The sequence below is a fragment of the Zingiber officinale genome, chromosome 11B (genome assembly GCF_018446385.1).
Source record: "Zingiber officinale cultivar Zhangliang chromosome 11B, Zo_v1.1, whole genome shotgun sequence".
In the NCBI taxonomy this organism is placed as follows: Eukaryota; Viridiplantae; Streptophyta; class Magnoliopsida; order Zingiberales; family Zingiberaceae; genus Zingiber; species Zingiber officinale.
In genome coordinates, this window is record NC_056007.1 from 75094185 (window position 1) to 75166273 (window position 72089).

The window sequence follows — 72089 nt, forward strand, 5'->3', positions numbered from 1 at the left end:
TGTTCGAGGTGTATTGTTGATTTTACCTATGTTGATTTTGTACACGGGTTCGGTATGCATTGTTGGAGATATCAAGATGATTTATACCTATGTTGTGAGTATGTTTGGTGTATATTAATTGGAGGAATATGTCGATCATACATATGTTGTGTGAGCATGTGTGCTAGGTATATATTGGTAGCAGCATGATGATTTTACTTATGCTGAATGCAGAATGTGGAGTGACTGCATTATGTCATTTGTTGGATTAACTCATCAACTAATTCTTCTATCAGGGGATAACCCACTAGGATACTGATAGAGTTGATGATGGATTTGCTTAGTTTACTAGGTTGTTATAGCCTAGGTTAACCACAGTGATTTGTGGTAGAGAGATCTTGTACAGTCTCTAGCTGGATAGTTAGGTGCCTTTGGGTACTTATATATTATTTTGTGGTGGAGCGTTGCTCCCACATATTACGGATTACTGGTAGCGGAGCATAGCTCCTATATTTATTGCAGATACCTATTTCAGACTATTTGTGGTAGAGCGTTGCTCCCACATATGTGATGTTTCCTGTGATGGAGCGTTGCTCTCACACTGGAGGATTTATTCTATGGTGATTTATGTTATTGTTGATCAGATTTTTGACTTATTATCATAGATCTTATGGTTAGAAATGTCTGTGATACGGACATTGTGTGTTTTGGTTTTTGGCCATATAGGCTTACAGAGACTTGATGATTTTGGTATTTCCAGGACGTTTGGATCAGATTCCATTGTCTTTGTAGACGATGATGTGATCTATTACGAATCAGCGGTGAGTCACGCACATCATCTTTGCATAGGATAGAGATGTTTCGATGAGAATATCTATATACGAAGTTCAGTAGTGCGTTTTGGGTTTGTCTTATGTGAGATGTTTGAGCCACACGGTCACCAATAGGAGTATACCGTGGTTTCACATGAGATCGAGGTTGTTACCGTTGGGAGTAGACAGAGTCTATACAGGAAGCTCGTAACTTCCTCCGTTTGGTTCGATATTTCTGGAGATACGTTGAGGGTTTCTCACGGATTGCTACGCTACTTACACGCCTGACCATGAAAGGTGTGAAGTTTACTTGGATTGAGGATTTCAAGACCAGTTCCTAGGAGCAGAAGCGGAGACTAATGTCGGCTTCGATTTTTGGTTTTTACCTTCTGGAGAGGATGGATTTGTCCTCTACACCGACACGTTTCTACAGGATATGGGTGTTGTTCTAATGTAGCACGGTAGAGTATTCTCATATGCTTCTCCGTAGTTGAAGGAGTATGAGAAGAAATACCCAGTTCATGATCTGGAGTTGGCCGCTATTATTTTTGCCCTGAAGATTTGGCGGCATTACCTGTAAGATATTACATTGAGATTCTCACTGATCATCAGAATTTTAAATATCTGATTACTTGGAAGGAACTTAATCTTCGATAGAGGAGATGGATGGAGTTCCTGAAGGATTATGAGTGTACCATTAGCTATCAACCGAGAAAAGCTAATGTGGTTGCCGATGTACTTGACCAGAAGTCCAAAGGGACTTTAGTTTGCCACCGAGTAGTGGTAACAGACTGGATTTAGGGTTTCTCCGAGTTAGACTTTGAGGAGCAGGGACAGACAGAGCAGGGTATTTTTGTTACCATAGTTGCTCAGTCGTTAATCTGGACGAGAATCCGAGAGGCCCAGTTGTTGGGACCTCATAGAGCTCAACGTGAGGCAAAGTGGTACATACTATCAGACAGAGGATGTTAGAGGCATAAGACTGCCAGAAGGGTTACGCTGACCGGAGTGGGAGACTCTTAGAGTTCTCCATTCGTGACCAGGTATTTTTGCGAGTTTCACCCAAGAAAGGGGTGAAGAGATTGGCCTCAGAGGTAAGCTAGCTCCGTGATACATTGGACCTTTCCAGATCTCGGAAAGGATTGGAGCAGTAGCTTACTGGTTGGCACTATCGCCGTCCCTGGCAGGCGTCCACGATGTATTCTACGTATCCATGCTGAGGAGATACGTACCCGATCCGACGCATGTGTTGACAGATATTCCAGTTCCCTTTAGCCTGATGCTACTTATGAGGAGGTTCCGATACGGATTCTCGATCAAAAAGAGCGTCAGTTGCGGAATAAGACTATCCGGCTAGTTAAAGTCGGATGGCAACACCATTCGGATGAGGAGGCTACTTGGGAGCTCGAGGATACGATCCGAGCTCAGTATCCCCATCTTTTCACTTGAGGTATGTGATTTATTTACCGTTCAACATTTATTATTGTTATTTGTTATTAGTACTTGCTGATGGTAGATACTGAAATTTGGGGACCAAATTTTTATTAGTGGGGGAGAATGTAAAATACCGGAAAAAATGACGATTATTAATAAATGAATTTTCCGGAATTTTTGGAAATTTTTCTGGAATTTTTCGGAGCTCGTAAGGACGAGTTGACGGGGATAAAAACAGGGCTCGGAAAAGCCTGTTTAGGCTACCCTGTTTTAATGAGGAAAAGTTTTATTTTTCTTTTCCTTTTTCTTTTCTTATTCTTTTTCTTTTCCTCCGGTTTTTATTTGTCGCCGTTCACTCCTTCCCCGCGTGCCCTAAGCCCCCTCCTCGCACTCGAGCCATCCCGACACCGCCTGCCTTTCTCCTCCTCTGCCCTAGACCTTTCGCCGACGCTGAGCCACGCGGCCTCGCCACACGACAACGGCGCTGACGATGAGCATCCGCGTGAGATCCGCCGGCAACACAGCAGCCATCGCCGGCCGATTTTCACCGCTCCTCCCCGTTGCACACCGCGAGCCGACCTCTCCTCTACCCGCCGCCGCTGTGCCCTAGCCTCTGCCCCAACTCCAGCGACGCCGACTTCTTCCTCTGTGCCGAGCCCTAGCACTGTGCCCCTTTTTCTTCTTAGCCTCTCCTCCTTCGCACACCGTTGAGCGTCGCCCGACATCTACTGGCGCCGACGCTGAACCACCGGTCACAGGACCACCAGAGGTGATCGCTCTTCCTCTGGCCGGCACTTGAGCCATCGCCGGTGCCCCAGCACCCTCCTTCCCGCCGCCCCTCAGTCCGAGCAGAGCCGACCCTTTCCTTCTGCCATAGCCGAGCCTCACCCCTTGCATGAGTTGCTGCCTCGGGTTCTACCGAGCCTTTGGTTTATGGTAAGTTGTTGGTTTAAAGACTGTGAATTTAATGTAAGGTTTGATTCACAGAGGTGAATGTATTGACTACGAATTTTGGGTGTTTGATGTATAGGTCAGTGGTTAAATCTAGTACCAGCCACAGTTTTGGCAACGGGTGCATCCTCGACAAATTAACGACAAAGTATACGGATTTGGGTGAGTTTTGGAATTTGGTAAATTGCAGGCTTGTGATGCGTTTTGTGGTGAATTAGGATTTACATGGTTAAATGTTGTTCACCTTGATCGTTAGGGTTAATCTGAACGAAGGAAATATTTAGGGTTTTGCTCTGAATTGTTGTTAAGGATTTTATTTAGCTATTCGTTTGGAGTGTAGCTAAATAAAAAGATTTATTCGTTTGACACAGGACTTTGATTCGAGACGAGTATTTCGATTTGTCGGACTGGACCATTTCGATTGGAGGCGGGTACTTTTGACTTATTGTCTTTGATATGCTTAGTAATTAAATTAACAAGATGCATTAATTGTGTTTCTTACTTGTTTCGGATAATCACTGCCCAATACATGCTACCTGTTGATTGATTGTTTGTTTACATCTTGTATGGATATGTACCTGATTCCACATGCTCATGGGTAGTGATATAACCATATTTTACCATGTCAGGACCTAGGTTTGATACCTTATATGATCAGATACCTTGATATGATTCATTCGCTTTGGTGCACATTATGATATGTCCAGAGATTGGTTTAGTATATTATCATGTTTAGTGACATGCACCATTCGCATGATTGCATGCTGAGTGATTGATTGCTCCTTTATTGTCGAGCACTTTGCCAGTTTCATCACCGCTCGTTGTCCCAGACGCCATGGGTAGCGGGACACGCGTGGTAGCACGTCGGTTGACTCTTCCTGCTCCGTTGATCCGCTCATGGGTAGTGCGACGTGTAGCACGTTAGAGATTCCTCTCCGTCATAGCATCGGGAGATGAGAGCATTGCGCCCCCATTTATGATTTGGGGTAGGAGTACGTGTGTCGACAGGATCCCGTCCACTCGATCACTCATCAGGAGTAGTGTTGCAGAGTGCACGCGCAGCTCTACCCACTCGGTCCCACTTGTTGTTATGAGTTGGCTGATTGGCGTCGGTGACCATGACATTGGCATCATATGCATGATGCATTTATTGTTTGTGTTTGTGTTTGTTGCACTTATATGCTGCACATTGCTTGGATACCTTGATTGACATGCATACAGGTCTTCTATACCTTTCGGACTGTTTGTCCTTTTACCGGGTCCTGGTTAGTACAGATTCTCTCCTGTCTTCTTCGGTTTGTAGTTACCTTTATTTTTATCAGGAGACTGTACGCATGATTAGTGCTAGGTGTTATTTCTTTACTTTGCATATCAACTGTACCTGCTGAGTGTTGGACTCACCCCGCCTCCATTGTTGATATTTTCAGGTTGATGCTGTCAGGAGAGAGTTCCAGTTGCTGGTCCCTGCAGACCTCGAGGATGTGATTGGTTTTTCGTTTGGTTTCCTTTTCTCTTCTAGATCATTTGAACTTGTTATGTTCTGGATTTATTTACTTATGGACATGGTATAGATTTTATTATATCGATGGATTTGGATTTGATTTTTATTCTACTACATGCCTGCCTGGATGGCAGAAGAGGTGAGTTCGTCGGATTTGAGCTTTACGAGTGTAGTGGAGTAGGGTGGATTTCGAGTCAGAGTATTACTATGTTGTTTTACTGTTTAATTATCTTAACTGCGTGGTTGTGACAGCCAGAGGCTGAATACATATATAAACTGCGTGGTGATTGATTTTGTTTACTGTTATTATTCCAGCCGCCTGTGGCTGAGGTATATGAGATGTAGAAAAGTTTCAGATTGTCCACCATACAGGGGAGATGCTGCCGAAATTTTCTCGGACAGGGACTCCTCTGGGGGCGTGACAGTCCATTAGAATGTTACTAAGCTATGCAGCCCATAAAGGATTCAAACTATACCAAATGGATGTCAAGTCTGCCTTTCTTAATGGATTAATAAAAGAAGAAGTTTATGTAGGTCAGCCACCTGGTTTTGAAAGCCTAGAACACCCTGATTATGTCTACAAATTAAAAAAGGCATTATATGGACTTAAACAGGCACCTAGGGCATGGTATGAAAGACTAACCTCTTACTTAATCTCTAAAGGGTTCAACCAAGGTCAAGTTGACCCAACACTATTTGTGAAATCAATAAAAGAAGATATTTTTATAGCTCAAATCTATGTAGATGATATCATCTGTGGTTCGACAAACTCAGAATTTTTAAACGAATTTACAAACCTAATGGTACACGAATTCGAAATGAGTCTGGTAGGAAAATTAACTTATTTTCTAGGGTTACAAGTCAAACAAACAAATGAAGGAAATTATATTTATCAACAAAAATATACTAAGGAGTTACTTAGAAAATTTGGAATGGAAAATACTAAAAAAATAAAAACACCTATGACCGTAAACACAATCCTAGATGATGATCCTAATGGGAAATCTGTAGACTTAAAACATTATCGGAGCGCAATAGGTAGTCTACTTTACTTAACTGCAAGCCGACCTGACATTTTATTTGCAGTTAGTATGTGTGCTCGATACCAAACCTGTGCTAAAGAATCTCATTTGACTCAAGTCAAAAGAATCTTTAGATACCTCAAGGGAACCACAAATGTAGGAATTTGGTATCCTAGAACCAACAACTTTGAATTAATAGGATATTCTGACTCAGATTATGCCGGATGCAGATTAGACCGAAAAAGCACAAGTGGTGGATGCCAACTACTTGGTCCATCCCCTGTCAGCTGGTTTAGTAGAAAGCAACACTGTGTTGCACTATCTACAACTGAGTCAGAATACATAGCTATAGGCGAATGTGTTGCACAGTTATTATGGATGATGCATACTCTAAAAGATTTCAACTTAAATATCACAAATGTAAAAGTATTAATTGACAATATAAGTTCAATTAACTTAACCAAGAATCCTGTGCATCATTCAAGAACCAAACATATTGAAATTAGGCGCCACTTCATCAGGGATCATGTTACTAAAGGTGATATTGAACTCAAGTACATTGAGTCTAAATCAAATTTAGCTGACATTTTTACAAAACCACTCCCTGAAAGTGAATTTAGCAACTTACGACGACAATTAGGGATGTGCTCAATAGACTAGGAAATTTCAAAAATACTTTCAAAATTGATTTCACCAACTTATAGGCTAAACTTGTTTGTTTTCAAACTTTCCATTTTTTAGACTTTCGAAAACAGTTTTGGCCTTAGACTAGTTTTGAATCCTTAGAAAGCATGTACCCATAGGTTTAGTTCTTGAGCATCTCACCAACATCTTAGGTTTACCTTGCTTGTGTTTGATAAACATAGAAAGGGGTGAGATGCATAGGCCAACTGTCTGGACTTAAGATGCTTATTTCAGTGCATCAACATAAGCCTGGACATTAAATATAATTCAGATATTAATCAGATTAAAGTTCATCAGTCAAGTCAAACACTGACTGATCATAATTAACTTAATCTGACTAACCAAGTGAAAGCTACTATCTTCTGATAGTTAGTTAGTACCTAATTGGTTAGACAGCTGGTAAGCGTTAAGTATCAAACTCAGGGGGAGAAATAAAACTACTTTAGTTTTTCAAATTAAATTTTAAACTTAATTTTGAAAATCAAAATTTAAAAACAACTTGTTTCAAATTGTGAAATTTTTTTTAATTCACAAACTTTTTATCCTTTTTACCTAGTCTTTGAAAACTGAACTTTTCAAGTATTTTAAACCATGGTTTTGAATCTAGTACGTTTAAACTTCAAAAAATTTGATTTCGGAAAACAAATTTTATCAAAACATTCTAAAAAGTAAAGATTTAAATTTAATTTAACCTTACTTTGAAATGTTCCTGAATCTAGTTCTTAACATTTGATTTTACTTAGTTTTGACAATTTGATTTGAAAGTTAAATTTTACAAAACTTATTTTACAAACTAAGCTTCTCAAAAACATTAGTTTTTCAAACTTGATTTTTGAAATTTGAATCTTTTACAAACTTAGTGTTGAAAAATAAATTTCAATTTGTTTGGAAAAATAGATTTTTCAAACTTAGTTTTGAAATTTTGGTTTTGAAAACTTATGTTTGAAAAGCGTTTCAAAGTTGAAACTTGTTTTGAAAATTTAATCTTGAAATTTAGACCTTATACACTTATGTTTGAAAATTAAACTTAAAAGTTTTCAAATCTTTATACTCCCCCCAGTCAACTTGATTTTTTCTTGGATTTGAAAATTGAACTTTTGTCCTTTAATCCTGAACCAAACTCAGTTATTTTTCAAGATTAAGTGTTATTGTTTTAAGTAACTCTACACTATGATTGTTTACCCTTGTTTTTTTGATGAATGCCAAAGGGGGAGAAGGGTTAGGTGGTTAAGTTAGCTAAACCAATCTGAAAAACACAAACTAACTTTAAAACCACACAAATGCATGGTGTTTCGTACATATGCTTTCACTAACTTAACCAGGCTCAAAAAGGGAGATTGTTGGTGCGGGTAGCACTAACGGTCTAACCAGTTTTGATGAATGACAAATAGGTTAAGTTAGTTGTGTTGTTGTCGACACTTTGATTGAGTGTGCGGGAGAAATCCAACAGTCGACGGCTGACCATAGCTGGCACGAAGTCCGACTAGGTCGACGGTGGCCGGATAGTGGCGAGAAGTCAAGCGGTCGACGGCCGGGACGCCGAGAAGTCCAGGCTAGGTCGACGGGCTGACCGGATAGTGGCGAGAAGTCAGCGGTCGACGGGCCGGGACGCTAAGCAAGAAGTCCGGGTCGACGGGCTGGCCGGACGTCTGGCGGGTAAATGGTAAGTCACCGGAGGGTGAGCTGCGAGGGCGTTCTCGGGAAGGGAACATTAGGCGTCGATCCGGCTTAGATCCATTTCGGATATCTAAGTCGAGATCGTGACTAGATTCCGATCTCGGAAAGACGGAATCTAAGTCATACTCTTGATGCTAATTTTATTACCTAGCGTATCTGTAAAAATGTGCTAACCAACTGTCTGCAGGTTTATTTGCCTCGGACTAACACTGTTTGCAGGTAGGAAACAGTGGGGATCCGGGCACCCGGAGGCAAGTTTTATCCCCAGGACGACGTTGACACTTGGAGCATGCTGGTTGGGAGTGTTACGTCACATTCCAGGCGCCCGGAAGGGATCCAGGCGCCCGGAGCAGCATATAAAAGAAGCCCCAGGCAGGAGCTTCAACAAATCAGTCTTCTGAGAACTCTTAGTCCAATCACTCTGCTGCTCTGCGCTCCAACAACGTTCACAAAGCTCCGACGACTCACTCCGGCTCTCTTTTTAATTCATTGTTTGTCGGTTAGCTTTGTTTTCTTTCTTTTTCATTAGCAATATTTATACGTAAATTGTAATTATCCGAATTGCTAGTGAATTGTCCAACGAAAGTACTCAAGGAGTACGGGCCTTCGAGTAGGAGTCGTCACAGGCTCCGAACGAAGTAAAAATCAACAGTGTTCATCTCTTTACTTCCTTACTTTTCCGCTGCGTTTTAACTCGAGATTTTCGAATCGATATTCACCCCCCCCTCTATCGAATTCAATGGTCTTACAGGAACCACCGACCCGGATGACCATTTGGGTAAGTTCGACAACATAGCTACACTACATCAATACACAGATGGAGTGAAATGCCGGGTGTTCCTTACCACCCTCTCGGGATCGGCGCAACGATGGTTCCGGAGGCTGCCGGACGGATCCATCACCAGCTTTAAAGAGTTTCGCGTCGCTTTCCTCCATCATTTCGCGAGCAGTCGGCGTTACCAGAAGACCAGTGTCAGTTTATTTGCTATCAAGCAAGAGCCCAGGGAGCCGCTCAGAGCTTATATCTAGCGATTCAACCGGGTGACCATGGATATTCCAACAGCCACCTCAGAGAGAATGATGAATGTGTTCACGCAAGGCCTCATAAGTTAGGACCTTCGGATAGCGGCTAGAGAGGGGGGGGGGGTTGTGAATAGCCGACTCCAAATTCGCGTTTCTTTCTACAAATCAAGTTAGCGCAGCGGAAAAATAACAACAGAAACGTAAATGGAGAAATCAAACCTCAAGCACGATGATGTAACGAGGTTCGGAGATGATACTCTTACTCCTCGGCGTGTCCGTAAGGTGGACGAAGCCTATCAATCCGTCGGTGGATGAGACCCCGGATAACCGGCTAATATGAACTCCTTCTGGGTGGAGAAACCTCGCCACAATCTTTTTTGCAACAACAATAAGGGAGTACAAGAAATAAAGCAAGAAACAATGGATAATATGAATGTAAATACACTCTACCAAGTTTGCTTGCCTTCTTCTCGTCGACTGGAGTCCGTTGATGAAGCAGCAACTTCACGGATGATGCCAACAGCAGCTGATCAACCAGTCGAGGGAAGCTCACACGAAGCTTCAGCAAAGAGGAGTTCAGCAAAACTCAAATCGCAGTAAGAAGGAAGAGCAAGAATTCCTTACTGTAGAGGCCCTCGACCTCGATATATAACCTGCGAAGAAGAAGACACATAAACTAGCCGTTGTGTCGCAACGGCTAGGGCCTGGACCGATCAGGCACACTCCTGATCGGTCCAGAAGTGTTCTGATCGGTCTTGGGACCGATCAGGCCTTAGGCTGATCGGTCCCCAGACCGATCAGCCAACTCTCTATGAGAGTTGGCCTCGTCTCTGATTGGTCTGTGGACCGATCAGGACTCGTGGATCGATCCGACGCACCGATCCCCTCTTTCTTCTCCGATCTTCGCTCGATCGGTCACCGACCGATCGGTAATTCATGAAACACCTTGTTTGGTTCGATCCGTCACGGTGATCGATCCAACCAACAGCGTATCACTGGATCGGTCACCAGACCGATCCAGGTTTAGAGCTCCCAGCCCTAAACCCTACCTAGTCCGGAGAACGAGCTACCGAGCCCTCTCCGACTTCGTTCGGTCCAGAGAACGAGCTACTGAGCCCTCTCTGACCTAGTCCGGAGAACGAGCTACCGAGCCCTCTCCGACTCCATCCGGTCCAGAGAACGAGCTACCGAGCCCTCTCTGACCTAGTCTGGAGAATGAGCTACCGAGCCATCTCCGACTTCCACGTCCGGTCCAGAGAATGAGCTACCGAGCATTCTCTGACCTAGTCCAGAGAACGAACTACCGAGCCCTCTCCGACTTCCACGTCCGGTCCAGAGAACGAGCTACCGAGCCCTCTCTGACCTAGTCCGGAGAACGAGCTGCCGAGCCCTCTCCGACTTCCATGTCCGGTCCAGAGAACGAGCTACCGAGCCCTCTCTGACCTAGTCCGGAGAATGAGCTGCCGAGCCCTCTCCGACTTCGCATGCCAAGTCTCCATACTTGGACTTTACTCGTGCCAAGCTCCCTGCTTGGACTTTTCACCAGATGTCTGGTCAACCATGACCTATCTGGATTTCCCTTGCCTGGCTTCACTCACCAGGACTTTCCAACTGCCTGGCTTCACTCACCAGGACTTTCCCTTGCCTGGCTTCACTCACCAAGACTTTCCCTTGCCTGACTTCACTCACCAGGACTTTCCAACTGCCTGGCTTCTCTCACCAGGACTTTCCCTTGCCTGGCTTCACTCACCAGGACTTTCACCTAGCTTCACTCACCAGGATTTCCCGAATCAGGTCGACTCACCTCGGGTCAACCAGGTCAACCTTGACCAAAGATTACACCCACAATCTCCCAAGTTTGTATTCTGTCAAACATCAGAATACAACTTTTCTACTCTTGTCAAACATCAGAATTGAGCTTTTCTATTCTCGTCAAACATCAAAATACAACTCGAGTCAGGTCAACTCGAGTCAGGTCAACCAGGTCAACCTTGACCTAAGGTTGCACCAACAATCTCCCCCTTTTTGATGTTGGACAAAACCATAAACAAGTTAGGTTAACCCGATAACCTAACTTAGGTTTCCCAATATTCTTCCTTGAACATTCTCCCCAAACTCTAATGTTCTTCCTTGAACATTCTTTGGATATTCTCCCATTCTCCCCCTTTTTGACACACATCAAAAAGAGTGAATCAAGGTCAAGAGTTTATTCCTAATGAAAGTCCCATACCTTTCATTGAAACCCTTAATTTCCCCCTTGATACTAAAGTCAACAATCAACTTAGTGATAATCCCATATCACTCAAGTCTTTAGAGTAAAAACTCCCCCTAAAAGTCAACTCCCCCTTGACTAATAGGTAAAACTCCCCCTAAAGGTCAACTCCCCCTTGACCATTGCACCAACAATGTCTTAGAGAGTTTCAAACCTTTAGAAATCCAAAACACAAACTGTGTTTGAACTTTCAACTGAAATTTCAGACAACACAGTCGAAAATCAGCATTTTGGCACGCCCGATCGGTCACCAGACCGATCAGGAGCTCCCTGGATCGGTCCAGTGACCGATCCAGCATCCCCTAGACCGATCAGGGAACCTCCTGATCGGTCACACATGTCGATTTCTGATTTCTGAATTTCTTCCTCCCGAAATTCAGAAACCCCTATAAAATTACAGAAAATTTCAAAAATTGTAAAATTTTGAGGATACATTCCTCATAACATATACTATCATGGAAAAAATAGTTTTCTATGAAAATAACTTCCATTTTCAAATCTTGATACAAAGTTTAAAAACTTTGAAATTGTTCAAGTTTACCTCTACTTTTTATCAACTTGCTCAATGATGAATGCTATCACTAGAAAAGCTTCATCAAGGTTTTTTCAAATCAATTTTGAAATGATTTTAAACCATTCAATTTAGGACCACAATCTTAGGGCTAAGTGTACATGACTTGTACACAAGCTTTCCCTATGATCCTCCATTTTGAATTAGGCTCATCTAGGTACAAGAACTATGCACCTTGATCCTAACTCATGATCCTAATATCTCACACACATTTAAGGTGTATCAAACACATCCAAGTCAATTTTGATGTGAGATATGGTTTAGGTCATCTTAATCTAAGTTCTCATGCATTTTCTAAACAACAATTTGATCTCCATATCAAATTGTGTTTTTATCCTTAAATCAAATTAATTGATAAATGCAAGAGATGATGACATGGCATAAAATAATATCATAAGTAAAAACATGTGCCAATGTCATGATGTCATGTCATAAAGTATGAAACTTAAATAAGGCATGACATATAGCTAACCTAAGTATTATCATGACATTTCAAATGATAATAAATTAAATATGATGTCATGACATGACATATGGAAAACAATACATGGAAAATAATATATAAAGGTATAGAAAATACCTAATTCTAGCCTTAGTTGCCATTTTTGATAATTTTGATCATTTTGCCATAAATTCCATATTCCTAAGTGTAATAGACCTAAAATCATATACTAAAGATTTTTAGATCACTATGTGCCAATTAGATTGACCCTAGAGAATTCCTCAAATATGATTGACACATCCTAATCACCTTAGGAATAACTTTCCATTTCATTTTCAAGGCTTGATTACACCTTGAAAATTCCTAAAGTGCCACCTTTTGCCATGATTAGGTTAACTACCTATTCAAGTAAGGTTGGCACACCCTAAACCATCTAGCATGATGGAATCACGCTCCTAGGAACCCAATACCTATTTGAGCTCATTGGGTTCACTAAATATTCACTAGGGATGACTTCCCTAGCAACCCTCCTAATGACCCTCCTACGCTTTAAAGCCTTGGTCATTTGGGACTCATCAAGATCAACTCTAGGGCTGACTCCCCTTGTGACCTTGGTGATGGTCTTTCTAGCCCTAGGTCTTGTTCCATAATCGAATGGAACATTATGATAAGTGAGCTTTGATTTTTGACCCTTAGACCCTTGAGTTGACTTCTCTAAATTCTTAAGGGCCTTTTCTAAATTGTCAAGTCTTGAACTCAAGACTTGATTTTCCTTTTCTAATACCTCAAGTTTTAATTTGTCATTTTTCTTTGAGGTATACCTAGGCATATGTCTAGTTGTTTTGGGATTTCTACCTAGATTTTCCTTAACCTTAGATGAGTTAATTCTAGGGTTAGCATTTCTAGAATTGTCCTTACCTAGGCTAACATGTTTGGCACCTAAGCACGTGTATTGGTTACTATAGTTATCATGCTTATTGTTATTGACAATAGCAATAAGGATACTAGCATGCATCCTACTAGAATTGCAAGAGTGTGCCTTAGAGATTATCTTAGGGTTTGCCTTAGCTCCCCCTATAGACGTGCTCGATCTCTTGTCCTTGTGAGATTGCCTCCCCCTCGGACATTGGCTCCTATAGTGTCCCCTTCGCTTGCATTGGAAGCACACCACGTGCTCCTTACCCTTGCGTATCGGGACTCCGGCTTTCTTGACCTTTGGCGCCGGTGGAGTCTTCCTAATCCTCCTTGGACATTTACTCTTGTAATGCCCAAATTCCCTACACTCAAAGCACATTATATGTAATTTACTTGAAAGTAAATTACTTGAGTTACCTAGGGTTGAGGATGGTTGTATGCTTTCTTCTTCATCCCTTCCGGAAGTAGAGGCTTCTTCTTCTTGCTCCAATCTTGAAGAAGAACTCTCCTCCTCCTCTTCCTTAGATGTTGAGTAGCCCTCAACTTCTAATTCCTTACCTCCATGAAGTGAGCTACTTGACTCACTTGACTCCTTTTCATGACTTGAATTGGAGCTTCCCTCATGGAGTTTGGCTAAGTTGTTCCACAATTCCTTGGCATTGTTATAACCACCTATCTTACACAAGATATCGTTAGGTAATGAGAATTCAAAAATTTTCATTACCTCGTCGTTGATTATGGATTGGTGGATTTGTTCCTTCGTCCACCTCTTCTTTTCAAGAATTTCTCCTTCTTCATCCCTTGGAGGAACAAAACCTACTTGTACACAATTCCAATTAACTAAGTTAGTCATAAGAAAGTACTTCATTCTTACCTTCCAAAACGTGAAGTCGTCGCGATCGTAGAAGGGTGGAATCGTGACGTCTTCTCCAAGTTGATCCATTCTCTAGCTCGTGCTCCCCCGGGTGTTAATCCGACGAAGAGCGACCTCGCTCTGATACCACTTGTTAGGACCTTCGGATAGCGGCTAGAGAGGGGGGGTGTGAATAGCCGACCCCAAATTCGCGTTTCTTTCTACAAATCAAGTTAGCGCAGCGGAAAAATAACAACAGAAACGTAAATGGAGAAATCAAACCTCAAGCACGATGATGTAACGAGGTTCGGAGATGATACTCCTACTCCTCGGCATGTCCGTAAGGTGGACGAAGCCTATCAATCCGTTGGTGGATCAGACACCGGATAACCGGCTAATATGAACTCCTTCTGGGTGGAGAAACCTCACCATAATCTTTTTTGCAACAGCAATAAGGGAGTACAAGAAATAAAGCAAGAAACAATGGATAATATGAATGTAAATACACTCTACCAAGTTTGCTTGCCTTCTTCTCGTCGATTGGAGTCCGTTGATGAAGCAGCAACTTCACGGATGATGCCAACAGCAGCTGATCAACCAGTCGAGGGAAGCTCACACGAAGCTTCAGCAAAGATGAGTTCAGCAAAACTCAAATCACAGTAAGGAGGAAGAGCAAGAATTCCTTACTGTAGAGGCCCTCGACCTCGATATATAACCTGCGAAGAAGAAGACACATAAACTAGCCGTTGTGTCGCAACGGCTAGGGCCTGGACCGATCAGGCACACTCCTGATCGGTCCAGAAGTGTTCTGATCGGTCTTGGGACCGATCAGGCACACTCCTGATCGGTCCAGGAGTGTTCTGATCGGTCCCCAGACCGATCAGACAACTCTCTGTGAGAGTTGGCCTCGTCTCTGATCGGTCTGTGGACCGATCAGGACTCAGGTGGATCGGTCCACAGACCGATCCCCTCTCTTTCTTCTCCCGATCTTCTTCGCTTCTAATCGGTCACCAGACTGATCAGGTAATTCACAGACCGATCAGTCAACCAGCGTATCACTGGATCGGTCACCAGACCGATCCAGGTTTAGAGCTCCCAGCCCTAAACCCTACCTAGTCTGGAGAACGAGCTACCGAGCCCTCTCCGACTTCGTCCGGTCCAGAGAACGAGCTACCGAGCCCTCTCTGACCTAGTCCGGAGAACGAGCTACCGAGCCCTCTCCGACTCCATCCGGTCCAGAGAACGAGCTACTGAGCCCTCTCTGACCTAGTCTGGAGAATGAGCTACCGAGCCCTCTCCGACTTCCACGTCCGGTCCAGAGAACGAGCTACCGAGCCCTCTCTGACCTAGTCCGGAGAACGAGCTACCTAGGCCTCTCCGACTTCCACGTCCGGTCCAGAGAACGAGCTACCGAGCCCTCTCTGACCTAGTCCGGAGAACGAGCTGCCGAGCCCTCTCCGACTTCCACGTCCGGTCCAGAGAACGAGCTACCGAGCCCTTTCTGACCTAGTCCGGAGAACTAGCTGTCGAGCCCTCTCCGACTTCGCATGTCAAGCTTCCATACTTGAACTTTTCCCGTGCCAAGCTCCCTGCTTGGACTTTTCATCAGATGTCTGGTCAACCTTGACCTATATGGATTTCCCTTGCTTGGCTTCACTCACCAGGACTTTCCAACTGCCTGGCTTCACTCACCAGGACTTTCCCTTGCCTGGCTTCACTCACCAGGATTTCCCGAATCAGGTCGACTCACCTCGGGTCAACCAGGTCAACCTTGACCAAAGATTACACCCACAATCTCCCAAGTTTGTATTCTGTCAAACATCAGAATACAACTTTTCTACTCTTGTCAAACATCAGAATTGAGCTTTTCTATTCTCGTCAAACATCAAAATACAACTCGAGTCAGGTCAACTCGAGTCAGGTCAACCAGGTCAACCTTGACCTAAGGTTGCACCAACAATCTCCCCCTTTTTGATGTTGGACAAAACCATAAACAAGTTAGGTTAACCCGATAACCTAACTTAGGTTTCCCAATATTCTTCCTTGAACATTCTCCCCAAACTCTAATGTTCTTCCTTGAACATTCTTTGGATATTCTCCCATTCTCCCCCTTTTTGACACACATCAAAAAGAGTGAATCAAGGTCAAGAGTTTATTCCTAATGAAAGTCCCATACCTTTCATTGAAACCCTTAATTTCCCCCTTGATACTAAAGTCAACAATCAACTTAGTGATAATCCCATATCACTCAAGTCTTTAGAGTAAAAACTCCCCCTAAAAGTCAACTCCCCCTTGACTAATAGGTAAAACTCCCCCTAAAGGTCAACTCCCCCTTGACCATTGCACCAACAATGTCTTAGAGAGTTTCAAACCTTTAGAAATCCAAAACACAAACTGTGTTTTAACTTTCAGCTGAAATTTCAGACAACACAGTCGAAAATCAGCATTTTGGCACGCCCGATCGGTCACCAGACCGATCAGGAGCTCTCTGGATCGGTCCAGTGACCGATCCAGCATCCCCTGGACCGATCAGGGAACCTCCTGATCGGTCACACATGTCGATTTCTTATTTCTGAATTTCTTCCTCCCGAAATTCAGAAACCCCTATAAAATTACAGAAAATTTCAAAAATTGTAAAATTTTAAGGATACATTCCTCATAACATATACTATCATGGAAAAATAGTTTTCTATGAAAATAACTTCCATTTTCAAATCTTGATACAAAGTTTAAAAACTTTGAAATTGTTCAAGTTTACCTCTACTTTTTATCAACTTGCTCAATGATGAATGCTATCACTAGAAAAGCTTCATCAAGGTTTTTTCAAATCAATTTTGAAATAATTTTAAACCATTCAATTTAGGACCACAATCTTAGGGCTAAGTGTACATGACTTGTACACAAGCTTTCCCTATGATCCTCCATTTTGAATTAGGCTCATCTAGGTACAAGAACTATGCACCTTGATCCTAACTCATGATCCTAATATCTCACACACATTTAAGGTGTATCAAACACATCCAAGTCAATTTTGATGTGAGATATGGTTTAGGTCATCTTAATCTAAGTTCTCATGCATTTTCTAAACAACAATTTGATCTCCATATCAAATTGTGTTTTTATCCTTAAATCAAATTAATTGATAAATGTAAGAGATGATGACATGACATAAAATAATATCATAAGTAAAAACATGTGCCAATGTCATGATGTCATGTCATAAAGTATGAAACTTAAATAAGGCATGACATATAGCTAACCTAAGTATTATCATGACATTTCAAATGATAATAAATTAAATATGATGTCATGACATGACATATGGCAAACAATACATGACAAATAATATATAAAGGTATAGAAAATACCTAATTCTAGCCTTAGTTTCCATTTTTGATAATTTTGATCATTTTGCCATAAATTCCATATTCCTAAGTGTAATAGACCTAAAATCATATACTAAAGATTTTTAGATCACTATGTGCCAATTAGATTGACCCTAGAGAATTCCTCAAATATGATTGACACATCCTAATCACCTTAGGAATAACTTTCCATTTCATTTTCAAGGCTTGATTACACCTTGAAAATTCCTAAAGTGCCACCTTTTGCCATGATTAGGTTAACTACCTATTCAAGTAAGGTTGACACACCCTAAACCATCTAGCGTGATGGAATCACGCTTCTAGGAACCCAATACCTATTTGAGCTCATTGGGTTCACTAAATATTCACTAGGGATGACTTCCCTAGCAACCCTCCTAATGACCCTCCTAGGCTTTAAAGCCTTGGTCATTTGGGACTCATCAAGATCAACTCTAGGGGTGACTCCCCTTGTGACCTTGGTGATGGTCTTTCTAGCCCTAGGTCTTGTTCCATAATCGAATGGAACATTATGATAAGTGGGCTTTGATTTTTGACCCTTAGACCCTTGAGTTGACTTCTCTAAATTCTTAAGGGCCTTTTCTAAATTGTCAAGTCTTGAACTCAAGACTTGATTTTCCTTTTCTAATACCTCAAGTTTTAATTTGTCATTTTTCTTTGAGGTATACCTAGGCATATGTCTAGTTGTTTTGGGATTCCTACCTAGATTTTCCACGGATCGAGGTAAACGCCATAACCGAAAAGCCACCCTCTTTGGTTTATGAAGAAAAAGAAGAAGTACAAATCCACCCGACCCGATCGGGGGCCACCACATTCATTGCGGCCGATCTGGAGGCAAGCCAGAAAAAGGAGATGATCAAATGTCTTCAGAGAAACTGCGACGTCTTCGTTTGGTTGATGCATGAGCTGCCGGGAATTTTGCCAAGTATCGCACAGCATGAGCTTCACATCCGGCCGGACGCTCGGCCGGTGAAGCAAAGGAAGAGGGACTTTACCGCCGAACAAAACGCCATCATCCGAGCGGAAGTCAAGAAGCTTCTGGAGGCCGGCCATATAAGGGAGGTGCAGTTCCCGAGCTGGCTCGCAAATGTAGTGCTAGTCTCCAAGCCCGGCAACAAGTGGAGGTTTTGCATTGATTTTCGGGATCTCAACAAAGCATGCCCAAAGGATTTTTACCCTCTGCCCCGGATTGATCAACTGGTGGACTCCACAGCCGGGTGCGAGCTGATATGCATGCTAGACGCCTATCAGGGCTACCATCAAGTGTTGCTCGCCCAAGAAGACCAAGAGAAGGTCAGCTTCGTTACAGCCGACGACACTTACTGTTATAATGTAATGCCATTCGGATTAAAGAACGCGGGAGCAACTTACCAACGCTTAATGAACAAGGTATTCAAGGAGCAGATCAGACGCAATTTAGAAGTGTACGTGGATGATATTCTCATCAAGTCTGTCCGAGCGACTGATCTTTTTACGGACATGAAGGAGACCTTCCGAACGCTGAGGAAGTATGGAGTCAAGCTGAACCCTCAGAAATGTCTGTTCGGAGCAAAAGACGGGCGTTTCTTGGGCTATATAGTGACCGAGCGGGGCATAGAGGCAAATCCCAGCAAGGTAAAAGCGTTGCAAGATATGCCGCCTCCAAGAAATCTAAGGGAAGTATAGCGCCTGACCGGGCAGATAACGGCATTGTCAAGATTCATCTCCAAGACGGCCGACCGGAGTCTCCCTTTTTTTAAGATCTTACGCAAAGCTACTAAATTTCATTGGGACGAAGAATGCGATCGGCCGTTTGAGGAGCTGAAGACATACCTGAACTCCTTGCCCGTGTTAGCCAAGCCAGCTGTAGGTGAGCTGCTCTGTATTTATTTATCTTCAACCGAGCGGGTAGTAGGCTCAGCATTAGTGAGGAAGAGTGGAGAAGAACCCGTGTACTTCTTGAGCCATATTTTAAAAGACGCTGAGTCTCGCTACACTGGGCTCGAGAAGCTGGCTTTTGCTTTGGTCCTCGCCGCTCGGAGACTTCGTCCTTATTTCCTAGCACATACAATCATCGTCCGGACAAATAGTCCATTGGGAAGAGTGCTGCTGAACCCAGAAGCGTCCGGACGGCTCATCAAATGGACAACGGAGTTGAGCGAATTTGACATTCAGTATCAACCCCGGTCGGCGATAAAAGCGCAGTCCTTAGCAGATTTTGTTACCGAAGTACAAAATCTCGAGCCCGAAGCTATGTGGAAAATATTTGTGGATGGATCGTCTACTCAGCTCGAGAGCGGGATTGGTGTGCTATTACTTTCTCCCCAAGAAGAACGGATGCACTTATCCATTCGGCTGGACTACAAAGCCACAAATAATGAAGCAGAGTATAAGGCGCTCATAGCCGGCTTGCAGGCCGCCCGACATGTAGGGGCCAGTCGGGTGACACTCCATTCAGACTCTCAGCTGGCCGCCCAGCAGCTCTCGGGCACTTTTGAGATTAATAATGCTCGGCTCAAGCTTTACGCTGAGGCCTTTGAAAAGCTCAAGACCCACTTCAGAGAAGTCATCATCCAAAAGATACCCCGAGCAGAGAACCAGGCGACAGATGAGTTAGCCAAACTCGCAAGTTCAATATCACCGGTCGTCTTCCAGCAGCCAATCGAACAAGTATCCTTGGTGGTGCACATCGACCAGATGGAGGGCCTCGCATTCCCGAGCGATTGGAGGACAACCATCATGGAGTTTCTGCGCTCGGGTGCGACACCGTCCGACTGGGAGGAAGCCTATCTGTTAAGAAGGAGAGCCGGCCGGTTCACACTCGTTGGAGACCAACTCTACAAGAAGGCTTTCTCCCGCCCACTTTTGAAATGTGTGAGCTCGGAAGACGCGGCGTACATCCTCCAGGAAGTGCACCAAGGATCATGCGGAGGACATCCGGGCGGACGATCGCTGGCTAGGAAGATCCTGTTGGCTGGATACTTCTGGCCAACAATGCAAGAAGACGCCGCTCGGACCGTCGCGACGTGCCTCTCCTGCCAGAAGTGTAAGGACCCACGAGCGAAATTAAGGAAAAATTTATTTATGAAAATATCTAAAGTCACACAAGTGTTAATTTAATGATTAACTTATAAAATATTCTAAGAATTTAGGAATTTTTGAGGGTACAAATGAATTTAAATGACATATTTCAAGAGGAAAGAACTATTAAAAACTGATGGAAACATACGATACCTTATTAAACTAGGAATTAGTTGGCCTTAATTATACTAAGATAGGCTAGATAACCCACATATAAAAGCAAAACACCTTTGCCCATCCATTGTAGCCCTAAAACGCCGATTTCATGCCGCACTCTGCCCTAAACCCGTCGACCCCTACTCTCGCCCTTGTCGCGAGACGACGGAGCTGGTTGCCATCGCTGGAGCTCCGACCGAGCATCTCCCGGCGAGCCAAGCTTCACAGAGGACACCACAGTTGGGCGAGATCTGCTATCGATGCGGCGGCACATCGCACAGGCGTGGAATGCAACATGAAGGAAGGAAGAGGTAAGTGTATCTCACGGTGATAGCTTGATATCTGAGAGGTATAGAAGGGTGGGAAAAACCTAGAGAAGTTGAGGCGCTTGACATAGATTTCAACTGGTTTTTCTTCTTGTTGAGGATGCTGCTTGTTTCGTTTCCTTCCTTGTGGATGTGCCAATTGTTCTGTTTGTAGATGCTTCTGATAATTCTTCTTGTCAGAGAAGTTTTCGATTGGTTTTCTTGTAGATGTTTCTGGTTGTTCTTCTTGTTGGGGATGTTTCGATTGGCTTCCATGGAGATGTCGTTCGATTGTTCTTCTTGTAGAGGTAGGTTTCAATCGGCTTTTCTTGGAGATGTTCCGATTGGCTTCCGCTATGTTAAGATGTGTTTCAAATATGCTTCTGGGATTTTTGGCAGTGCTTTCGGCTTTTGGATGGAAACGAATTCTACGTTATACTCTTCTGGAGGATTTCACTGATATTTGTTTAGCGGGTTTGATTTTGGATTCGAGTTTTCCGTAATGAACGAAGTTTAGTGTGCTGCATGTTATCTGTTTGTTAAAATTGCTGGACAGAAATGCTTGTTGTGAATTAGGCTCAGTATGAAATTTTGGGTGCAGTTGAGGATTCTTGTGGAGATTTGGGTTTGGATTCTTCATGTAGTTCCTCTCGATACCATTTATCTGCTGTGTGATGTCGATTTTGTTGGTTGCTACTCGGAAAACCTATAGGTTCCACTGTACAAAATTTTTGTACAAAGATCTGAACCTTTTCCTAGCTACCATGTGTTCTTTTAAATTAAATTTTGGATCGCCTGCGGAACTTTACACGTTTGATCCAAAACTTAATCTATTTGTTCTTTTAGGTTTTGACTTGGATCTCCTGCGGAACTTAACACGTTTGACCCAAGTCTCCTTAAGTTATTAATTCCATTAAATATTAATTTCCATAAAAGGTTCCCAGTACTGACGTGGCGAGGCACATGGCCTTCTTGGATATGGGAGCAACCACCACCGACTAGACAAAACCTTTAATAGAAAGCTAATATTTAATTTCCTAAAATAACTTTAGGTTAACCAAAGAGAACAATCAAATCACAAGGAAAAGAAAGAAACAAAAGAACACAACTTGAAAAACCATATTCAAACACTAGAACGTAAGCCTCTTGTATTTAGTATTATTTCCAAAATAACTAGTATGATGCGGAAAGAAAAATTACTAGTTATACCTTTTAGAAAAATCTCTTGATCTTCTACCGTATTCCTCTTCTTATCCCGGACGTCGTGTGGGCGACGATCTTCCGAGACGAGAACCACCACGCACCTTCTTCTTCTCCAAGCAAGGTTCGGCCACAAGAAGAACCACCTCCAAGGAAGAAGAACTTGATCACCACCAATACTCCAAGGGATCTTCAAGATGAGGCTTCCTCCTCTTCTTCTTCTCCTTCCTAGGTCCGGCCACCAACAAGAGCTCCAAGAGATGTATGGTTCGGCCACCAAAAGAGAAGAAAGGAGAAAGGCTAGGGCCGGCCACAAGAAGAAGAAGAGAGAAAATAGAATAGATTCGTTAGCCGTGAAGCCTCCTCTACCCCTCTTTTATAATCCTTGATCTTGGCAAATAAGGAAATTTTAATAAAACTTCCTTAATTCTTTTGCCGTTGAAAAGGAAAATTTATTTAATTAAAATAATTTCCTTTCTCAATTTTATAATGGCCGGCCACAAGAAAAACTCAAACAAATAAAATTTTAAACACAATTAAAACTTCCTTATTTGCTTCCGAATTTTATAAAAATTTCTCAATAATTTTATCCCTTCATGATTGGTTTATAAAAGGAAATTTAATAAATTAAAATCTTTCTTTTAAACATGTGAATAAAAGAAAGTTATCTCTAAAATTAAAATCTCTTTTAATCTACAAATAAGGAAAGATATCAAATCTTTTCTTAATCTCTTGTAGAAACTTATAAAAGAGAATATTTAATTTTTAAACTTTCTTTTAAATCATGAATATGTTTAAAAGGAAAGTTTTCTTAAAATTTAAAATCCTCCTTTAATCAACAAATAAGGAAAGATTTCAAATTTTAAACTCTCTTTTAAACATATAGATGATTTACAAATAAGGAAAGTTTTACCAAAATTAAAACCATCCTTTTAAACTACAAATAAGGAAAGAGATTAATCTCTTCTCTTAATCTTTGTAGAAAGCTATAAAAGGAAATTTTAATTTTAAACTCTCTTTAAAAACATGATATCCACAAGAAATAATTTTAATAAAATCCTTTTAATATTCTAGTGGTGGCCACCCAAGCTTGGGACCCAAGCTTTGGTGACCACCAACTTAACTCATCCACTTGGTCTTGGCCTACAGCGGGTTCCAAGCTGGCTCGCCACCCGTTACTGATGGGTAAGAAGGTGGTATCGGTGGGTATAAATCTCATATACTAGAGGCTACGATAGGGACCGAGGAGGAGGAATTGGTTTTGGTCTCCGATAAAATTAAGCATCCCGTGTTCGCCGAACACACAACTTAATTTTATCGATAATAATTCATTCACTTGAGAACTATTATTGAACTACCGCTGATCCCAAATTACATTTTGGGCTCCTTCTTATTATGAGTGTGTTAGTCTCCACGTGTTTAAGATAACAATGTCCACTAATTAAGTAAGTTCTTGACAACTCACTTAATTAATATCTAGCTCAAGAGTAGTACCACTCAACTTCATCGGCAGTCCACCTGCAGGGTTTAACATGACAATCCTTATGAGCTCCTCTTGGGGACATTCTCAACCTAGATTACTAGGACACAGTTTCCTTTTATAATCAACAACACACACTATAAGTGATATCATTTCCCAACTTATCGGACTTATTGATTCATCGAACTAAATCTCACCCATTGATAAATTAAAGAAATAAATATCAAATATATGTGCTTGTTATTATATTAGGATTAAGAGCACACACTTCCATAATAACTGAGGTCTTTGTTCCTTTATAAAGTCAGTATAAAAGGAACGACCTCAAATGGTCCTACTCAATACACTCTAAGTGTACTAGTGTAATTATATAGTTAAGATATACTAATACCTAATTACACTACGACCTTCCAATGGTTTGTTCCTTTCCATCTTGGTCGTGAGCTACTGTTTATAATTTATAAGGAACCAATAACATGATCTTCTGTGTGTGACACCACACACCATGTTATCTACAATATAAATTAATTGAGCAACTACATTTATCATAAATGTAGACTTTTGACCAATGTGATTCTTATTTCTAGATAAATATTTATACCAAAAGCTAGGCTTTTAGTATACACTCTAACAGATTTCGGGTTTGATTCGAAGTTTTCATGGGGATGATGGTGTATTCGGAGTTGTATTTCTTCTTCCTCGTTAAATTCGGAATTCTGATTTGCTTCCCGCGGTTTCGGCTGGCTAGAATGGTGTTTTTCTTCTTCTTTTGGTTCTCGGTTTCTTGACTGTAGTTTCAAAAGAATTGATGGGATTTGGTTGCTCTGTTGTGGTTCGATTGATCGGATTGTTAATGGCTTCGTCTCCTTATGTTGTTGTTAGAAATTCATGACCGACCTTGATAGAAATCTGTCCTCCATATTGGATTTGGGTTTTTGGTAGACGTTGGTTAGCATGTTTTGTTTGGAAACTTAAATAAATGCTGTTTAGGATCTTTGTGAGATGGAATCGTTGGACTGATAACTGCTATAGGTATTGATTTGTTCTCTTTAAAGTTCACGATCTTGTTTTGCAAGATTAAGTTACTATTTATCAGTTACCTCATTGCATGAGAATTCTGTATTGCTTATAATCTTTCTTAAGTTAGATTTAACTTGAATGAGAATGGGTATTGTGAAATGGCATGATTACTGATTATTGGTGAATGGAGCTATTGACTAAGTTATGCTATGTAATGTTTTGGGTAGATTAAGTTTTTATGTAGCTAGATGGTTGAATATGAGCATATGTGGTAGCAGTACGGGATGGGTGACCCGGGATGAGCTCCGGGGGGGGGCCCATCCAAACTTGACTGATATGGTTAGCTTCGGCTATATAACTGGATGCATGTTCTCTACGAGGTACCTCTAGGTTCATGGGACTGTTGACTGGCTCTAATTGTGGTTACCGGATATGTGACATATTCACCTTTATTAGCTGTGTAGGAACTTTATTTACCGCATATTCTTTCTCTGTTATACAACATTTCGGATATGTGTCTACCATCTAGCTCCTATCTCTATTACTTTATGGATGTCATGTTTCATCACATGAGATTATACTTGCTGGGTTGTAGGCTCATGATGACTACATTACAGGTGAGGATGTGTCTCTGGACACGACGGAGGGCCTATGGACGGAGTAGGCGAGGAGGCGGGATGGACGCATGGCATTGTCCGGGTATTAGGAGTGCCGAGCTTATGTTTTCCATGGAGGGGGATTTTTGCTTTGGTGTTGTCGAGGGTTCTTGGTTGGGTTTTCTCTTTGTTAAACTCTTGTGTGGGATGTTGGCTTTTACTTCCGATAAAATAAATGTTTGATTTGGTATCATGTTATAAGTATATGCTTAGTTTGTGTTTGGTGGGTTGATGCAATGAAAAAAAAAAAAAAAAAAAAACTGAGGGTTGGTTACAGGATGTTTCAATTGGTATCAGAGCAAGCACTCCTAAAGGACAGTATGTGCACGCCATCTCGTCAAGAACTCGGCTATTTCTGCCTTCAAGTTTGTAAGGAATGTTGTTTTATGTTGAAGCATAGCTAGGATTGCATAATTCTTGAGCTCTCAATATTTTATATTAGTAGAGAATTATTTGGTTGGACCAGTAAATACATGACCATTGGAATGAACTAGTGAAGACAAAATGAACACTGTATTAAAATTTATTGGTGCAAGTAGCTTCCCTGGAATGGAATTGGGTTCATTTTGGTTGAATGAATTGTAATGCGAGTCTTTCGGAATGATCTCGTTTTGTCTTGCGCTGTTCTGGTTGTCGGATTGGATGCAACTACTGTTTTCTCAAGCTGGTTGCGATATAGAGGTTAGAGTAAGGAGGATGTAATAAGGTTTCAATAATGTAGATTGGGCTTTAGCTGATGATGTTTTAATTCTCTTTATAGCCTCCGAAATGTTTAACAGATCATTGGGTAACACAGGATTCATGTAGGATGGGAAGATTTCCAAATCGTTGCAACTATTCACCATGTTCTGCTTTTCTTCACTAAATTGCTATGGATTTATGTGTATTCATTTTGATGTGTTCTATTTCTTCGATTAGTTGTGGTTTTGAGGTTAGATCTAAAAGATTGAAGTATGACTACAATGTGGTTCTTGATTTAGGTGTTGGTTTTGGACTTTGATTAGTTCTTTTGGGATGGTGTAACAAGACCAATTGTGCCGGATTGTTCTGCGGTTGTTGTTACTGTTTGCCGATTGATGATTATAGTTAGTGTTCGAAGGAGTTCCATGTCCGCTTGTTGCTCTTCAGATTTCTTGATAGATTTGGAATTGTTCTTTCCCCGATTCTAAAGCATATGGCAATAGGTATCGCTATGAATGAAGTAGTAAGTGCAAAGAAAGAGTTGCTTTGGTGCCATAATATAATGCTGTCATTGTGCTCTAAGTGAATGCTAGGATAGGTTCTGTAAAGGATGTTTTGGTATTTATGCCTATAGAAGAGTTTTACCAGCTTTGGTTAAGTGTGAACGTAAGCTTTGGGAGGAAGAATGTTAGTACTGGTAGAATCATCAACCTTACTTTTAGCTCTTTAGTAGCAGATATAAAGTTATGTTGTTCTTCCTTCTAAAATTAATTCTAATCCAGTAGAAAACTGCCTTTAGTATTGAATGCAACATGTGAAGATTAGTTTTTCTATAATTTTTTTTTTTATATCAACTGTCATGTATGCTAATTTTATTGTTGGAGTTTAGCTCTTTTATAGAAGAAATACTTTCAGTACCAATTACCATGTTAGGTTAGCATTAATATTGGAGTCTAGTTCTTTTACAGTTGAACTATCTGTTATATTTCATATTCTCTTTTGATATGGCAGTCTTGGTACTAAGTACAATAAAAAAAAAAAATCCATTTCTCTTGTTAATCCTAGCTGTAGTCGCTTGATTTCTTTTGGGTTCGTGGATGAATTCCACTTGATTTCATGGAAGTACAGGGTTAATAATATTTCCAATTGTTGCGGAATGTTTTGATCCAAAAGTGGAGGTAGATGGGTAATTGGGTCGTAATCGATTAGGGGTTGACATTGTCAAGTTCTTTATCATTAATTGTTTTCGCATTCTACTTTGTTAGGCTCTTGTTGTAGTTAAACTTTAAATACTTTTGGGGGCAGTTCTTTAGTTTGATGTTGAAAACTGTAACCTTAAAGATTCATTGTCTAGGAGGGTGGATAACGAAAAATCTGGAGGCTACCAACTAGAGCTGCATTAGCTCAGTTTTAAGCCTGGGTCATTACTGCTACATAATTGGGTTGCTTCTTGCTTTGTACTATAGCTACACATGATTGGTTCACTGATTTAAATGTTTGGGCAGGCTTATGATTTAATTGTATCTATTAAATCTGATGTTATGATCTTACAACATATACATTAGATATCTAAAGGATGATGCTACACATGCTTGACTGTAGAAATTAGTTGAACCTCTGATTAGAGTAATGTTTCTCTTATTGATGCCAAAAAGGTTTATTAGGAATGGAATTTGTTGTTGCATTTACACCTATAGAGATTGTTATGACCGGACTATGAAATGTTAAGTTTACATACTCTAAATGTTGTTTGGGAATTGTGATATTTTGCTCCAAACGAATAAAAAGATATGACTGATAGGTATGAAGGGTGGCAGAATTAGGGTGTTAGAGTTATGCTCTGGGTTTATATATTGGTGGTTGTGGTTATAATTCAACTGTAGACTATTAACAGAGATGTTGTGTGCATATTAACATGGTTTCCTTTACTGGGGGAGCATAGGAGGAGGATTTAAGTGTTCCTATATATGTTCGTTTAGGCATCAAATGTCTTGTTACAAGTTTAGTTTTAAGTTCATATGATTTTCTGCATAAGTTATAAATTTGGACTGTACAACCTTTTGTTCTTAACTAATGATATGCATGTCCTGATGCTGAATTGAAAATGTTTGGACGAGTCATGATACTAGGAAGGATATTTTGATACAGTAGGGATCATGGTGGTCATGCAATTTGATAGCAAGATCATTATATTTTGACACATGTATAGAGGGATTTCTTGCACATGGTTGGCTGGAGGAAGTAGTAAATATTCATGCTTACATATAATTACCTGTACAAGATTGCCATGTTTGAATTAAGCTACATGCATCAGTACAAAATGTTAGGATGGAATCCAAGATTTTCATATCCTGGTACCTGTTTAGTTAATATATTTTGCACATGCTTGGTTGAAGAGAAGAGTTGTTATCCATGCTTAAATATAATTACCTCTACAAATTGTCATGTTTGTATTAAGTTATAATATATGCATCAGCATTAAATGATAGGATGGATGATCATAAAGTGAAATTTGAATAAATTTGCTAGAAGTAAGTGTTTTTTTTCCTCTTCTTTCTGGGTTGAGGATGAGGTAGGAGATAGGGTAGTTTGGGCCTAGAAATTATGACACATATTGTGAATTTAGTGGTTAAGATTCGGGACGGGATACAGACGACTCAAAGTCGCTAGAAGAGTTACGTCAACCAACGACGGGGGAATTTGGAGTTAATCATGGGAGATCAAAAATAAAAAAAAATAAATAAAAAAAATATATATATATATAAAAAAAATGTGTAATCGCTACCCAAATTATTTGATAAGCTAAATTTCGAGGACGAATTTTTTTTTTTTAAGGGGGGGAAATTGTAAGGACCCACGAGCGAAATTAAGGAAAAATTTATTTATGAAAATATCTAAAGTCACACAAGTGTTAATTTAATGATTAACTTATAAAATATTCTAAGAATTTAGGAATTTTTGAGGGTACAAATGAATTTAAATGACATATTTCAAGAGGAAAGAACTATTAAAAACTGATGGAAACATACGATACCTTATTAAACTAGGAATTAGTTGGCCTTAATTATACTAAGATAGGCTAGATAACCCACATATAAAAGCAAAACACCTTTGCCCATCCATTGTAGCCCTAAAACGCCGATTTCATGCCGCACTCTGCCCTAAACCCGTCGACCCCTACTCTCGCCCTTGTCGCGAGACGACGGAGCTGGTTGCCATCGCTGGAGCTCCGACCGAGCATCTCCCGGCGAGCCAAGCTTCACAGAGGACACCACAGTTGGGCGAGATCTGCTATCGATGCGGCGGCACATCGCACAGGCGTGGAATGCAACATGAAGGAAGGAAGAGGTAAGTGTATCTCACGGTGATAGCTTGATATCTGAGAGGTATAGAAGGGTGGGAAAAACCTAGAGAAGTTGAGGCGCTTGACATAGATTTCAACTGGTTTTTCTTCTTGTTGAGGATGCTGCTTGTTTCGTTTCCTTCCTTGTGGATGTGCCAATTGTTCTGTTTGTAGATGCTTCTGATAATTCTTCTTGTCAGAGAAGTTTTCGATTGGTTTTCTTGTAGATGTTTCTGGTTGTTCTTCTTGTTGGGGATGTTTCGATTGGCTTCCATGGAGATGTCGTTCGATTGTTCTTCTTGTAGAGGTAGGTTTCAATCGGCTTTTCTTGGAGATGTTCCGATTGGCTTCCGCTATGTTAAGATGTGTTTCAAATATGCTTCTGGGATTTTTGGCAGTGCTTTCGGCTTTTGGATGGAAACGAATTCTACGTTATACTCTTCTGGAGGATTTCACTGATATTTGTTTAGCGGGTTTGATTTTGGATTCGAGTTTTCCGTAATGAACGAAGTTTAGTGTGCTGCATGTTATCTGTTTGTTAAAATTGCTGGACAGAAATGCTTGTTGTGAATTAGGCTCAGTATGAAATTTTGGGTGCAGTTGAGGATTCTTGTGGAGATTTGGGTTTGGATTCTTCATGTAGTTCCTCTCGATACCATTTATCTGCTGTGTGATGTCGATTTCGGGTTTGATTCGAAGTTTTCATGGGGATGATGGTGTATTCGGAGTTGTATTTCTTCTTCCTCGTTAAATTCGGAATTCTGATTTGCTTCCAGCGGTTTCGGCTGGCTAGAATGGTGTTTTTCTTCTTCTTTTGGTTCTCGGTTTCTTGACTGTAGTTTCAAAAGAATTGATGGGATTTGGTTGCTCTGTTGTGGTTCGATTGATCGGATTGTTAATGGCTTCGTCTCCTTATGTTGTTGTTAGAAATTCATGACCGACCTTGATAGAAATCTGTCCTCCATATTGGATTTGGGTTTTTGGTAGACGTTGGTTAGCATGTTTTGTTTGGAAACTTAAATAAATGCTGTTTAGGATCTTTGTGAGATGGAATCGTTGGACTGATAACTGCTATAGGTATTGATTTGTTCTCTTTAAAGTTCACGATCTTGTTTTGCAAGATTAAGTTACTATTTATCAGTTACCTCATTGCATGAGAATTCTGTATTGCTTATAATCTTTCTTAAGTTAGATTTAACTTGAATGAGAATGGGTATTGTGAAATGGCATGATTACTGATTATTGGTGAATGGAGCTATTGACTAAGTTATGCTATGTAATGTTTTGGGTAGATTAAGTTTTTATGTAGCTAGATGGTTGAATATGAGCATATGTGGTAGCAGTACGGGATGGGTGACCCGGGATGAGCTCCGGGGGGGGCCCATCCAAACTTGACTGACATGGTTAGCTTCGGCTATATGACTGGATGCATGTTCTCTACGAGGTACCTCTAGGTTCATGGGACTGTTGACTGGCTCTAATTGTGGTTACCGGATATGTGACATATTCACCTTTATTAGCTGTGTAGGAACTTTATTTACCGCATATTCTTTCTCTGTTATACAACATTTCGGATATGTGTCTACCATCTAGCTCCTATCTCTATTACTTTATGGATGTCATGTTTCATCACATGAGATTATACTTGCTGGGTTGTAGGCTCATGATGACTACATTACAGGTGAGGATGTGTCTCTGGACACGACGGAGGGCCTATGGACGGAGTAGGCGAGGAGGCGGGATGGACGCATGGCATTGTCCGGGTATTAGGAGTGCCGAGCTTATGTTTTCCATGGAGGGGGATTTTTGCTTTGGTGTTGTCTAGGGTTCTTGGTTGGGTTTTCTCTTTGTTAAACTCTTGTGTGGGATGTTGGCTTTTACTTCCGATAAAATAAATGTTTGATTTGGTATCATGTTATAAGTATATGCTTAGCTTGTGTTTGGTGGGTTGATGCAATGAAAAAAAAAAAAAAAAAAACTGAGGGTTGGTTACGGGATGTTTCAAGAAGTACCACAACTTCTCCCACCGACCGGTAGAGGAGATGAAAGCGTCTACGGTATCCTGTCCGTTCGATCAGTGGGGAATGGATATCGTGGGTCCGTTCCCTATGGCGACCGGTCAGCGGAAGTTTCTACTGGTGGCGGTCGACTACTTTTCCAAATGGGTGGAGGCCGAGCCGCTGGCAAAGATCACCGAGCAAATGGTCAAAAAGTTTATTTGGCAGCATATAATTTGTCGGTTCGGCATTCCTCGCCGGCTCATATCTGATAACGGACGACAGTTCGTTGGGAAGCAGCTCGAAGAATGGTGCAAAAGTTATGGCATTGAACAACACTTCACTTCCGTGGCGTATCCCCAGAGTAACGACCAAGCGGATGTAACCAATAGAGAAATACTCAGAATTCTTCGGGCTCGACTTGACCACATAGGAGGAAGTTAGGTGGACGAGCTGGCGGGCATTTTATGGGCTATCCGCACGACCCCAAAGGAGGGAACGAGCGTCACGCCATTCCATTTAGTGTACGGAGGCGAAGTAGTTATCCCGATTGAAGTCGGCGTCGAGTCCGTCTGGATCCAGAACTATGATGATGACAACGCCGAGCGGAGGAACATGGAGTTGGACTTGATCGACGAAGAGCGAGTCAAGACGTCCGTCCGGCTGATGGCGTACTGGCAGAGGATGAAGCAAAACTACAACCGGCGCGTGATCCCCAGAGCATTCCAGGTCGGCGACTTAGTGTGGAAGAAAGTAAAGCCGGTCGGGGACGTTAGCAAGTTGGAGGCTCCTTGGGCGGGCCCCTTCAGAGTCATCGAAAAGCTCCGCTCGGGTGCCTATTATCTGGAGGATGAAGACGGACGACAACTGGATCGACCATGGAGCGCGAACCACCTCCAGCCTTACCGGGCGGGGTGAAAGGTGCGCCAATGTAATGTGTGTTGTATATTTTCCGTTCGGTTGTATATTTGAAATGCAGGAGTAAAAAATTGAAAAATTAGCACAAGTATAGGGCATCGTCAGCCGAATCGGAAGACCATCGAGCTCTGACGTTAAATATCGAGAGTCGCGCCGGCGACTATAAACCCTCCGGCCGGAAGACCGTCGAGCTCCAACGTTAAATATCGAGAGTCGCGCCGGCGACTATAAACCCTCCGGCCGGAAGACCGTCGAGCTCAGACGTTAAAAATCGAGAGTCGCGCCGGCGACTATAAACCCTCCGGCCGGAAGACCGTCGAGCTCCGACGTTAAAAATCGAGAGTCGCGCCGGCGACTATAAACCCTCCGGCCGGAAGATCGTCGAGCTTCGACGTTAAAAATCGAGAGTCGCTCCGGCGACTATAAACCCTCCAGCCGGAAGACCGTTGAGCTCCTACGTTAAAAATCGAGAGTCACGTCGGTGACTATAAACCCTCCGGCCGGAAGATCGTCGAGCTCCGACATTAAATATCAAGAGTCTCGCCGGCGACTATAAACCCTCCGGCTGGAAGACCGTCGAGCTCCGACGTTAAATATCAAGAGTCGCGCCGGCGACTATAAACCCTCCGGCCGGAAGACCGTCGAGCTCCGACGTTAAATATCAAGAGTCACGCCGGCGACTATAAACCCCGAGCGGAAGACCGCCGAGCTCCGATGTTAAATATCGAGAGTCACGCTGACTATAAACCCTCGGTGGAAGACAGTCGAACTCAGGCGTTAAAATCGAGAGTCACGTCGGCGACTATAAACCCTCCGTGGGAAGACCGTCGAGCTCAGGCGTTAAAATCGAGTCGGATGACTATAAACCTTCCTAGGAAGACCGTCGATCTCGACGTTAAAATCGAGAGTCGCGACTATAAACCCTCCGGTCGGAAGATCATCGAGCTCGGCGTTAAATATCGAGTCGCGCTGCGACTATAAACCCTCGGTAGGAAGACCGTCGAACTCGACGTTAAATATTGGGAGTCGGCGACTATAAACCCTCCGTAGGAAGACCGGGAGCTCAGGCGTTAAATATTGAGAGTCACCGTGACTATAAACTCTCCGTGGGAAGACCGTCGAGCTCCGACGTTAAAATCGAGAGTCATGCCGTGATTATAAAACCTCCTGGGAAGACCGTTGAGCTCGACGTTAAAATCGAGAGTCGCGGCGACTATAAACCCTCCGCCGAGCTCCAGCGTTAAATATCGAGAGTCACGGCGGTGACTATAAACTCTCGTAGGAAGATCGTCGAGCTCAGGCGTTAAATATCGAGTCGCGCGTGCGTATAAATCCTCCGGTGGAAGATCGTCGAGCTCAGGCGTTAAATATCAGTCGCGCATGCGACTATAAATCCTCCGTCGGAAGATCGCGAGCTCGGCGTTAAATATTGAGTCGCGATGCGACTATAAACCCTCCGGGAAGATCGTCGAGCTCAGGCGTTAAATATCGAGTCGCGGCGACTATAAACCCTCGTGGGAAGACCGTCGAGCTCAGGCGTTAAATATCGAGAGTCGCGACTATAAACCCTCGGTCGGAAGACCGTCGAGCTCCGACGTTAAATATCGAGTCGCGGTGATAAACCCTCCGGCCGAAAGACCGTCGAGCTCAGACGTTAAATATCGAGAGTCGTCGACTATAAACCCTCTGGAAGACCGTCGAACTCCGGCGTTAAATATCGAGTCGTGGCGACTATAAACCCTCGGCGGAGGCCGAGCTCAGGCGTTAAAATCGAGAGTCCCGCCACGACTATAAACCCTCGGAAAGACCGTCGAGCTCCGACATTAAAATCGAGAGTCGCGAACTATAAACCCTCCGTGGGAAGACCGTGAGCTCAGGCGTTAAATATCGAGTCGTGGCGACTATAAACCCTCCGGCCGGAAGATCGTCGAGCTCCGACGTTAAATATCGAGAGTCGTGCCGGCGACTATAAACCCTCCGGCTGGAAGACCGTCGAGCTTCGACGTTAAATATCGAGAGTCGCGCCGACGATTATAAACCCTCCGGCCGAAAGACCATCGAGCTCCGACGTTAAATATCGAGAGTCACGCCGGCGACTATAAACCCTCCGACCGGAACGAAAGACGTTTGAAGATAAGCAGCGAGGGAAAGTAGTGACAAGTCGAATGTCACCTACGCCCGCTCGGAAGGCCTAGTTGGCCAAGTTGTGTGTCATAGGCTCCGACAAATCACCCACAAGCATGCAAAGTAAAGTAAAAAAGAAGGCGCACAACGTAGATAAATTTTTCATTGAAAACAAGGGAATTAAGGCCAAGCGGTTGAATTACAAAAAAGGACAGTTTTCGGCCGAGCAACCGAATTACATAAAAACTTCTACTCAAGGAAGTCATAAATGTCCTTTGGGATGGTGCCGAGGAGCGTCGCTTGGTCTTGGGCCGGGATGAGGACGGACTCGGGAAGATGACCCTTGGACTTCAAATAAGTTGTGGTGGCCGTCATAGCAAGCTCAAAAGCAGTATACATCCGCTCGCATACTTTTTCAGAGAATTCGACCGAACGGATGTAATTTTGCCTCAAGGCGGCGACCCGGCCTGGCTCAGCCTCTTGGTATTCTTTGAGGGCCGGTCGGGAGGAGTCGGCGGCGGCCTGGTGTTCTTGCAAGGCAGCCTCAAGCTTCGTCACCACGTCCGATCGGGCCGCCTTCTCGCCGGCCAGCTGATCCATCAGCTCCTTAACTTTTGCTCCAGACCCCGAGCCTCGACATTCTTCTTCTCCAGATCGGAGATTTCCATCTTCTTTCGCTCGGTGGCTAGACTTTTCTTCCGCTCAAGCGTCTTCACCTGAATTTCAAGTTCTCCCAGAATGTAAGCCTGATCGACCGTCTTCTTTTGCTCGGCCTCCAGTAGATCTTGGGTCTTTTTGAGCTCTTTCTACAACTCGGCATATGAAGGACCCTGGGAGGGCGCGCTGCCTGAACTCCTTAACCTTTTTAGTTCTGCGTCCGCCATGGCCAGGCGGTTGGAGACGGCGATCTCTTCTACCCATCTCTGGCATAAGCAAGATCATCAATGGCCGATCGGAAAGAATGCGTAAAAGACTTCAAAGAAAACATACTTACCCCAGTGGCCTGCTGCATATGGCTGTTGGTCAGATTACTGAGGGGAATCATCGTGATGCGTGCTCGAGCGTTGACCCACATTTTGGCTAGGGGCCCCTTCATGGTGATCATGTGCTCGGGTGCGGTCGGCCGATCGAATTCGGCCATTAGCTCTTCGGTGGGGAGATGCAGGGAGACCCTGATGGTACGGCGCCGACCGGGAGTTGTCTGGGCGGAAGCTGGTGAAGGATCGGAGGCCGACGCAGAAAACTGGGACAAAATCGCCGAGCGTTGGACTTGGTGGGGAGCGGGCGGAAGGACGCTGACAGGCACGGCCTTGAGGGGATCCGCAGACGCGTCGAGTTGGGACGGGGTCCGATCGGATGAGATTGCCTCCACCGCTGGGGCTTTGCCGCGAGAATCGGCAGTGGTCTGCTCGGACGGCTAGACCGCGGAAGTGGCCGATCGAAGGGGTGTCTCCGCTCAGCGCCTCTTTTGTCGAAGAGGGCGCTCTTCCTCCCGAGCGGAGCCTTCCTCCCGGATGGAAGGACCTCGGCTCGAAGTTAGGCCAACCGCCGACTCTGGGAGAGAAGCCTGAGCGGCCTACTCCCCCTCATTCGTCTCGCTCTCTCCTTCGTTAGAGCCGACCGTGGTGATACCCAGTTGCTCCATCTCTTTGGCAGCTGCGGCCTCGAGCACCGCCGCTTTCCTCTTCAAAATGTCGACCATCACGGACTCCATGATAATGTCCGCTGCAAAGGAAAAAGGAGAAAATCAGTTAGCAATCAAAGCGAATGCACAAGTAAAATTCTTACCGAAGCCGCTCGGGAGGGGGGTCCTGATCGGACTCAGGCCAAATATGTACATGACCCCTTCAGGTAAGAACTTGTTGATATCAAACTTCAGACCGGCTAGCATGTTGGCAGCGTGAAGATAGTCTGGTCGGGTCTTGAACCTCTTAAGCTCAGGGGAGGTTGGCGGTCCAATCTGCCACTTGGTTCGGAAAGCGGCCCGCTCGGGGAGACGCAAATAGAAGTAATACTCTTTCCAATGTTTATTGGAAGAGGGCAGTTTATTAAAGAAGACTAAACCGGGCCGAGCCTGGAACATGTAAGTGCCCAACTTGGACTGTTTGGGGTAATAAAAATAGTAGAAGACCTCTGGTCGGAGGGGAATGTTGTGGATTTTGAACAAGACGACAACGCCGCATAGAAGGCGGAAAGTGTTAGGGACTAGGCTTTCGAGCGGAATGCCGAAAAAATTGCAAACTTCAACGATGAAGGGATGAATTGGAAATTTCAGACAGACTGTGAACTGGTCGCGGAAAACACAGAAAGCTCTACGCGGCGGTTTGTGTGGCCGAGCAGAGGGGGAGGGTAAGATAAGTTCAAAATCAGAAGGGATTTCAAAAGTGTCCATCAGAATATCGGTGTCACGCCGATCGAAGCGCGACTCCATGGTGGTATACCATGGGCCGAGGGCTGGGTCTTGAGGTTGAGAAGAACTGGTCATTGTCCGAACGGACGAAACCACAAAAGGCAGATAATAGAAAGAAGAGGACGACTAACGAGAACAGCGCCCAAAGGACCAAAACTTGGGAAAGAAACGCAAAGAAAACCAAAGATAGAAAAGAAGAAGAACCTTACAGAGAAGAATAGAGATCGACGAGGAACACGAAGTCGCCGGAAGAAGTAGCAACGAGATCACCGGAGCACTGAAACGCCAAAGGAGGCTACGGGACACGCGATGACGCAAATACGGCGAGAAGGCGGAGAAGGTGAAGGCTTTATAGGGCTGAGCCCGAGCGGCCTCCACCGTCGGATGTAGGTCACGGGAACCGGAGCACGCATCGGGCCGTCCATTTTAAACCGCCTCGGTCTCGTCGCCCGCGACGCCACCGTCGTACGATGATGGCAGCATTGACATGTGGCAGCCAGCCACTAGGTGCATTTAATGAGCGCGTGTCCAGCCTTAATGTCGAAGATTGGCGCAGACTTCGAAGAGATCTGAGGAATGTTGGCGTTGACTGACGCTATAGCTACCCCCGTGGGCTCCGAGCGGAAGATAGTTTCACGGAGACGCCGCTCGGCTCAACTGACGGTCCAGTCAGTTGGACTAATCGCCTCCTTCGACTAGACTTGAAGGGGAGGCAAGTGATCCGGATGTACAGACAGGAGACCCCCTTTTGAGGGGAGTCAACGCCACGTGGAGGTCAAAAGTCAAACGGCCGATCGGAGAAGAGTAGGGTCAACCGGCCGAACGGGTCCAAGCGGAATCAAAGACAACCTGACGGGGAGTCGGGTTTCCGACTCTCATGGTGAACAGGATCTCCGGGCCGAGCGGCCAGCCCGCTCGGCCGAGGCGAATGCTGTGAAGGAACAGTCTCAACCGAGCACCCGATCGGACCGATACCTACGCCCGGTCGGACCGATGCCTACCGAGCGGAGGGACACTCGGCTCGGGGAAAAAGGAGACAAGGACAAGGGGACATTGGGAGACATCTTCTGACAACAGGCATGTTCAACGACCAAGCCATACGCAGAATCTCACGATAGAAGGTTCTACCGTCCCATCAGAGAGGTGCTCGAACTGTAGCAGTATGGTGTCAGGCATGTTCCTCTGGCAAGCCCATACTAAGGTATGGTAAAGGACACGTGTATACCTCGGTAGGTGTTCATATGCCTCCCCACAGCTCTATATAAGAGCCCTCAGACTTCGACGAAGGTACGCAATCACGCGATCTCACATCTTCGGAGCCACTATCATTTTTCTCTTGTCTGACTTGAGTGTCTGAGGGTCGTCGCCGGGAACCCCTTCCCGGCCCGACTACTTTACAGGTTCGCCGGAGATCCATACGGCCGGTCAGAGATCCACGTCATCGGTTGGAAGAGCACCACGTGCCCAGCGTCCATCGATTCAGCGTTCGGACAGGATCAATAGCCTAAGGAATCTTTTTTTACCCCAGATGTACCTTCTTTGTCGTTTAGCATACCTTTGGAGACTCCTAGAAGCTGTTTGCCATCAAATTAATTAAGTTGTCATATGACCACATATTGTTATGGTTCACCTGTTACATACACTTGGTTAGTCACATAGGCGCATTCTATATACATGGGGAATATCTTCTGTTTGTACTAATCTCGATTGGTATTCTATACTCGATCAGTTATTTATACCCAACCAGGATTTTACTATTATAAATATGCCAGAAACCGTGCAAGGTTGAGGACCTTTATGTTTGATCTATTTCTCATACTCGGTCGGTCTATTAAGCCCGCTCGATCACACCTTATCGACCGATATTAACCAGTCGAGCGTATAAAAGCACCATTGCCCGCTAGCCCTTCCTTCGGTCGGTCGTATGCTACTAAATGCCTTTATGCTTAACTGATCTATTAAGCCCGACCGGTCCTACTTTATCGATCGAGACTAATCGATTGGACATATATAGGCCTTCAGGATAACTTAATGCTAAGTGCTTCTACGTTCAATCGATCTCTTACACTCGGTCGGTCTTTGCCTACCAAACTCATATGCTCGACCAGTCTATTACGTTCGTCTGATCCTTATCTGTTATATGCAAAGTTAAGAACTTCTACGCTCAGATCGACTCTCTATGTTCGGTCGGTTATTTATGCCCGACCGAACACTCGTGTTCGATCGGTCTTTGCTGACCAAACTCATATGCTCGAGTGACCCTACCATGCCTCAGACCACCTAAGGTTAAACTTTCTCTACACTGGGTTGATCCTTTATGCCCTACCGATCATTCATACTCGGCTGATCTTTTATATTTGGTAGGGCCCCGCCTGCCGGTCTTATATGTTTCGCAGATCCATTGTGCTCGACCTATCTATGAAGCTCGGCCAATCATGCCTTATCGGCCGAAGTTAATCGGTCGGGTGTATATAAGCCTTCTCACCCGGTCGACCCTCCCTCAGCCCGCCTTTGCCTGCCGAACTTATATGCTCGGTCAGTCTATTACGTTCGACCGATCTTCGTCTGTCATACGTGTAGCGACGAACTTTTCCAAGTGGCCCCTCATCTCGCCCTTTTCAGCCTTCCCTGTCCTTATTTTCCCCTTTTCTTCTCGTGCAAAGGGTCCACTTATCATAACCCATATCACTAGCCTTCCCTTCAAGTCTAGTCGAAGGAGGTGTAACCGACTGACTAGACCTAAGTTTATTTCTGACCTCTTGATACCCTCTGTGGCAACTTTGCGATAACTTTTACAATGATCTTATGACATTTCGTACAGTGATCCCGTGACTCCTTTTACAATGACCCCGTGACTTCTCCTACAGTGATCTCGTGACTCATTTTGGCAAGTTAAATAGAGTTGTACTCTTGCTTCCTTCCACACCCATCCTCATTCCTTTTTGCTCCATTTTACTCTATAGATTTGTTGAGACTCATGGCCTCAAACCCTTCCCTATGGGATAAAGTGTTGCGAGAGAAGGAGAAAGTTTTAAGGGAGGCCATGCAAGCCCTAGATTCACATCGTTCCCCTCAACAGGAACTAGAGGTGCAGTTGCTCTCGGCATATTCACAGGTTCAATCAGAAGTGGCTCTGAGGAATAAAGCTTACTCGAAGTTACAGCAAAAGACTGAGGAGCTGGATAATCTAAGATTCCAGCATACCTCAGAGGTAGCTTCTTTGAACAGGAAAGCCCATGCGGATGGTTTACTAATATCTCGGCAGCAACGAGCTCTGGATCAGCAGAAAGCTAAGGTGGATCTTCTACAAGCCGAGCTAGCTCAGCTTAGGTCAGAGAGGGCCCTTTAGTCACTTATTTGTGAGGGGAGACCTCACAAATGCCAGAGGACAGGGCCAACTTCTCCTCTTTGCCCAAGCTATCATTCTACTTCTCGCTCCCATTTAGGTGCAGAAACGCAATCTGACGTCTATAAACGACAGTGAGATTCTGTCAGACGCCATATCTCTCTCTCCTTACCACAGTGTTGGGCAAAATATTCCCTTCCCCCTACTTGATCAGGAACATTTCGAATGGGGTTGATATACTTATGGTGTCCCAAGAACTATGTTTGTAAAATTACTGGTAATAATGTTAGGGTTTGTTGTTTACGAAGGACATGTAATGTAATGTGTCCGATCACACCCAGAATGAAAAAATGGACGATCCCTTGTATGTGATTAAATAAACCTTTGAGGACCGTCTTGTCTATAAGACCGGGCGGGCTTATGAACTATTCAGATATCCTAACTCTTTTTTCACATTATAATTTAATATTGATCCCTTCTATTTATTACACCTAGGAAACCAAACACCTTTTCAACATCTTCTGTTCGCTGATTGGTCCTTCAACGGTAAGAGAACATTAGTAGTGTGTGATACGACGGCGCTGATATGAGCATGATTTGCTCTATTGTGTCTATTATAAATGCTTGCTTATGGTTTCCTGACACGTGTTTGTTAATTTCTCTTTCCTGACGTAATAAGCTGCACACTCTTGTGATAACGTCTTGTCGCATCTTTTCCTTACGAGATCTACAGTTCCCCTCCTGGGTGCTCTTTACATCCAACGGTGCTCCTTACTTAATATTTTCAAAGAACCCTAAACCCTTTGCTTCTTCGTCTTCTTCCTTACGCTCTTTGTCGATATTACTGTCTGGGTTTTTCGCATTCTCCACTGACCTCCTTTCCTTTCCTGTCTCTCCGTGTTGTTCCCTCTTCTTCAAATCTCAGTAAGTTATTTTTCTTGTATTCTTGTATTGTTCTATAGTTGAAGAGTCCTTCTCGGCTTGGTATGTTAAAATCCGCTCTATTTTTCGTAAATCTGATAGGTCTTCTCTTCGTTCTTTATATGATATCCCCAAGACTTATCGCATTGCCATTCCTAACTTTGATGCTCGCCCTTACCTTCCCCCTAAGAATCATATCACCTTTTTCAAAGACCAATTAGTGGCAGACTTGCGTTTCCCTATTCCCCCTTTTTTGGTAGAAATTAGCCAGTATTTTGATATTCCCCTATAGCAATTCGCCCCCAATGTTTTTCGCTATCTTTGTGGTTTATACATGCTTTTTCGTATTCACGACATCCCTCCAACCCTCCAAAGTTTCTTCATATTTTCATACCCAAAGAAATCAGATCTCAGTGTCTTTCTATTTCAATCAAGACCTAAGATGATCTTTTTTGAGGAGATGTCTTCTTCCATTAAAGGATGGAAATCCCACTTCTTATTTGTGGAGCTTTCGGAGCCTGTCCCTTGGTCTTCTTCCTAGAAATTTTCTCTACCTGCTCTTCCCAACGTAAAAGAATTGCATAGACACCCTTCCTTTGCTACCTACTCCAAGAAGCTATCAGGTTTTCACTTATTCATTCACAAATGGATTCGTGATGACCTCCTTTATCTCTTCGGGTTGAGTCCTATCAAGATAGAGCTTCATGACTCCCTTGGTAAGTCTTTATTCATCTGTCCCAATCCTTTTTTACTAACTAAGATATTTTTTATTTTGTGTAGTGGACGCTCTATATGAAGCCATGATTGATGATCAGTTGTGCCTAGAGGAGGAATTAATTGCTGCTAAGGAGCGAGAGCTCCTGACCGCATTGAGTCAGCCCTCCTCGTCAGCAATTCCTGTTGAAACAGAGGGTGCTTCTGGCTCTCAAAATGTAGCTCTAGAAAGAGCCTCTGCTAATCTTCCTCCTGTCGATGAGCCTACTTCTTTGCCGGCTTCGGAGCAATCCCCCGAAGTAGCCCTACCAAGAAAAAACGTAGGCTAACCCTTGCTCCGCCCTGAAACAGAAATTCATTTTTCATTCTGAAGACCTTCCCCCTTTGGATGCTGCTCCTCCTTCTCCTGATCTCCCTCTCTCAGCTTTTTATCCTTCTCTCATTCCTTCTTCGTCTGCCACCCCAACTATTCCCCGTGGTAGTTCTTCGCCTCCCTTTTTTATGAACTTTCCTGAACAGATGACCTTACCCCCTCACAACTTACCATACATTATTTACTGTCCCCCTTCACTTCAGACTTCTTTGTCTTCCACTTCTTCCCTTGCTACTACCCTACCCATACTCTTGGGAGGGTCTTTCACCACAGCTGGGGAGGAGGTACACCGAGTATTTGAAGGAATCGATTATTCCGAAATGGCTGATAAGTTTTCTCTTGAGGAGACGAAGGTACCTTTATTTTCCTTTGCAATCCTATCTTATTATGTATCTTCCTAATGCCCCTTGTTTTACAGCGCTAGATATACAATATGAGCATAGCCCATTTATTGCATGCCTTAATCCAAGAAAATGTAGCGCTGAAGAAACAAGTCTCCGAACTATCTCCTGACCAGGTGGACAAGAAACTAAAGAGTTTGTCTGCTCAATTGGAAGAGACTATCCAATTGCTCAAGACGGAGACTGAGCAATCACAATAATATAAAGCTGACACAGAAAGTCTCCAGTCTCAACTACAATCAGCCAATGCTCGTGGTGCTGAACTATCCTCCAAGTTAGAAGAACAAACGTCTGAAGTTACTCGACTGTCTTCCTAGTTGCAGTCACTAAAAGATGCACATACTACGGAATTAACCAATCAGTTATCTGCTTTGAACCTTAAAGAGACTGCTCTAAAGGCTGCCCAAGAGGAATTAGCAGACTATAACGCTAACGAAGACACTCGCTTCGAAGAGCGCAAAAAGGCTTACCTCAAATCTCTTGATTTTGTTGTTCCAGTCTCGAACTTTTTTATAAATTCCATCAAGTTCGTAGCAAAGGAAGGGGTAGAGCAACTGAAGGAGTTGAAGTTATTGGTTACAGATCCTCCCCCCAACTTTCCCGACACGAGGAGGATAGTAAAGAATCACCCTCCCGACTTCTTCCCCCAACTATTGTAATTATGGCAAGATTGTAACTTCCCCCTTCCTCTGAACTCTCTTTTGGAATGTTTTTGTACGAACTCCCCCCTGATATTACTTTTGCTTCTTAAGTATTTCTTTTCTAATGAGTTGCCTGTGCACAGGTCAACTAACTGACTAATTATGTCTAGGTGTGTGTGGCTTAGGTTTCCAATAGGTCCCCACTAGTTGATTGATCTTGTTCCTAACTTCTCTTCTGGCCGGACCATTTGACTCATACATATATCTTTCCTTTTCGTTAAGCTGTTTTACCAACCATATGTCATTATTTATTTATAATTATTCGTTTAATTCAATACAACCCACTGGCCTTATTTATATGTGTTTTTCCTCTTATACAAATTGTTGTTTTGACTTTTGAAAACCCAGGCCTGAACCTTTTACTCCTCGATTGGCTCCTAGTGACATGGCGAGCTTATTAGCCCGGCCTGTCTTGCCTGCGATACTCCTAAACCTTTTACTCCTCGATCGGCTCCTAGTGACAGGGCGAGCTTATTAGCCCGGCCTGTCTTGCCCATGATACTTATTCATTTTACATTATATGTGCTTGATTAATCTTTTACTCCTCGATCGACTCCTAGTGACCGGGCGACCTTATTAGCCCGGTCTGTCCCGCCTATGATACTTATTCGTTTTATCTTCTATGTGTTCGATTAATCTTAAAATATAAAACAAAGGAATATCAAAAGATCGATCATCACATCCCTTGGGATCTTGCGACTTCTCCTATTTGAACTCGTACCCTGGGAATGTCGCCATTACGGTTATCCAGCTAAGTATACCCCTTCTTGCATACCCAATATTTTACTTAGAGGTCTAATGGCTTGCTGCCAGTTTATCCTTTTCTCATTCTACTATTTACCCTTCTCGGTAATAGCATTGAGGGTTTTAGAGATGAACAAAAGGGGTTCATCCCGTCATCTTCTTCCTTTGCTGCATTTATTCCTTCTCTGTTTCATTAATGTTCTCCTTCCTCCCCTAATCCTTTGTCCACAATGGCCTCTTCTTCTTCCTCCTCTGAGTGGTTCGTTCATTGCTCTTCCAGTGCAAGTGAGTCGGATGTTTATGCAATGGGCTTAGATTATGAGTTCCCTTCCTATTTAGTCCTTCCTACTCCGGAGGACCGCCCTCATCTCCCTTCTCCAGGGAGAGTCACTGTCTTTTAGGAACAAGCGATTTCCGGCTTTCGGCTTCCTCTTCACCCTTTCTTTGTCGTTGTAAGTCAATATTTCAGCGTGCCCTTGAATCATCTCATCCCTCAATCTTTCTCCATATTATCTGGCTTTGTCGCTGTTTCTCAGCTACTTGATTTTTCCCCCTTCTCCTCGTTTGTTCCACCGATTTTTTGTTCTCCGTCAAGTAGAAGATAACCTTTTTAAGTTTCAGCGTCGTCCCAAGGCTATCTTATTCAATAAAATCCCAGCACAAGCAGAATGGAGACAAAAATTCTTCTTTTTGTGCCTTCCTTCTCCTCCTCTATACCCTATCACTTGGCAACGGACTCTTCTCGCTCTCCCAAATCCCCGGGATGATACTACCAACTTGACCTTTTATGCTTCTATGTTGAAATTGAAAGGGGCTAAATTTTATTTACCTACGCTAATTGTCGAAGGTTTGCTTTTTTAACTTTGGAATAAGCTCTGTAGACACAGAATTGGAGGCTCCTTTTGGTGAATTGCATATTCCCTGCTATGTTCATTTGCTATCCTTAACTTGTTTTCGCTTAAAAGTCTGTCGTTTTTATTCTTTTCAGTTGATGCCATTCTCCCAGCTCTGATGTATAAGAACACAGGGTTAACTAAACCAGTTTTGGCTAGGCTAGGAGAAAAGTTATTAGGGAATCATCATCTCAACCTGACCCCTTCATCTCTCAGCTTGCTTCCTCCTCAAGAGGTCCCTGTTGAGGCGCCTGAATCTCATGAGGAAGAGAGTCCCTTCATTGCTCAACAAAAGAGTACATTTGTTCCAAAGAATAGCTTGGCTTCGATCACTATTACTGAATTGGAACAAATTCCCATTGTTACTTCTGAGATGTCTCGTGAGAGAGGTAAGGAGTCTATACCTTATACTCGTATCCGCCCCAACATTGCTCTTAACCTGATGCGACTAGGTTTATTGATTCCGTCCATTCTCCCAGTCGTTCCTACTTCCGGGGTAACATCGGGCGCGTCGATGTCTTCCCCGTCTTCCTAGGTTTCCTCTCCTTCTCTTCCAATAGTGAGGGCTAGAAGGACCCCTTGTAAAAGGTCCTTGGACTCTTCTTCGCAAAGTGCTGATGTTGAACTGTAACGCCCGAAAATTCTCGAAACTGCATTATAAATATTCTATGATTTTTCTGGAATTTTTAGATATTTTTCCGGAATTTTTCGAGTAGCGGAAACAACAAAAATAATTAGAACCGCAAAATAGCTTAGGCGGGAATAGAACCCGGGACCTCTCGGGCCCGCTAAACCTTTAGTTAGCCTTAGTAACCGGTGAACCCAGCAGGGCCGTGCTGAAAGAATGAGGAACCAATTATATTTATATTGGAGTTGGGTTCAATAATCCACTTAATATAAATAGGAAACTTAAAGAGGGTTTGGTTTATTTTATTTTGGTTCGGCAACTTCTCAACCCTCACCACCGAAACCTCACCGCCGCCTCTCCCTCTCCTCTTTCTCTCGGTGCCCCAGCCCCAAGGTCCATAGGTTCATCTTCCGGCGACGACTCCAACACGAAAGAGGTTCTTCTCCGCGAGAGGAACGCAAAGACGTGAGCGGATCGTCGAGAAGGTCATCTCCACCGGAATTCGAGCGAATAGAATCGTAAGAAATTACGAACAGGAGGTAAGAAACCCTTCACCTGCAGTATAATAGCTACCGTTTGACTTTCTGTGCATTAGTTTAGTTATATGCGTATGTTTTCGACATATAGGGTGTATTTAACCTTCCTCGCAGGTTTAGGGATTTAGTGAGTACCTTTAGATGGGCCGAACACGTCTTTTCTCCTTCAGTTGGAGGTTTAGATGCTGTTGGGTGCCTAAAGGTAGTCTCCCTAATAGAGAGGGGAGTTAAAGCACACTAGGTGGTCGATTAAATAACTAGCTTAGAAAAAAATGCAACCTAGGTATTTTTATTAGCACAGCTGAATGCATTAGAAGCATCTAAATCAGTAAATCAGTTATCCTAGCTTATATGGGACTACGGTCCAATGGGTGGGCACCCATAGTCGCCTCTAGGTTCAGACAACCTAGCTCTAGGTTCAGATAACCTAGAAATAGCTATTTAGAACAATTTAGCTATACTCAGTATTTTACTTTTCAGTTGGCACTGTACTGGATTAGATATCCATTGGGCTGGGCTCCCATAGTCAGTCCCTAGGTTTAGATAACCTAGTAGCTCTACTAAATTCGGGACTTGCAACCCCGGGTCTAGTTAGAGATGCGCGCATAGCACGTACAGTTGCCGGGCCCAAACAGCAGCATGATTACTATTTTCACTTATTATGATATTAGCTTTCAAACTCTTAATCTAATCCAGTGATTATAGTTAAGATCAGTTTTGGCTTAGTTCAGTTTCAGTCAGTATCATGCTCCAGCTTAGTTTTTCCGTGTGAATATGCATGATAACTTTATGTGCAGTTGTTATACATGTTTATATGTTCAGCTTTAGATATGCCATGATTGTATGCTTACATGCCATGCCATGCTTAGTTTATTCAGTATCTCCAGCATAGGTTTTAAACAGCGTGATTTAAAATCATATTTGCATCGTTGCATGTTTTTGTGAGATAGATGGTTTCTTACTAAGATTTTTAGCTTATAGATACTACTTTTCTTATACTGCAGATAAAGGTAAAGGAAAAGTGGACCAGTAGCGGAGGCTGGAGGTCAATGCAGATCAAGATGTGTGTGGCAGGAACTGGAATAAAAGATTCTAAGGGATTTTAGAAAGTTTTACTTAAGCATCAGAACTTTACAGTATTTTGTTATTTGCACTCTAGTTGTTAATCACTATGAATTAGTTAGCTATGCACTCTATTATGTTTAGAACCCTTCGTTTATGATGTGAGAATGTTAGTTTCCATTGTTAGAGTGTTTCCTAGCCTTGTTAGAATTGTTGTGTGGGGTTTTGGCACGCCAAAGTGCTGAAATCAGAGTCCCCGGATGAAATCAGAACTCTGATCGGTCTCCAGACCGATCAGAGCCTGAGCAGTGCCACTGGATCGGTCTGCAGACCGATCCAGGCACCTGGAAACGCTGAATGCCTTCTGTTCGATGCTGGATCGGTCGGCTGACCGATCCAGGTACCTGGAAATCCGGGGACTCGCTACTGTATTGTACTGGATCGGTCGGCTGACCGATCCAGGAGGATACAGCGATCCAGTTGGGAACAGAACGACCGCAGCTCTGATCGTTCTGTGGATCGATCGGCAGGTCTGTGAGTAGTTGGGAAGTTAGTTTCTAGCCCCTAGCTCAGTGGGGATGTTCAGTTTCTCCTCCTTAGCATATGTACCCCAGCAAAGAAGGTCTTTAGACCTTCTTATCAGTTGTATCCGTCATTAGTAGAGTAAAATCTTAATTAGCCCAGCTTTCCGCACAGTATAGTTTAGCATTATTGTGATGATCGGCCTTACAGCCAGTACCCAGAAGGTGGGTCGTTACAGAGTGGTATCAGAGCAGTGTTCCATACTTCCTACACACACATCAGCATTGTACCTGCAGCTTCCAAGTAAGAATACCTCTACTTAATTTATGCTCCTTGTTTTTGTTATTACAGTTCATGTTCATATGCCTACTGCTTGCTAGTATGTATTAGTTTTTAAACATGATATCAGTAGTTATATAACTGCGATTACATTAGTTATGTTATGTTCTCTATGTCTTTAGAAATGGCACGAGGACGCCCAGCTAGAAGGGCACTAGCTACTGAGCCCCAGCAAGAGGCAGGCAGTTCAGTGCCTCCTCCAGACCTTACAGCATTAGTGGCTCAGTTACAGCAGCAGCTACAACCCCCACAGTCACCCCGGAACCGAATTTGACGACTCCGGTAGTCTTAGAGGTTCCACCAGCTCAGCCTACAGCACCAGCACCAGCAGCCCCAGCAGCTGAGCCAAGAAAGGAAGCCTATCTGATCCAGTGGCAGCGAGTCAAGCCAGAGAACTTCTCAGGCACTAGTGAACCATGGGATGCACAAGCCTGGTTCAAAACACTGGAGAGCACGATGGAGCTTCTGGACTGGCCAGAACACGAGAAGGTGAAGTGTGCCTCCTTCTGCCTGACAGGAGACGCACGCATGTGGTGGGAAAGAATCAGAACGAAGCGCCCAGTGAACCAGATGACATGGGCCGACTTTGAGAAAGAATTCTTTGAGGAGTTCTTCCATATGCGGGTTACAAACCGCCACTCTGACGAGTTCACTGAGTTTCGGTAGGGCAACCTCTCAGTTGAGGAAGCCGTGAAGAAATTCAACGAGTTGGCTTGTCTATGCCCCGAGCTAGTCGGCACAGAAAAGGAACGAATCGGTTGATGCTCAAGATGCTGAGGCGAGATAGCGAAACGTGGCTGGTGGCATACATAGGCCATAAACCACGGAGGAGTTAGTGGCGGTGCCTTGACCACGAGCATTACGAGCGAACATAAAGCGGCGAGCAAGTCTCCTCGAGTCAGGCCAAGGAAACTCTCACACTCCAAAATAGCAAGGCCACAACTCTAACTGGAAAGGGAACTCACAAATCCGGGAGTGACCCAAAGGAGGACCATCTAGCAAGCGACCCGGTTATCCAAAGTGTGCTACTTGTGGGAAATTTCACCGGGGTTTGTCGCGAGGGCACACGAGGATGCTTGAATGTGGACAAGAAGGGCACATGGCCAGCGGTGCCGAACAAGACCGGTCTTCCTAAGCCACAGCAGATTCAGTATGCAGACCAGCTCGGTTATATCAGATGCAGCCGCTCTAGAAGGTCCACTTATCGGCCGGGCAGGTTAGAAGCCCCTCCGGCTACGAATGCGAGGATATACTCACTCACGAGAGGGGCGTAGCAATGCCTCGGCGGTTGTCACAGGTCGATTAGCATTTTCGATATAGTGCTCTGTTCTATTTGATCTTGGGGCAACCCATTCATATATAGCCGGGTGTTCTTCGAAAAATTAGAAATACCCTCGGAGGTACTCGGTGGTCAGTTTTACCTTCATGAGAGATCATGGCATCCACGCATGGCTCGGGCGGTGCGGTCATTATAGCGACGGGGAACTCTTACGTGATCGATCCTGCTGGAAATGGTGACTCGACGTCATCCTTGGAATGGACTTCTTGATCGGATACGGTGCCTCATAAACGGAAAGTCGTATTCCAACCCAAGCGAAACACGATTCGAGTACATCGGGGAACCAAAGAGAAAAGCCGAAAAATCTATGAAGGCACGAAGTTGATGGATTCGGGTTGTGGGGTACCTAGCACATGTAGTCAATACCGGCCGGGACAAGGACCAACAGCTAGCAGAGGTCCGAGTTGTATGTGACTACCCAGCAGTCTTCCCGAGGAGTTAGGCCTAGCATCGACCGGGAGATTGAATTTGAGATAGAGCTCTTCCCGACACCAATCCTATTTCCAAAGCGCCATATCGCATGGCTCCAGAAGGAACTGAAGCAACTCCGAGGCGTGAGGACAATCCCCAGGCCTAGTCACTCACCATGGGGAGCTTGTGTTGTTCGTGAAGAAGAAGGATGGAAGCATGCGTCTATGCATAGAGATCACTGAACCAAGTCACCATCAAGAACAGGTATCCCCTTCCCAGAATCGATGACCTGTTCGACCAGCTGAAGGGAGCAGCAGTGTTCTCCAAGATAGATCTCAGATCAGGTTATCATCAGGTCAAGGTTAAAGAAGGGGATATACCCAAGACAGCATTCAGAACCAGATACGGACACTACGAGTTCGTAGTCATGCCCTTTGGCGTGACCAATGCTCCAGCTACATTCATGGATCTCATGAACAGAGTATTCAGGGAGTATTTAGATAAGTTTGTTATTGTGTTTATCGATGACATTCTTATCTACTCAGGAACTCAGGAAGAACATGCAGAGCACCTGAAGACAGTACTACAGACACTTCAGCAGAACCAGCTATACGCCAAGTTCACGAAATGTGAATTTTGGTTAGATCAGGTGTCCTTCCTGGGTCACATCATCTCCAAGGATGGTATTATGGTAGATCCCAGCAAGATAGAAGCAGTAAATAACTGGAAGAGACCTAAGAACGCCAGCGAAATCAGGAGCTTTCTGGGATTAGCAGGATATTACAGAAAGTTTGTAGAGGACTTCTCCAGGATAGCCTCCCCACTGACAGCTCTTACTAGAAAGAACAAGAAATTTCGGTGGACAGAGGACTGTGAGAACAGCTTCAGCGAGCTAAAAAGGAGATTGACCAGTGCTCCCATTTTGGCTCTACCAGACAACACCAGCAGCTTTGACATCTATAGTGATGCCTCTAAGTTGGGACTAGGAGCAGTACTGATGCAAAACGGCAAGGTGATCGCCTATGCCTCCAGACAACTCAAGGATTATGAGAAGAATTACCCTACTCATGACCTTGAGCTTGCAGCAGTAGTGTTCGCTCTCAAAATTTGGAGACATTACTTATATGGAGCTCAGTGCAGAGTGTATACAGATCATCAGAGTCTGAAGTACTTCTTCACTCAGAAGGATCTGAACATGCGACAGCGCAGATGGCTTGAGCTGGTCAAAGACTACGATATAGACATCCTCTACCATCCAGGGAAAGCCAATAAGGTAGCCGACGCACTTAGCAGAAAATCCAATGCTACCTTATTATCTCTTACAGCCATGTCACCGCCCCTACAGAAGGAGATCGTAGATTTCGGTCTTGAACTCATCGTTGGACAGCTCTCTACTATGACCTTAGAGTCTACCTTGCTTGGTGATATTCAGTCAGCTCAGGAGCAGGACCCTGAAATTCAGAAAATCAAGCAAGGGCTAGCAGAATCAGAAAGTGGAGAATTCAGAGTGTCCGACAGCGGGGTGTTGTATTTTGGTGACAGACTCTGTGTTCCAGATCAGGAGGAGCTACGGAGACAGATTTTAGATGAGGCTCACAAGACTCCCTATGCGATGCATCCAGGTTCCACTAAAATGTATCAAGACCTGAAGAAACATTTTTGGTGGCCCGGGATGAAGCGAGACATCGCCAGATATGTTAGCATCTGCCTCACCTGTCAGAGGGTCAAGGCAGAACATCAGCGACCAGGAGGAGTCCTGCAGCCTATACAGATTCCAGAATGGAAGTGGGAGGATATCTCTATGGATTTCATAGTGGGACTGCCCAGAACCACGAATGGTTTTGACACTATCTGGGTAATAGTCGACCGGTTGACTAAATCAGCCCACTTCTTAGCTATCAAGATATCCTACTCCATGGAGAAGCTAGCTCAGTTGTATCTCCAGGAGATCGTCAGACTACATGGAGTCCCACGAACCATCATTTCAGACAGAGACAGCAGATTCACATCACACTTCTGGGAGTGTGTACAGTCAGCGTTGGGCACTAAGTTAAAGTTCAGCACAGCATTCCATCCTCAGACAGATGGTCAAACGGAGCGAGTAAATCAGGTACTCGAAGATATGCTCCGAGCGTGTGCCCTAGACTGAGGAGGTGCAAATATCGAGTTTAGCGAATTTGCATACAACAACACTATCGGCCACTATCGGCATGGCACCTTACGAGGCTCTCTATGGGCGGAGGTGTAGATCTCAATCTGCTGGTATGAGAGTGAGCAGAAAGAACTAGAACTTCAGACAGATCTAGTAGCAGATACCACAGCCGCTAAGCAGATCCGCCAGAGAGCTCAGAGCCGCCAGAAAAGCGATGCTGATACACGGCGCAGACCCTTAGAGTTTTCAGTCGGAGATACAGTGTTCCTCAGAGTAGCTCCCATGAAGGGAGTGATGCGTTTTGGGAAGAAGGGCAAACTTAGTCCCAGATATGTGGGACCATACCTTATCAGCAGAAGAGTGGGCAAGGTAGCATATGAGCTAGAGCTACCCCAGGAAATGTCAGCTGTCCACAACGTATTTCATGTCTCTATGCTGAAGAAGCATACCCCAGATGCCACCCAGGTGATTGAGCCCCAGTCGGTACAGATCCGCGAAGACCTCAGCTATGATAGTCGGCCTATTCAGATAATAGACCAAGCAGTTAAGAAATTGCGGAACAAGGAAGTACCATTAGTCAAAGTCATTTGGCACAGTCACACAGCAGAAGAGGCAACTTGGGAGACAGAAGCCAGCATGAGACAGAAGTACCCAGAATTTTTATAAGGTATGGGGGATTGTAACGCCCGAAAATTCTCGAAACTGCATTATAAATATTCTATGATTTTTCTGGAATTTTTAGATATTTTTCCGGAATTTTTCGAGTAGCAGAAACAACAAAAATAATTAGAACCGCAAAATAGCTTAGGCGGGAATCGAACCCGGGATCTCTCGGGCCCGCTAAACCTTTAGTTAGCCTTAGTAACCGGTGAACCCAGCAGGGCCGTGCTGAAAGAATGAGGAACCAATTATATTTATATTGGAGTTGGGTTCAATAATCCACTTAATATAAATAGGAAACTTAAAGAGGGTTTGGTTTATTTTATTTTGGTTCGGCAACTTCTCAACCCTCACCACCGAAACCTCACCGCCGCCTCTCCCTCTCCTCTTTCTCTCGGTGCCCCAGCCCCAAGGTCCATAGGTTCATCTTCCGGCGACGACTCCAACACGAAAGAGGTTCTTCTCCGCGAGAGGAACGCAAAGACGTGAGCGGATCGTCGAGAAGGTAATCCCCACCGGAATTCGAGCGAATAGAATCGTAAGAAATTACGAACAGGAGGTAAGAAACCCCTCACTTGTAGTATAATAGCTACCGTTTGACTTTCTGTGCATTAGTTTAGTTATATGCGTATGTTTTCGACATATAGGGTGTATTTAACCTTCCTCGCAGGTTTAGGGATTTAGTGAGTACCTTTAGATGGGCCGGACACGTCTTTTCTCCTTCAGTTGGAGGTTTAGATGCTGTTGGGTGCCTAAAGGTAGTCTCCCTAATAGAGAGGGGAGTTAAAGCACACTAGGTGGTCGATTAAATAACTAGCTTAGAAAAAAATGCAACCTAGGTATTTTTATTAGCACAGCTGAATGCATTAGAAGCATCTAAATCAGTAAATCAGTTATCCTAGCTTATATGGGACTACGGTCCAATGGGTGGGCACCCACAATCGCCTCTAGGTTCAGACAACCTAGCTCTAGGTTCAGATAACCTAGAAATAGCTATTTAGAACAGTTTAGCTATACTCAGTATTTTACTTTTCAGTTGGCACTGTACTGGATTAGATATCCATTGGGCTGGGCTCCCATAGTCGGTCCCTAGGTTTAGATAACCTAGTAGCTCTACTAAATTCGGGACTTGCAACCCCGGGTCTAGTTAGAGATGCGCGCATAGCACGTACAGTTGCCGGGCCCAAACAGCAGCATGATTACTATTTTCACTTATTATGATATTAGCTTTCAAACTCTTAATCTAATCCAGTGATTATAGTTAAGATCAGTTTTGGCTTAGTTCAGTTTCAGTCAGTATCATGCTCCAGCTTAGTTTTTCCGTGTGAATATGCATGATAACTTTATGTGCAGTTGTTATACATGTTTATATGTTCAGCTTTAGATATGCCATGATTGTATGCTTACATGCCATGCCATGCTTAGTTTATTCAGTATCTCCAGCATAGGTTTTAAACAGCATGATTTAAAATCATATTTGCATCGTTGCATGTTTTTGTGAGGTAGATGGTTTCTTACTATGCTTTTTAGCTTATAGATACTACTTTTCTTATACTGCAGATAAAGGTAAAGGAAAAGTGGACCAGTAGCGGAGGCTGGAGGTCAATGCAGATCAAGATGTGTGTGGCAGGAACTGGAATAAAAGATTCTAAGGGATTTTAGCAAGTTTTACTTAAGCATCAGAACTTTACAGTATTTTGTTATTTGCACTCTAGTTGTTAAACACTATGAATTAGTTAGCTATGCACTCTATTATGTTTAGAACCCTTCGTTTATGATGTGAGAATGTTAGTTTCCATTGTTAGAGTATTTCCTAGCCTTGTTAGAATTGTTGTGTGGGGGTTTTGGCACGCCAAAGTGCTGAAATCAGAGTCCCCGGATGAAATCAGAACTCTGATCGGTCTCCAGACCGATCAGAGCCTGAGCAGTGCCACTGGATCGGTCGGCCGACCGATCCAGACAGATACAGTATGCTACTGTATCCTCCTGGATCAGTCAGCCGACCGATCCAGCGCGATACAGTAGTGTTCCAGGAGAGCTTCAGGTGCCTGGATCGGTCAGCCGACCGATCCAGACATACCTGGATCGGTCTGCCGACCGATCCAGTTGGGAACAGAACGACCGCAGCTCTGATCGATCTGTGGATCGATCGGCAGGTCTGTGAGTAGTTGGGAAGTTAGTTTCTAGCCCCTAGCTCAGTGGGGATGTTCAGTTTCTCCTCCTTAGCATATGTACCCCAGCAAAGAAGGTCTTTAGACCTTTCTTATCAGTTGTATCCGTCATTAGTAGAGTAAAATCTTAATTAGCCCAGCTTTCCGCACAGTATAGTTTAGCATTATTGTGACGATCGGCCTTACAGCCAGTACCCAGAATGTGGGTCGTTACATGAACCCACTATCGGCTCCTTGCCTTCTATTCCATCACCCAGTATTCTTATCTCTGTACTAAGCCCCCCTGCTGCTTCCAATATTAGGCCTTCTTCTTTCCTTCCGGGGTCATTACCCGTTCCTTCTACGGGACCTTCAGCTCCGACCCCTCCTCGAGTTCTTTTCAAGCTGGCCCAAGGTCTTCCCTCTTCGTTGAGGCACGACCCTTTTCCTTCTTCTATTGACATCATTTAGCTAAAGGATTCCATGGCCGAATCTTGGGTACAAGGTCAGAACTCTCTGAGAGGCAAAAATATTTTTGATCAGACTGATGCTTACAATCGACAAGCTTCCACCGTAAGTATTCCAGATATATCTCTATAATTCTTGTCCACAGATTCTAAATATGTTATTGTATTCATTCAATTTTTCACCTCAAGCTTCTACATGGGCAACTTGGCTGCTGACTTAGAGAGGGAGAATAAGGAGTTGAAGGATCAATTAAGGGCCCTGAAGGCAGCCTCCCCTACTCCAAGCAATGAGGTCACCCAACTCCAAGATAAGATAAGTTCTCAAGCCAATCAGATGACCCTTTTGGATAAGGATTTGTAGCAGCATCGCCAAATGTTAGGAGTTAAAGGAGAAGAGAAGAAGACTTTGGAGCTGTAAATCAGAGCTTATCCTCTCAGTTAAGCGCTGAAGTAGCTAAGAAAGACAAATCTATCTCAGATGATGCCCTCATATCTTCTATCCTAGAACGGTTTCAGACTTCAATCCCCAGATCTCCGGATTTAGCTCAGGAATTGGCTTCTCAGAATTTTGAGCTATTACAGCTACAGGAGAAGTTAAAATCTCAAGACTCAGAAGTAGATTTCCTCACTAAAGAGTTAGAGCGTCTCAAAACTGTGAAGGCCAATTTCGAAGAGAAAGCAGAACGCCTTGAGTCAGAATTATAGACATATAAGGCGGGTGAAGAGGAAAGACGAGAAAGTCGTCGTCGAGAGTACCTAACTTCTCCTGGGTTTAGGGATGAGTTTTCTAGTCGCATTGTGGGGACCTTGACCCATTCAGTCGATGGGTTTCTGACACAATTGCGAGAAGGAGGGCTCTTGCCTCAGGAACCTCCTCCCCGATTCATAGACCGTCGGCGACTTAACAAGGAGCTACCCAAACACCTTATCAGTAGTTTCAAGTGAGCCTTGTGTGGGTGAACTGGTTGTAAGACAAACTATGGGTGCTTGCTCTCCATCATTCGGTGAGCCTTATGCCATAAAAAACATTACTGACTTGTGACTTGGCATATATATATATATATTGCAGATCATGGGGAGTTCACTTGTAAATCTCTAAAGCGGGTATGTGTTAATCATAACATATTAGATCTATTCACAGGCTTTTAAAGTAGACATGTGATGATTATGGTATCAGAAGTGAATATGCAAGGTAGCTATTTGCACGTATGTATGATAGCCGAACATCCGAGAGGTGATACTTACTTGGTCGTCCACCGGTCTTTAAGGTTGTTAATCTTTAGAGCCACCCTTTCTTTACGATCCATTGCCTTCTGACACTTTTCCCTCCTTAAGTCTGTTCCTATTTTACTCATAACAGATAAGAGGTAAAGAATAGGTGCTCTAACGAAGTAGTCGTGAAACAACATAACCCCATAAATGGGTATGTAACGGTAGAAGTGATTAAACATGAGCATTTTTCCCTTATCGTCTTTACCTGAAAATATATTGGTAGAAATCAGTACTTACTTATTTTTTGTGAACTTTGTACCCTTTTAGAGTGAACCATGTTGGCATAAAGGATTCCCTCCACTTTTGTACTTTGGCCAAGTTTCATAGAAATCAAAGGGCTACGACATCTCGGTCGAGGATATACTCCCGAGTGGATATGAAATTAATATATTTCGATCGAGAAAATACTCTTGAACGAATCTGACATAATACTTGAAATCCCGAAGATTGATATATTTCGGTCGGGAATGTACTTCCGAACGAATATGAATTAATAGGAAAAGGCCGAAATATTACCACACTTCGGTCGGGAATGTCCTTCTGAGCGAGTTTGCATTAATATGAGAAGGCAAGAATATTGTTACATTTCGGTCGGGCATGTATTCCTGAGCAAATTCAAATGAATATGGAAAGGCCAGAATATTATCACATTTCATTCGGGAATGTCCTCCTGAGCGAATCTGAATTACTATGAGAAGGTTGGAATATTACCACACCTCGGTCGGGAATGTCCTCCCGAGCGAGTTTGCATTAATATGAGAAGGCAAGAATATTGTCACATTTCGGTTAGGCATGTATTCTCGAGCGAATTCAAATGAATATGGGAAGGCCAAAATATTATCACATTTCAGTCGGGAATGTCCTCCCGAGCGAATCTGAATTACTATGAGAATGCCAAAATATTACCACACTTTGGTCGGGAATGTCCTCCCGAGCGAGTTTGCTTTAATATGAGAAGGCAAGAATATTGTCACATTTCGGTCGGGCATGTATTCCCGAGCGAACTCAAATGAATATGAGAAGGCTAGAATATTATCACATTTCAGTCGGGAATGCCCTCCCGAGCGAATCTGAATTACTATGAGAAGGTCGGAATATTACCACACTTCGGTCGGGAATGTCCTCCCGAGCAAGTTTGAATAAATATGGGAAGGCCAGGATATTCTCACATTTCGGTCGGGAATGTCCTCCCAAGCAAATCTGAAATTAATATATTTCGATCGAGAAAATACTCCCGAACGAATTTGACATAATACTTGAAATCCCGAAGATTGATATATTTCGGTCAGGATTTCCCTTAGGATTTCCTGATTAACTGATGTCGAGCGGAGGAAGCCTGCTCGAAATTTGAGGGTTTAAAGTCTCCGGTTCTCCTTAAGGAAGTTAGGTCGATCATTCCTTAAGGTCTTAGATCGACTGTTGCCGAACGAAGGAAGCACACTAGAATAGCAATGAGTGGAGGAGGCATGCTCGACTATCAAGGGTTTAAAGTCTCCGGTTCCCCTTAAGGAAGCCAGACCAGTCACTCCTTCAAGTCCCCGACCGACTGTTATCGAGTGGAGGAAGCACACTCAAATAGCAATGAGCGGAGGATGCATGCTCGACTATCAAGGGTTTAAAGTCTCTGGTTCCCCTCAAGGAAGCCAGATCGATCACTCCTTAAGGTCCCCGATTGACTGTTGCCGAGTGGAGGAAGCACGCTCGAATAGCAATGAGCAGAGGAGGAACACTCGACTATCAAGGGTTTAAAGTCTCCGATTCCCCACAAGGAAGCCATATCAATCACTCCTTAAGGTTCCCGATCGACTGTTACCGAGCGGAGAAAGCACGCTTGAAAGAAGAATTGTTCAGTTTATTCTAGCAAATGTATGTATTGATTAAAGAGTAGATGCCTGCATCTTTTCATTATATCCAAAAATTAAATGGAATATATGGACAAATTACATGCGTACTTGTTAGACTCTGTATGGTTATAAGTGATTTGCACTCCAAGGCCTCTCAAGATTTCTCTCTCCCGAGTCTTGGAGATAATAAGAACCAAAAGCAAGTTTCTGTATAACTTTGTATGGTCCTCCCCATTAGGAAACTAATTTAGTAACATCTCCCACAGGTTTAACACGCTTCCACATTAAATCCCCTACTTGAAAGAATCAGGAGATAACTCTTGTTGTAGTTCTGTCTCATTCGTTGTCGATAAGATACAAGACGAGTTGCTGCCTTGTCCCGAGCTTCTCCAATAAGATTGAGTTCCATAAGACATCGACTATTATTATCTTCATCATAAAACCTTCTCCGATAAGATTCCACCCCAAGCTCAATGGGGACTACTGCTTCTCCCCCGTATACTAGCTGGAATGGAGTTATCCCAGTAGCCTCTCGAGGGGTGGTATGGTAAGCCCACAGCATACTGGGTAACTCATCTACCCAACTACCACCAATATGATCCAATTTAGTTTTGAGTCCTCTGATGATTTCTCTATTGGTCACTTATGCTTGCCCATTATTCTGTGGATATGCTACAAAGGTGAATGCCTGTATAATACCATATCCGGCACACCATTCTCTAATTCTTTGTTCCTGGAATTGTCTTCCATTATCAGAGATTAACTTATGTGGAATACCAAATCTGCAAATAATGTGCTACCATAAGAATTTGATGACAGCATTCTCCGTGATTCTTGCTAATGGTTCAGTTTCCATCCATTTTGAGAAGTAGTCTACAACTACCAATAGAAATCTTCTTTGAGCCGTTGCCAAGGGAAACAAACCTACTATGTCCATACCCCACTAATCAAAAGGGCAAGAAATGATGGAAGTCTTCAACAGTTGAGTAGGATGATGTGAGATATTTTGATGCTTTTGACAAGACATACACGTCCTCACGAGTTGAGTTGCATCTTCTTGTAGAGTAGGCCAAAAATACCGAGCCAATAATATCTTACGTGCTAAAGATCTTCCCCCAATATGACTGCCACACGAACCTTGATGAACCTCCTATAAAATATATCGTATATCTTCTGGTCCAATGCAATTGAGTAAGGGACTAGAAAAAGTCCTTTTGTAAAGCTGATCCCCTATCAAATTATACTGGATGACTTTCTTCTTAAAGACTCTAGCTTGTTCTGCATCTGCTAGTAGGACACCCTGTTGTAAAAATAATATGATTGGTGCTCTCCAGTCACCCTATATTTCTATATTAGCTTGTCTTTCAATGCAAGACACCAATACTATCTGTTCTACTGGTCAATCTAGGTTCCAAGGTACTATTGCTGATGCAAGCTTTGCTAATTCATCCGCCACTTGATTATCTGATCGGGGGATATTCTGTATATTTACTTCTTGGAATGTAGCTTTCAGTTTATCAAAAGCTTCCGCATATAACTTGAGTCGATCACTACTGATCTCAAAATTTCCCGATAATTATTGTGTTGCTAGTTGAGAATCAGAATAAATCCATACTCGAACAACTCCCACATAACGAGCTACTTGTAAACCAGCTATCAATGCTTCATATTCTGCTTCATTGTTGGTGGTTCTGTAACTTAACCGGACAAAAAATTGAACCCGATCCTCTCTTGGGGATATAAGAAGAATACCAATACAACTATCTTATCTGGTAGAAGACCCATCTACATAAACTTTCCAAGTCCCTGCTTCTTCGGGACCTTGCACTTCTATTATAAAATCTGCCAGAGTTTGTGCTTTAATTAACGAACGAGGATGATATTGTATATCGTATTCACTAAGCTCGGTCGTCCACTTGATCAGTCACCCAGATGCTTCTGGATTAAGAAGCACTCGACCAAGAGTGCTATTAGTTAGTACTATGATTGCGTGCGATAAGAAATAAGGGCGTAATCTTCTAGCGGTCAAGACCAACGCATAAGCTAATTTCTCGAGTGTAGTATACCTACACTCGGCTCCTTTTAATAAATGGCTGGAAAAATACACTGGTTGTTGTTCCTTACCCTCCTGTCTCACCAGTGCTGAGCCTACAGCATGCTCATTTGCTGAAAGATAGACCCATAAGGTCTCTCCTACTACAGGCTTAGCTAACACAGGTAGGGTCGACAAGTAATCTTTTAACTCTTGAAATGCGTTGCCACATTCTTCATCCCACTAAAATTTATTGGCCTTCCGAAGTACCTTGAAGAAGTGAAAACTTTGGTCGACTCACTTCGGTCGACTGATCGAGAGATGAAGCGGGATAACGCAGTGATTCACCCGATCAATCTTTGAGCTTCATATTGCTTGGGGCTCCATATCCTGGATTGCTTGAACTTTATTGGGATTTGCTTCTATTCCTCGCTCTATCACCATATAGCCCAGGAACTTGCCACTTCTAGCTCCAAACAAGCACTTGCTCGGATTGAGCTTGAGTCCGTACTGTCTTAAGGTTCAGCATGTCTCCTCTATATCTCTGCACAAATCAACAACCTAAGGAGATTTAATCAAAATGTCATCCACATATACTTCCATATTTTTCCTATCTGTTTCTGAAAGACTTTGTTCATGAGCCTCTGATAGGTCGCTTCTACATTCTTTAGTCCAAAAGACATAACCCTATAACAATAGGTACCTTCAGTCGTAATAAAACTAACCTTTTCCTGGTCGTCTTTAGCGAGAGGTACTTGATGATAGCCCTGGTAGACATCCAGCATACAAATGTACTCGCATCCGGCGGTAGAGTCCACCACTTGGTTGATGTGCGGCAGAGGATAGTAATCTTTTGGGCAAGCCTTGTTGAAGTCCTGAAAGTCAATACACACTCTCCACTTATTCCCTGGTTTAGGTACTAGGACGACATTAGCTAACCAACTAGAGAATTGTACCTCCCGAATATATCTCGCCTCCAGTAGCTTATCCACTTCTTCCTTGATGATCTGGTTCTGATCGGCTCCAAAGTGTCTTTTCTTTTACTTGACAGGCCTAGCATCAAGATAAACATGTAATGAATGTTCCATTACTAGATGAGAAATAGCCGAGACCTCCTTGGGAGTCCATGCAAACATGTAGCTATTTCGGCTCAAACACTGTATCAACTCAGTTTTGAGTGGAAAGTCTAAGTCGACCACCACATAAGTTACAACTTCTGGTCGCCCGACCTATATTTGTACTGTAGGACCGTTGCGGCCGGCTAGAAGGGGTTGTTGGATAGTCCTGTAAAATAAAAAAACAAAACAACTCTTCTCGAACTCTTTAAGCTAACACTTGCATAAATAAAGCAGAGCAAATAAATAAAGTATTAAAAAGACGAGACACAAAAGGTTTACTTGGTTACAACCGATGTGGTTGTTAATCCAAGGAAGATTAAGCTCACTTAAAAACTCCTTCTGGTGGAGAAGCCTCGTACAACGTTGAAGCGCAGAAAATAAAAGCTCAACTCTAGACTAAAGCTTACAAGCGTTGGAATTACAATTCAGAGTTCGTTGAAAAGCTTCTGGACCAAGGCTATATTTATAGCCTTGGTCGGGGCGCCTGGAAGGGTTCCGGGCGCCCTGGGGGGGATAAAACTTTATCCCCCAATGTTCAGAACGCATTAGACGCGTTCTGGTCAAAATTCAAGTTCCGGGCGCTCGGAAGGGTTCCGGGCGCCCCGGGCTGCTCAGGGCGCCCCAGACTGCTCCGGGCGCCCTGGGATGGTCCGGGCGCCCCGAACCCTAAGTCAACTCCGGTTGACTTCTTTAGCCTCGGTCCAGGTCTTCAACTCCGGTTCCGCTCGCTTGGGTGATCTCTACCATCTGGAATAGGGCTCACCCGAACCCAACTTTCGGTCTTCTCGAGCGGGCTTCCCTCCGGCTTCTCGTCCCTTGGAATCGCCACGTGTTCCCTTCTCGTCCACCTGCATACTCATCCGCAGTCTTCGTCCCTCTGACGCACTACATGTCGTCCTTCTCGCTAGCTGCGTCTCTTGCTCCCCGAGCAATCTTTCGCTCCGGCTTTCGTCCCTCGGAACCATCGCGCGCTTCATTCTCGTTCACCGGTGTACTCTTCCGCAGCACCTCGTCCCTCGGACTGCCGTCCTTCTGGCTAGCTGCGTCTTCCGCTCGACTACCTGTGTTCCTAAGCTCCTGCACACTTAGATACAAGGTTAGAACAACACAGGACCTAACTTAACTTGTTGATCACACCAAAATAACCTTGGGGTTCCAACAATCTCCCCCTTTTTGATGTGATCAACCCAAGTTAAGCTAGAGTCAAAATAGACGTAAAATTAAAACAAGTTATTGCAATAATGTGCAACAAGATAGAAAAAATTAAATTTTGAAAATTTTCAATTTTCAATTTCTACCTCCCCCTAAACTTATACTTTCCCTTCTCCCCCTTTGATCACAATAAAAATGGGGTTTAAAAAAAACAATCTAAGGGTTTGACACTTAGAAAAATTATAGAAATCTAGTTCAATGATTTTCTGAGAAAACATATTTCCAAGTTAAAGAAAAAAATTTCTAAGTCAAAGAATAACTTTTGAAAAATTTCTAAGTTTTCACCATAAAAAATCTTTCTAAGCCCAAAAATTTATGCAAGAAAATTGATAACATTAAAAAAAAAACTCTATGCATTTATTTATTTATTTTATTCTAATACTTATATCAGAAAGTTTTAAATTTCCATTTCAATTTATTACAATTTCTCAAATTTGAAGTAAGAAATTTGAACATGCGAAGAATTGTATCATGTTAATATCTATTAATAGTTTGTCGAGATACTCTAATCGACAGGCTATTTCTTTCAGCTTTAAAGCAGTAAATATTACACATGCAAGAAATTGTATTGACAAAATAATTGGTAAAAATTCGTTTGACAATTTTTCTAATTTGCAAGATTCATTCGACAAAATATTTTGTAACTTGCAAGAATCTTTTGTCAAATCATTTTGCGATTCGAAAAACTCTTTCAATGAGATAATTTGTAATTCGAAAAAAATTTTAGATCCGGAAAAAGTTTTCGAAAAAATACTTTGTGATTCACAAGAATCTTTCGTCAAAGCATTTTGTAATTCGAAAAATTCTTTTGATGATTCAATTTTTGATTCGCAAAAATCTTTAGATAATTTGATTAATTGAACCAGTTGTTCAGAGGGTAGAGGTCATACCTTACTTACCTCATCGACCGTTGGTTCTCCCCCTGTTGAGTTGCTTTCTTCCAATATCTCTCCCCCTTCATTGATGCTCACCTGGGATGAGCTTTCTGTGTCCTCGGGATGGAGATCGACTATCTCGGCATTTTCCTCATTCTCGGACTGTTCTGGCGTTGAATCGGTGTTGGATTTAATTTTGACTTGTTTTTTGTAGAGTTTTAAGAACTTTTCTCAAAGTTCTTTTGCACTTTTATACTCTCCGATTCTGTCAAAATCTTTAGTTGGTATTGCGCTTAGAATGTGAAATGTTGCCCGACCGTTTGCCATTGACTCGTCACATTACTTCTTGTTCCAAAGGCGTAAATCGAGTTCTTCACCATTCGCGTTCTTCGGTTCCTCGTAACCAGATTTCATTATTAGAAAAATACCAATATCTGAGTTTAGATATACCTCCATTTTTTGTTTCCAGACGGAAAACTCCCCCTTCAATGCTGGTGGGTAGTCGCTAGCTTCGGCCATCGTTTTGTTGCTTCAGATGGCGGTTAGTCTTTCTGAGGCGTCTTGGCTCTGATACCACTTGTAGGACCGTTGCGGCCGGCTAGGAGGGGGTTGTTGGATAGTCCTGTAAAATAAAAAAACAAAACAACCTTTCTCGAACTCTTTAAGCTAACACTTGCATAAATAAAGCAGAGCAAATAAATAAAGCATTAAAAAGATGAGACACAAAAGGTTTACTTAGTTACAACCGATGTGGTTGTTAATCCAAGGAAGATTAAGCTCACTTAAAAACTTCTTCTGGCGGAGAAGCCTCGTACAGCGTTGAAGCGCAGAAAACAGAAGCTCAACTCTAGACTAAAGCTTACGAGCGTTGGAATTACAATTCAGAGTTCGTTGAAAAGCTTCTGGACCAAGGCTATATTTATAGCCTTGGTCGGGGCGCCTGGAAGGGTTCCGGGCGCCCTGGGGGGGATAAAACTTTATCCCCCAACATTCAAATCAATTTTTAACTCGATCTAGGCTCCGGGCGCCCTGGGCTGGTCCGGGCGCCCCGGACAGTTCCGGGCGCCCCGGACAGTTCCGGGCGCCCCGGACCCTAAGTCAACTCCGGTTGACTTCTTTCGCCTCGGTCCGGGTCTTCAACTCCGGTTCCGCTCACTTGGGTGATCTCTGCCATTCGGAATAGGGCTCACCCGAACCTAACTTTCGGTCTTCTCAAGCGGGCTTCCCTCCGGCTTCTCGTCCCTCGGAATCGCCGCGTGTTCCCTTCTCATCCGCCGGTGTACTCATCCGTAGTCTTCATCCCTCGGACACACCGCGTGTCGTCCTTCTCGCTAGCTGCGTCTCTTGCTCCCCGAGCAATCTTCCGCTCCGTCTTTCGTCCCTTGGAACCACCGTGCGCTTCCTTCTCGTTCGTCGGTGTACTCTTCCGCAGCACCTCGTCCCTCGGACTACCGTCCTTCTCGCTAGCTGCATTTTCCACTCGATTACCTGTGTTCCTAAACTCCTGCGCACTTAGACACAAGGTTAGAACAACACAGGACCTAACTTAACTTGTTGATCACACCAAAATAACCTTGGGGTTCCAACATGTACTTCCTCCTTTTCTTCGTATATCAAACTGGGTGATTTCTCCTGGATAGCATTAACTTCCATCCTCTAAGCTTTGCGGGCGACATCAGCTTCCGTTCGAATGATCTCCACATAGCATTTCCATGCGAGTAATTGATCTCCACGGACTTCTCCCACTTGGTCATCAACGGGGAACTTCACCTTCTGGCAGAAAGTAGAAACGACCGCCCAAAACTCGTTCAAGGTTGGTCGACCCAGTATAACGTTATATGCAGAAGGCACATCCACCACCATGAAATAGGATCTCCTGGTTCTCATTAGGGGCTCCTCCCCTAAAGAAATGACTAGTTTTATCTGGTCGAGCGGTTGCACTTCATTACCCATGAAACCATAGATAGGGGTTACCATGGGTTGGAGCTCGCTCAGATCTATCTGCAACTGGTCAAAAGCTTTTTTGAAAATGATATTGACAGAGCTACCAGTATCAATGAAAGTACGGGAAATATTATAGTTAGCTATGATAGCTTTTATTATCAGAGTGTCTTCATGGGGTACTTCTACCCCCTCTAGATCTTTAAGAGCAAAACTAATCTCTGGCTCTGCTGCTTTTTCTGTACTGCATCCTACCGCATGGATCTACAATCGCCGAGCGTTTGCCTTCCTTGCCTGATTAGAATCACCATCAGTGGGTCCACCCATTATCATATTAATATTTCCTCGGGCGGCATTGCTCCAGTTTTCTTCCTGTCGAGCAATCACTATCTCGGGCTGTGCTGGTTCGTGCACCCGGGATGACTCGCCCGACAATTGTAATGCCTCCTGTTGTGTCTCAATCGCCTGATATTCCCGCTTAGGCGGACTATTCTGCCTTTGGTAGGGTTGTCGGTTGGGAGATCGCCGGCGATAATGATTGCTATTTGTCCTCTGGTTCCTCAAGGCAAAGCAATCTTCAGTGTAATGAGTACCAGACATATGATAGGTACACCATCTTCAGGGGACTTCTTGGGGCATCTCCACATGCTGGACTGCTTGAGGTCTTTGCTCAGGCTGACAGTGTGGAGGGGGAGCTCCGCGAGGCCCCCTGGCGGATGAACAGGAGCTACAGCTCCATCGTGAACTGTGGTTGAGACAGGCACCACATTTTCCTTCTTGCGAGCTGCTTGAGCTTCTTCGACACTAATGAATTCAATAGCTCACTCAATCAATAAATCAAAATTGGTTGGGGGATTACGCACTAAGTCTTTGAAAAAATCATTATCGTTGAGTCCTTGAGAGAAGGCACTTACTAAGATTTCTGTAGTATCATTAGGGTCGATAGCTACCTGATTAAACCTTTTAATATATGCCCAGATGCTTTCCTTGGACCCCTGTTTGATAGGGAAAAGACTCCAAGGAGTTTTATGATACCTTCGGTTGCTAGAGAAATGATGCAAAAATATATTTCGGAAATCCTTGAAACGCCGAATAGAGCCCTCTGGTAACCGCTTAAACCATCTTTGGGTCGCTCCCCCAAGAGTAGTAAGGAACATTCGACATTTAACCCCATCAGAAAATTACTGTAACAGAGCAGCGTTCTTAAATTTAGCGAGGTGATCTTTTGGATCAATGGTTCCAGAGTATTCTCCGATATTCAGATTCTGATTACGTTTCGGCAATGGATCATTAAGAACCCTTCGAGAGAATGGAGTAACAATTCTCTCAGGAGGACTATCACTAGTTACCATTTTTCCTTTGCGTTTTTCTTTCATTGGTGCTTCATCGGAGGATTCTTGTAACACCAATTTTCGCCCTCCTTATTCCGCAGGGGTGCAAAAGAATGTTCAAGGATGTCGAGTGGGAGAAACGGGAGTAGGAGTTATATAAGCCACATCATCCTCCTCCATACCTCTATTTTTACGACGATCTGTAGTCGAGATCGTCGGATTTATCGCTACCGGTAAGGTGCCTCCAGTGTTTGCTTGTTGTTGCTATTGCTGTTGTAATGCCTTTTAAACCCTGGAGTTGATGAGCAACTCCAAGTCTTCTTGGGTCAGAGTAATAGTGTTAGGCTTTCCAGTGTCCTCCATCATGTAGTCTCAGATACAGGTGAGAGTTCCCACAGACGGCGCTAAATTTGATCCTGTCTGAGAGCTTGCGGGATGAAGCGCTGGGCGATGATGAGCGATGGAGAATAATGACCCTGATGCCAATGAACAAGAGAGGATCTGAGAAAACCACAACGAACCTCACGAGAGACTAAAGGAGAAACAATAGACCCGAGAAAACCAAACCGGATCTATGAAGAATACCTCTCCAAAATGAACTCCGGTGAGGTGCCTTCGTGGATCAGTGAAGACTCAACAATCCAATGGACAATCTCCTATTCCTGCGCACAATGAGACCAACTAACGAAGCGTTAGCGACCTAAGACCGGGGTGAGAATCCCTGGCTAGGCCCTCCAACGCTCAAGTTAGTCTTCGGCGAGAAAAAGAAGTAGCGTAAAAGAAGATGAAAAATAGGGTTTGATTATGATGCAATGCGTATGCTTGCATACCTCGCCAGTGGAGAGGATTCCCCTTTTTATTCCACCTCATCTAACTTCCACAGTCATGAGGTGGATCTCGGTTTGTTGAAGTTTGTTAAGAGATGACGTAAGCCAAAACTACAATAATAGTTTAAGGAATCTTTTTCTTATCCCAGATGTACATTCTTTGTCGTTTAGCATACCTATAAAGACTCCTAGAAGCTGTTTGTCGTCAAATTAATTAAGCTGTCATATGATCACATATTGTTATTCACTTGTTACATACACTTGGTTAGTCACATAGGCGCATTCTATATACATGGGGAATATCTTCTGTTTGTACTAATCTCGATCGGTATTCTATACTCGATCAGTTATTTATGCCCAATCAGGATTTTACTATTATAAATATGCCAGAAATCATGCAAGGTTGATGACCTTTATGTTTGATCTATTTCTCATACTCGGTCGGTCTATTAAGCCCAGTCGATCACACCTTATCGACCGAGATTAACCAGCCGGGCGTATAAAAGTACTATTGCCCGCTAGCCCTTCCTTTGGTCGGTCGTATGCTACTAAATGCCTCTATGCTTGACCGGTCTATTAAGCCCGGTCGGTCCTACCTTATCGACCGATACTAATCGGTCGGACATATATAGGCCTTCAAGATAGCTTAATGCTAAGTGCTTCTACGTTCGATCGGTCTCTTACACTCGGTCGGTCTTTGCCTACCGAACTCATATGCTCGACCGGTCTATTACGTTCGTCCGATCCTTATCTGTTGTGAGGAAGATTAGGAACTTCTACGCGCAGCTGACTCTCTATATTCGGTCGGTTATTTATGCTCGACCGAGCACTCATGTTCGATCGGTCTGTGCTGACCAAACTCATATGCTCGAGTGACCCTACCATGCCTCGGACCGCCTAAGGTTAAACTTTCTCTACACTGGGTTGATCCTTTATGCCCGACCGATCATTCATACTCGGTCGGTCTTTTATATTTGGTCGGGCCCCGCCTGCCGGTCTTATATGTTTCGCAGATCCACTGTGCTCGACCGGTCTATGAAGCTCGGTCGATCATGCCTTATCGGTTGAAGTTAATCAGTCGGGTATATATAAGCCTTCTCGCCCAATCGACCCTCCCTCGGTCAGCCTTTACCTGCCGAACTTATATGCTTGATCGGTCTATTACGTTCGATGGATCTCCGTCTGTCATACGTGTAGCGACCCCCTTACTTGGTCAGACCTTTTCCAGGCGACCCCTCATCTCTCCCTTTTCAGCCTTCCTTGTCCTTATTATCCCCTTTCCTTCTCCTGCAAAGAGTCCACTTATCATAACCCATGTCAACTAATATCCTAAATGGAATTTAGATTCTATATATACATTAGTAAAAATTTTATATAAATCCATCGTTAATTAACACCTGAGCATTAATATCCGTTGCTAATTTGATAAATAGAACGTATCAATATATTAGCAATATATTTTAATATCCGTAGTTATATTCATTCCAAAAAAAACTTTCTGAATTTTGTCTATTTTTTCCTATTTACATCCAAATATAATCAAATACAAAGCATCACAAATGATGATTTTCACAACAAACTCATAATACAATCCATATCAATAAGCTCACAATTCATATCAACTTAAAAAATACAATCAATACACAAAAAGTTAACATCCAAAAATGAAATCTATTGCATAATACATCTAAAATTTGGGCACAAAGTTTATATCATCCATACAAGACATCTCAATGAAAATTTAATACAAAATCAAAAAATATACCTCACTTTAGATTTTGGATATCTGGATATAGTGATAGAAGTATGCAAAATTTGAAAATTATCATGAAAAATTATAATACAATTACATATGCATATAATTTTTTTAATAAAGTAATAGCAATATTTTTGATTGAAATACAGAGAAAATTTAAAAGCTAAGATAAATGATAACATATCTCAAAATGATCTACTCAACAGGGGAATGGTCGAGATTCTCGGTCTCCTAAGACTCCAAATAATATCGGGCATGACATTTGTGGATCCGGAGTGAATGATGCTATAAACGCTTGCATATGACAAACTATCTCCTCAGTTCGAGCTTGTTGCTCATGCTTCTCTAGTGCCTCTAGGATGCCCCATAATCCTTGGAGCTCTCATCCGGTCAAAGACAACTTTGTCTTGAGAGCCAAACTCATAGAGGGGGGTCCTCTTCTTTCCACCGATGACATCATGTCATTAACCTCATCAGTGGAAAGAGGTTGTGAACCCTCTCCCTCTGCACCCGGCAGAGATGTCTATACAACTTTAGTGGACATTACTTCTTGTGTAAAAATAATGATTTATTAATCTGCATATAAAGTCTACAAATATATTCATGAAATTAATATTCTTAAGTTAATTGTTGAGGAATGTCAATTGACAAATGACTCCTTCTTCTTATGGGTCTTGTTAAATATATCCCGACAAGTAGCAGGTCTTTGTAATTCAGTAGCATGTGTATATAGAATGCAAGTACATTAAAACTAATAAAAAAACATATGTAAGAAATTTTTATATAACTTAATTATAAATTTACTAAGTCAAAGGCATGCTCCACAATAGAACGTGATCTAGTAATATACTTTGTGAATCCAGTACTTGGCCCAGTAGGCTCTAAATTGAGATTGCCTCAAGCAATCATTGAATTGGACTGTCAATGCTAGGCAATCTAAATGGCTCTCTAAGCCTCCCAAATTGTATCAGGGGCCTCAGATAACCTAGTGCCTCTCTACCTCCACTTGTATAACATGTCCATGTACACTTTAGAGCAGTAGTTACGTCGTTGTAATTTTTTTTAAAATCGGCATCGTGGACCTCCTCCTAGACATACCTCTTTTGCAATAACAGATTTTAAGAATTAGTATCATGTTAATTTTAAACTATAAAATACATATTATATTCAAAATACTTATAAAAAATTCACCATAATAGAAGTCCTTCATGTCCTAATTTACAAGCCTCTATGTAGTACCAGATGGGGATACTCGTTCTTTAAACCTTTTGGATATGTAGGTTGTAACTTGATGGTCATCTGGGACAAAGCTACTGATCCTGTCTGAAATCTGCGAAGATGTGTGCTAGCTCCGATGAACGTCGATCCTTGATGAAAAGAACCTCCTGTAGATCTGGAAGAATCCCTCCATGATCCTACGCACAGTGAAACAAACCAACAAAGTTGATGTGCGTAGATTGTATATACCTGTTTAGCATGTTTTGACGCACATTCACATGTTTTACGCATGCTTTATCTATGCATTTTCATACTCCTTACTTTACTTTTAGCATATTTACTCCTCTTTATTCAGAGATTTTCTCGTGTGTATTTTCTATCTACAGGAGTCAAATTTGGAGAAGAATTGATGTTCGTGGCCAACTCTACAAGCAAGTGAAGGAAGACAACATCAGCCATGTGAGCCACACGACCATGCCAAGGGAAAATGTGTTGGATCGAAACGCGCTAGAGGGGAGGGAGGTGAATAGCGCTCGTGGCTTTCACTTTTCATATTCGGAAAACTTAACGAATAAGTGCAGCGAAAATTAAAACAAACACAGAAGGACCCAAGTATTTTTACTTGGTTTGGAGCCTTGGGCGACTCCTACTCCAAGGCCCGCGCTCGTTGAACGTTTACTTTGAGTAACAACTATAATCGCGCAAAATTGCAAGTATGAAGTACAAATAAAATAATAATTATATTATACCGACAAAAGAAATAATAAATTTGAAGCTCCTGGTCGTCGGAGTGTTGCTATAGCTGTTCTGGACCGTCTCTTTAGCAGCACAAGGAAGAAGGATCGCTTGGAATGTCTTGATGCAAGCTGCTAGTCGAGACTGCCTTATAAAGGCTGTTCAGGGCGCCTCCAATCTCCAGGCCAACCACGCGTGAATAAGGCTTGACTTCTTCGCCGCTTATCCTCTTGAAGGCGCCTCCATACTCCTCGAGGGCGCCTTTAAGGCTGCCCGAGGCACCTCGACCCTCCATGAGGGCGCCTCCAGCTCCGCTACACAGACTCCTTCTGCCTTGCACCCGAGGGGCCTCCAAGCTCCATGGAGGGCGCCTCGGGTACTATTCATCCGAGCCAAAACATGTGTTGGGTGCTACTCAGAATACCATTCTGTTTCCCCTGTAAAAAAAAAATTTGTACAAGCACAGAACTTTTCCTAGCTATCCATGTGCTCTTCAGAAGTTAAACTTGGATTGGAAACGAAACTTAACATTTTTACTCCAAGTTCGTTCTTCAAAGTTAAACCTGGATTGGAAACGAAACTTAACATTTTTACTTCAAATCCAACCCTTGTGTTCTTCTGAAGTTAAACTATATTACAGAAGTTGAGTAAATATCTATTTCAAGGATTGGCTTCCAGGTCGTTGGCGAGGCACTAGGCC

General features: G+C 43.3%; 2 long non-coding RNA genes across 2 annotated transcripts; both read left to right on the top strand.

The window, feature by feature from the left end:
• The first annotated feature begins 3069 nt into the window (after positions 1-3069).
• LOC122033487 lies at positions 3070-3596 on the top strand. The gene is made up of 3 exons (XR_006126560.1): positions 3070-3161; positions 3256-3338; positions 3548-3596. It is a non-coding gene; the product is annotated as an uncharacterized LOC122033487 (long non-coding RNA).
• Positions 3597-20549: 16953 nt separating this feature from the next.
• Positions 20550-31333, top strand: LOC122034371. Its single transcript, XR_006126698.1, has 3 exons — positions 20550-21046; positions 25358-29425; positions 31102-31333. It is a non-coding gene; the product is annotated as an uncharacterized LOC122034371 (long non-coding RNA).
• Positions 31334-72089: the final 40756 nt, after the last annotated feature.